The 72,089-nt window shown below is 41.8% G+C and overlaps 1 long non-coding RNA gene across 1 annotated transcript; it reads left to right on the top strand.

Annotated features, from left to right (window-relative positions):
- Positions 1-36,873: 36,873 nt before the first annotated feature.
- Positions 36,874-47,185, top strand: LOC135577515 (uncharacterized). Its single transcript, XR_010469299.1, has 3 exons — positions 36,874-39,083; positions 43,620-43,770; positions 44,891-47,185. It is a non-coding gene; the product is annotated as an uncharacterized LOC135577515 (long non-coding RNA).
- The last annotated feature ends 24,904 nt before the right edge of the window (positions 47,186-72,089 follow it).

The raw sequence follows: 72,089 nt of genomic DNA, 5'->3' as shown, positions 1-72,089 counted from the left end.
ACACTTCCACAAACACATCAAGGTAAGCGTTATGTACTTACAATGGTGGAAGCAACCACTGGATGGTTGGAAACATATGCCGTACCTCATGCTACAGCCCAAAATACTATCTTGGGCCTTGAAAAGCAAGTCCTTTGGTGACACGGTAAGCCAGAAAGAATTGAATCAGACAACGGTACTCATTTCAAAGCAGCATTATAGACAATTGGGCCAAAGAACATGGTATTGAGTGGGTATATCATATTCCATATCATGCACCAGCCTCTGGGTAATTTGAAAGGTACAATGGTTTGCTAAAAACTACACTAAAGGTACTTGGTGGTGGAACCTTTAAAAATTGGGATTCACATTTAGCAAAAGCCACTTGGTTGGTCAACACCAGGGGATCAACCAATCGAGCCGGGCCTGCCCAATCAGAAATTCTACGGACTGTAGAAGGAGATAAAGTCCCTGTAGTACACATGAAAAACATGTTAGGAAAGGCAGTCTGGGTTACTCCTGCCTCAGGCAAAGGCAAGCCCATTCCTGGGATTGTTTTTGCCCAGGGACCTGGCAGCACCTGGTGGGTGATGCTTAAGGATGGAGAAGTTCGGTGTGAACGTCAAGGGGATTTGAGTTTAGGTGAAAATATGCAATACTGAACTGCATGATGTGAATTGCCATAATAACAGTATTTAATAAGTGTCTTTCAGATCAAGACAGTGATGATGAAACCAGAGCTAGCTTCTTCGAGTGGCGCCTGACAACTTCTTCGAAGTTGATGTCTTTAACCCACAAACAGTGGTCATGAGATGCACTTGTACCATTTTTCCTGCCCTGGGAGACTGTCGTGACAAAATGAACTTAATGAACTTTTTAAAGGATGGTCCACTAATTACTCCTGTGTATATATGTACATATGCATATATATATATAGTAGTAGTGATTAATTAGATTGTATTGATAGATTGTATTGATAAGGTTTAAGCATTCAGTGAATGGCATATCATAAGGGGTGGAATGTCCTGGTTTTGCTAAAAGCAAGTTTCTCTTTTAGTGAATTTGCCTGTCAGCTAAAGCCTTCATATTAGCTGCATTTTCCTGGAGAACCAGACACATGTTTTGGTAAACCTAGCAATGGAATGCAAACTTATTCATAAGCACGGATGGACATCTCGCGAGAGGGGCGACGAGAAGCAAGTAAGCAAGAAACTGACCAACTGTGTATAACATTCCATTCACGTGAACACTTCATATAAAAGTGGGAGATCACGAGGATCTCGTCCCTTTTGCCTTTGCTTTTTCTCTTCTGCTTATGGCCGACATTAGGAGAGGACCTTGCTAGTCGTCCCTGCAAACTGAGGCCTAGTGAAAGACTGAATCCAGCTCCGATTGGCTGCAAAGTCTAATCCAGGACTTTGGGTGCCGGCTCTGCAGTTGCTGAGACTTTCAAGATTGGTTTTGTATATTTGGTATTATTTTCTCTATTCTTATTAGTAGCATTAGTAAAACATTGTTAATTTTTTCAACTCTCTTCTCTCTGTCCTTCTTTTCCTCCCAGTCGCCTCTCCTTAGTGGAAAGGGGGGAGAGGGAAGGTCAAAATGGGGGAAGTGGGGGGGGGGAGGGGGTTAACAATACATCTGCCAGGGTTTTATTGTCACCCCGCAATCTTAACCCTCGACAGTTGGGCTTTATTTTCTTAAGGCTTCGCAGACTTTTTTTCTTTTTTCTTGGTGTTGCTTATTTCATGACATTCATCTAAGAAACCCTTAGCTGAACATCTGAGGACAAAACACAATCTAGTGTCTCTGTCTCTCTATAATCCTACCAAAAAGGTTTTCCATACAGGCTTCAGGTATACTTTGAATCAGCGTATAATTAAAACGTTGAGCTGGGAAGGGTCTGATATAAAAAGATTCAGATGGTCCAGGCCTTTGCCTCCAGCTTTTAGAAAATATATGCCGAAGGGTCTGAAAACTACAAAAAATGACTGGTTACAATCTGTGGTAAAACTCGGAAAGTAAGCATCCAGCAGTTAGTTTTTTAAAAAGGTACAGTGTTGGAAGTCTTTCAGAAGTAAGTTTTTGTTAATCTTTGTGTGTTGACCTAAGGTCTGAATACCTTAGCAGTTCTTATTGAAGGAATTGACTTGAAGTCTATTTAATGCTATGAAGACTTGATCTAATTAATTTTAAATGTACTGCATCACAGATAAGGTAAAAAAGCAAAAAACCCCGATGTCTGTCTTATTTTTTCCAACTTTGAATATAACTTGAGCAAAGTCTTTATCATTTAGTTATGTTTTAAGTTATGCTAGGGAAGATATATTTAACTGAATATTGAAGGCGTTATCAGCTTTTGTTATGAGGAAAAACCTACTTTTACAGATTAGTATTTATACCTGTATATTTATATATGCTGTAAAAGATGGAATCTCATAGATTTTGTTCAATTTAATAAAATCATATATTATATTGATTTTTTTAATTTGAAATACAAAAGTAAATGGAGTGAGCATTTGAACTGGCTGAGATTATGGTTACTGTAACCCTTTAAAAAAAAGGGCTTTGGCTATGGATTATTAAAGCTACTGTGCACATTTTACCTGTTCTATATTCTGATATGTCTTTTCAGCTAGGATACATAAAGTTCTATGCTATTCAGTGTGAACTTTTAAAATATCTTTATGAGATCCAAATACTTACTAGTGAACCCTTTGTTTAGTGACAGTCTTGAGTCGGGTAAACATACCTGCTTAAGCACATGTACTATTTTTATTATTTAAGTCACATGCATTCAATCATGAGAAGTCCTGCTACAGCTTTAGTACCAGCAGAGTCATATGTTTGGGGATACAGATCTTCTCTTTTGGGAAAGATTAAGTTTCTGTAATTTATGCAGCATTAGCAATAGATTTAAGCAATATTTTTTTTTTATACACACCTTATCATATTCACTCTATACAGACTTGAGAGGTTGTGGCTTGCTATAGATACATTCTTATATCTAACAAGGCATTGGGTAGAAATGTAACTTTTTTTCTGCTATATCAAAAAAGTTTGCAGTCAGATAAATTTTAATAGCAACAGTATTTGTCTTAGAGGATCATTATGAAATAAACTTGTGTGGAAGTCACATTTATTTGAAGATGGCTGCTTCTCTGTGGATGTCTTGTCGGTTTTATTTAAATCCATTTGAGTTGCGGTCTTCTGTTTGTTTTTCAGAGAGAATATCAAGGTTCATCAAAAGGTCTGCATTTAGCTTCACCAGTGCAAGAACTGATTGGAAATAAGTCCTCACTGTCTTTGTTGGGAAATTTAGGAATGTAGTAGGAAATAAGTGGGAATGATACCTTAATTAATAGTGAATCTTGCAGTTCAGTACTTAGAAAATATTTGCCATCTGAAATTGTTAGTGTAAATCTTGAAGAACTCGTTGCAAACAAGTTATCTCCACTCTTTGTTCCACTCATGCCACTTAGGACTCTATAAGCCATGCTTTTAAATTTGACTTGAAATGGAAAGGTAGTACAGATAAACAGTTTTATTGTAGAAAAGTGTTTTCTAAAATGAAACCTGTTAGCAAATGAGTCATACAGGGTGTGTTTAAAAACATTTCTGGTTTGGTTTTGAGTTCAACTAGGTTTTATTTAGTATTTATTTTCAAATTGTAGGTGAAGAAAGTGATACCGATACGGTTTCAGTAAGAAGAAAATTTCAAGACATTCACTTACAGGTAAAAAATTTCTGATGTCTAACGTAACGGAATAATTTTATGTTCAATAGACGTGATTGAATTATTTGAATAGCTTACATATGCCTGTGGTGTTGATGCAGTCAGCAGAAGACTCCATGTAGCCTGCATATTAATGCGTATTTTCAGCAAACATAACAAGAGAGAGGTTCAATAAATAATGTCATGAAGGCCAATATGAAGTAATATTTTGTCTTGGTATTATTAGTATACCAGAGAAAGCCATACAAGTCATTCCAAGCATGAAGCAGGCAACTCTGAGAAAGGCTACGATAGGTATGGAAAAAGAATAACCAGATGAATCAAAAATGAAAAAACTTATAAAAATATGATCATTCACCTGAGAGCCTAACATAAACAGGTAACATGGTGTTTTGTTTTTTAAAACAATAAATAAATCTGAGATAATGGCTACCATAACAAAAGCAGACTGGAATATCCTGCTGTTGTTTCTCAGACCAGACTATGGGCTACCCAGAGTAGTTACACTGAATGCAGAAAAGTACAGTACACATTGTGTGTGTGCAGCCATACTAATCCTGTGTTCTGCTTGCTCAAATACCAATTACGAAAATTGAATTTACTGTCCTTGCTTGTTCAGCATAGTGCTAGGCATTGTCATGTCTCTGACAGCAACTAATACAAACCACTTCAGAAAGCAAGAGTTTCACTAATGGAAAACATTTGCTGTTTATCACCAAATGCTTTTAGATTTTACATAGAGGTGAATTACAGAGTAGGCCTTAATTTGTATATGAACTCAGGGAATACTAATAATATATATATAAAGATTTGCAGCTGTAATTACCAGTGATTTGGAACCTAACACTACGACTCTTTTCTTTTTTTTTTTCTTTGTTGTTTGGGGTTTTTGGGGTTTGTATTTATCAGTAGGTCTTCTGAGGCAGTGTGTGCTTTCTGCTGCATCAAGAAACTAGCTATTTATATCTTTTTTTTTCATATGTCTTCACATACGGTTCCCTCTTGGGATATTTTTACCATAAAATGTCTTCATTAAATTAAGTTTATGCAGGTTGGGTATCCTCATCTGAATAATAGTAGTTTGAAACAAATCTAAGTAATGTTGTTTGGGTTTGTCAGTGTCAGTATCTTCTGTGTTTGCCTAAATTTGAAGGTTGTAGAGAAAAAGGGAGTTTTAGCTTTATTTTGCGTTTGGGGATAAGGGAGATTAGGGGCACGAAGGATTCTGTTACATGGTATGGCTTCTGTTTCCTACTCAAGTTGCCAGGGATGTATAGATTATCCAGGTGTATATATATGTATATATCTCCATGTATAGATTCTCATATTTGGGAAAGGGATTAAACTATGACACATAATGTAGAATTTGCAAAAATAAATAGCCTTTCCAAGATTAAACTGCTAACTCTTAAAAATTGTTACTGAAGTCTGACTAGACATTTTCTTCCTTGTCTGAAAACTACGAAGGCCCTTAGGACCATAACTATACAGAATCTGTTATCGTAAGGAGAGAGTAGGAGAAGTCAAATATTTTAGTTACAAAGCATGTTTCTATTAAAATTTATTAGAAATATTTAATTTATTGAAAACACAGAGGCACTGTTTATCCAACAGTAAAGTTCAACGGACTGGATTCTTGAAGAGAAGACAGACATGATTTTGCTTATGGCAAAATGTGTTTGAAAAAATAGAAAATAAATAACTTGTATACATAAAAGCAGCTTTTCTTAAATAGCCCCAGGAAAAAAGAAAATGCATAGTTACAAAATTCAGAAGCATTACGCTCCATTAAATGAAAGCGTAATTTTTTGTTTCTGGAATGTCATGAATGGCTTTGGGTTGGCTGGTAACTGGTACTCAAAGTGGTACTTTACTAGTAAACTTCCTTTTTTCAGAAGTTCTCCAGACTTGGTGCAAACCTAAAATAGAATTTTGGTGTAAATACTTCAAGCCTAACAACTACAAAAAGCATTATGTTAATCATGCTTTATGGCAAGCAAAGCTGCGCTGGTACTAGCCAACTACAATGCTTTAAAGTAATATAAAAATAGAGTAACAAAACCTGTTGGATAAGGCTGTTCCTTCTGATCAGAAATCGTGAAGAGCAAAGCAGTCTTCCTCTACAATGAAAACATTTTAGATCTCTGTCTATCTATCGATCAAGCTATTTTAAGATGGGGGGAGGGGCTCCAACACATCTCTTTTTTTCTGTCTTCTATAGTCTGTGAAATCAATATGGTTAGGAAAAACCTTTTATTTTTTTTTCCTAATAGATTCTATGTTAATAATCCATTTAGCCTGGCAAAAAAGCTTAATGAAATATGCTATTACAGTAAGGCTTGTTTCTAAGTCATATACATTAGTGGAAGTGCCCTAATAGATTTGGGGCTTTTTTTCTTCTTCTTGTTTTGTTTTGTCATTAATTTGGTTGGGTTTTTTTAATAGGCAACCAAGCTGCTGTTTGCAGAAGGAAAGTAGAAATGTCAAATGAATGTTCTTCATCCAGACCTCCACAGTTAGGATTTTCTGATGTTCCCATATCAACAAAGACAATCACCATACCCAGGCATCAGACTTCCCCAGAACTGAATAAAACTTGGTGTGATAGTATCTTGGAAGAATACCAGTCTGCAGATGAGGAATGCTTCTGGAGCAATGTAACTCTTGCAGACTTGTATCCAGGGATGTTAGAGTTACTTACAAGGTTCATGACAAAGCAGACTTGGAGAAAAGAGTCAAAATACATGTTTGGACAATTAAGGCACAGAAGACACCCTTCTGGAAGACCAAAGCTCAATGTCACCTTAGTCAAAATAAGAGGGTTCAGACCTCCTAAACTGAAGCGAGCACAGCCTAGCATATGCAGCAGTAGACATGAAGACATACAGAATCAAACTTTCGGAAATGAGAATAGAGAACTTCATGATGACAAGAGGTCCATTAATAAGTTGTCTGGTGTGGTACCTTATTCTTACATTGATACAAATGAAATCAAAATGGACTTCTCTGACTCAAGTTTAGTACCTAGAAAAGGCCCAAAAGTCTCCAAACGGACTGTTTTTCCTGATGTTATAACTACAATGGGAGAGACGTTTCTAGTTGAAGATGAGTTACACAGACTACTGTCTCACTTAATCCAAAATGCAAAGAAAGTGAAAAATTTGCTTACCAGTGTCCTTCAGAATACTGTTTTATAACTCAAAAAAATTACTTTTCTTGTGGTGATACCTCAGAGTTGTGTTCATCTACTTGTAGTTCCTATGGCAATAGTCATGCTTTTACACCTGTCGCAAACTGTTCTCTTGCAAGAGCATCAAATACTTTGCTCATAAATCCCGAAAAAATAACCTCTAACCTCTGAAAGACAAATTCCTTTCGAGCACAAGCACAAATTTTCCTTGTTGTCTACAAAGCAGAGTCCTTCAAAGATGCCCCAGAAATACAAAGATGCATTTGAAAAGCTCTACTACAAGCTGTGTCCCCAAGAAATCCAAAAGCCTTTGACATTGACACAATCTCTTGCAAATTCACAGAACCTTGAAGGTAAAGGAAGATTAGTGAAGAGTAATTTAAGTCATTCTGTGAGGTCCCATACACCGTGTGATAGAGAATTTGACAGGATCTATGAGCAATTGTGTAGTGGGGGTGTTCCAAAACTTCCTGGGTTTCAGAGAGCTTCAAATTTAAAGAAGTATGAAGGAATACAGATGTCTGAAACTGTAAATGCTCTGGTTAACTCACCTGTTCAAACTTTATCTGTATCTCCCAGAGTTAAAAGACTGGGGAATTTCCAAAACGATCCTCTTTGTTCACCAGTAAAGCGACTGAGAGGTATACCAGAACGTTATCTTTCTTCAACAAAATGTGAACAGATTGCTCACAGAAGAAACGCTGAACTTCAGACCGACGGCATGAGGTTTTTGAACCCATACATTGTCAGTAACCCCAGCATTTTTGACAGTCACAACTGCCAGAGTCAGGTACTAAAGGACCTTGTAAAACAATAATATTGTGCAATCTTTGATATTTGGAAAGGGGCTTAAAAATAGATTAGAGCTGGAAGCTTTTTAAGCAAGTGGCAGCTTACTTCTTGTGCTATCTGGTCAGTAGAGTTGTTTTACAACTTTGGGGTTTGGGGGATTTTAATTTGCTAAAATATAAGTCGTATCAGGTCTCCTGGATCATGTGAGGAAGTTCACTATATTTAATAACCTTGAAAGTGGTTATACAATGCTCAATAATAGATTATGTTTTAATGGACTGTGTCACTGGTTTAAATAATCTCAGACAGTGAGCCTGTTAATTAAGGTGGTGTCCTTCTGAAATGATAACACTTTGTAGGTGAACGAATTGAGACCAACAAATTAAACTTTACCGGGTTCCACTGAAATCATTAGACTTGTTGATTTAAATATTAAATCCAGCCCTTATTTCCAGGTTCCCAGTCATTTCTTCTGAGGCAAGCTGTGACATAATACATGAGTTTTTCCATCGATGTAATCTGTTAATGCTTTATTCTCAGGGCTCTGGATTTCAATACACCACCAAAACTAGCTTAGTTTAAGATTCAAAAATGCTAATCCTCTGATTTTCTTTTTAAAATCTAATTTTGGTTTAAAGCATGTCTGTAACATGACATGAACTTTTTTTCCTACTAAGTAAAATGTTTGTTTTATTTTTATGAAACTTGTCATCAAGATAACAACTAATATGTAAAGGAAAATACTGAAGAAGGTGCCTTGAAATATTGTCAACTGGTATACAAGAAGAAAATAGCAGAAGAAATGTACTTCTTTGCATGTTTCTTGCCTTGTTGCATTTTCATTGCTGGTTAAATGTAAATAATTTGTTTATTTGAGGTGGACATCTGTTTATTTTGCCTTCCTCAAATTTTAACTAATACTTTATGTATTATGTTTTTTTTTCTGGTATCAGCAGTTCCTTCTACATTTTTCTAATGGCATAAGCATTTTTGCAGAAATATAGCTTATACTTAAGTACAGTGTGTAAAATGTATTTGAAATTAAGTTTTGCCAGCACCTTTTGCATTAGAATATTTTTGTAAGGAAACTTGCTCATTGAAGTATGCCAGTGAAGTATTACCCATGTCTTAACAGGCTAACATTTTAACAAAATACAGTAGTGTCCATGCTACTCAGCATTGTTCTTACCCTTTTCATACTACTGTTTTCTACCACCAGAATCTGGGATTGCAGGTACCAACTCTGGTTGGCCTAGTGCAGTGAAGAATTGCAGCAGTCCCAGAAATGCACAGTACTGTCGCAAAAGGTAAGTTCTTCCTCAAAAAGAAAATCCAAAAGAAATTCTTGGTGCTTTACATCTATATTAAAGGTGTGGAGGCTGTTGCTTACATGTGTCCTTCTAGAATGAAAATCAGATCGGATGCTTGGGAAAGCCCAAGCTAATCAGACCTGCAGACTCAAACACTGGGAAGCAAGTGTCTGGACAAAACTAGCCAGACTTCAGCATGGCTGGCCAGTGAACGTAAGGTAGTAAGATGGCTTGACTGAATAGCTACTCTAGTCCTTCTTTCTGTTCCTTGTAGACGCATTTATTATTTTAGATATAACTCAGATGGACTGTCAGCTGACAAGCTTCCTTGGGCCTGTAGTGTGTCGTTCTTGTATATGGTTCCAAGGAGTGAAGCTCTTGTTTAATGGCTACAGAGCCCTCAGAAGTTTTATGCTTAAGCCACGTGGCAAAATGCTGCATTTGTAATGAATGGTGGTGGAAAGAAACCAGTATTGTCTTCCTGTCTCAAACTTGATAGCTTTTCTGGAGAAGGTGATTATGAAAGACTTATTTCAGAAAAAGCAATGTTCATAACTAAAACTTTTCTTGAGCTCTGTGTGACTGCTGTTGTACAGCTATAGTGCTATACTGAATTGTCAGATGTAAACCAAAATGGTTCAAAATATGGCATTTCTTAAGTAATATGCAAGGAAATAATTACATTCTCACTTGTATCTTTCCTTTTTAGCTATTGGTGAATACATTCCGAGCTTACATCGGGAAGTTTAAGAGATACTTATATAATTTAGGTTAAGAGAGTAGCATTACGGAGACATTAAAATGACATAGGATGAAAAGTTTTCTCTCTAGCTGAGAGCACATAGGAATGTGGACAAGGAGTCCTGCTGCTGTTTACAGTCAAGATGTTCAGATATCTTGCTTTGATGATTTGTTTCAATTTCATTCTGTTCATCAGAGTTTTGGCAGGCATAGTATTTTTGTGTAATTTACTTTGTCATCTTAACAATTCTTTTCTATAGGGTATCCAGAAAATTAAGCTACACTGTGGGTAAAGATGACAAATCCCAGCAATCGCTTGGGTGACTTCCTGGTTGAAACCCACCAAGGAGCATTCATGGACTGCTACAGAAAAAACTTTGCTTTATAAAGTTTGGGTTTGTTTTGTTTTTTCTTTCTTCTTCCAAGAATCAGGGATGTATTTTATGTATGTGTCATGCAGTTAGTCCTGTTTTATGCTTACCTGTAATGTAAGTCTTCAGGACTGGTTCATCCCTTCTGACAGGGCGCTTAGTCCTTTGGCTTCATCAGGTATTGCAGGGAATCAGGGTTCCGTTCTATGGCAAAGTCTAAATTTTGTAGTTAGTAGTGTTTGTTCTAACAGTGTGATCAGTATTTTCTTGTTATCTGCTAATAAGCTTTGATTCTTAACATATTAGTCGTAAGATGAGAATCAAGCTCTTTTTGCTGGATTCCTGCCTGTTTGTGCTTTATAAGGGTATTGACACTACATGAAAAATTCTAAATTGGGATGGATGATTGAAGTGCAGTATTAGGCGCTATGACTTGTTATATGCCTGCTATGTTAAATTTTCTACATAGCTCACAGAGTGGATTGTTCAATAAAACTTTATATGTTTCAGTGAATTTGACAGTTATATTCTGTGTTCTGACAAAATATATGTTCTAAATAAAAACCCGTTCTCAACAAATATCTGCTTTCAACATTTTATTTCAGGTATGTGAATGCTCATGAGGAGTTTGTATCCCTACAGCAAATACATCAGAGTGATGTGGCTGGGTCCCACAGGTTTTCATTGCTGCATTGTTTGCCAGATAAACAGTGCCTCTGTGTTTTCAATAAATTAAATATTTCTAATGAATTTTAATAGAAACATGTTTTGTAACTAAAATATTTGACCAACCTACAAAAGATTTAGCTGTACCAATCAGTTCTTGCACTGGTGAAGCTAAATGCAGACCTTTTGACGAGCCTTGACATTCTCTCTGAAAAACAAACAGAAGACACAATCTAATATCCTCAATTTTTTGCACATTAGAAGTAACAACCAAACCTTATGTGTGACTTCTCCTACTCTCTCCTTACTATAATAGGTCCTGTATAGTTATGGTCCTAAGGGCCTTCGTAAGTTTCAGACAAGGAAGAAAATGTCTAGTCAGACTTCAGTAACAATTTTTAAGAGTTAGCAGTTTAATCTTGGAAAGGCTATTTATTTTTGCAACTTCTACGTTATGTGTCATAGTTTAATCCCTTTCCCAAATATGAGAATCTATACATGGAGATATATACATATATATACACCTGGATAATCTATACATCCCTGGCAACTTGAGTAGGAAACAGAAGCCATACCATGTAACAGAATCCTTCGTGCCCCTAATCTCCCTTATCCCCAAACGCAAAATAAAGCTAAAACTCCCTTTTTCTCTACAACCTTCAAATTTAGGCTTTTCAGAAAACTTACTGAAGTGAGGATCAACTCACACCTCAGGGTTCAAAGAACAAAGTAGAAAAAAAAAGAAAAAAAATTTGGATATAGTCTGCACTGTTTCTTACAAATCATTGCTGTCAGAGACCTGAGATGCTGTGATATTTATGTAAGTAGCAAGCAAGAGAGGAACAATGATAGAACAGCAGAGAAGTTGTATTAGAATTCATGGTGCTGCACAGTTAGAGAGCTCTTACTTTATTCTACTTAGCTAATAACTTAGAACAGGTGAAATATGTTACCATAATCCATCCAGGAATTTTTCTAACATTGTCTTGAACTATCACATCCACTTTTACTTTCTCTTGTATTTTCCCATCACGTACATACAGATTCTTAGTGGGGGAGGAGAAAAAAAAAAAGTTAAATTCAAAACACAGAAGATACTGACACTGACAAACCCAAACAACATTACTTAGATTTGTTTCAAACTACTATTATTCAGATGAGGATACCCAACCTGCATAAACTTATTTTTAGAAGACATTTTATGCTAAAAATAGCCCAAGAGGGAACCGTATGTGAAGACAAATTAAAAAAAAAAAAAAAAAAAAAAAGATATAAATAGCTAGTTTCTTGATGCAGCAAAAAGCACACACTGCCTCAGAAGACCTACTGATAAATACAAACCCCAAAAACCCCAAACAACAAAGAAAAAAAAAAAGAAAAGAGTCGTAGTGTTAGGTTACAAATCACTGGTAATTACAGCTGCAAATCTTTATATATATATTATTAATATTCCCTGAGTTCATATGCAAATTAAGGCCTACTCTGTAATTCACCTCTATGTAAAATCTAAAAGCATTTGGTGATAAACGGCAAATGTTTTCCATTAGTGAAACTCTTGCTTTCTGAAGTGGTTTGTATTAGTTGTTGTCAGAGACATGACAATGCCTAGCACTATGCTGAACAAGCAAGGACAGTAAATTCAATTTTCGTAATTGGTATTTGAGCAAGCAGAACACAGGATTAGTATGGCTGCACACACACAATGTGTACTGTACTTTTCTGCATTCAGTGTAACTACTCTGAGTAGCCCATAGTCTGGTCTGAGAAACAACAGCAGGATATTCCAGTCTGCTTTTGTTATGGTAGCCATTATCTCAGATTTATTTATTGTTTTAAAAAACAAAACACCATGTTACCTGTTTATGTTAGGCTCTCAGGTGAATGATCATATTTTTATAAGTTTTTTCATTTTTGATTCATCTGGTTATTCTTTTTCCATACCTATCGTAGCCTTTCTCAGAGTTGCCTGCTTCATGCTTGGAATGGCTTGTATGGCTTTCTCTGGTATACTAATAATACCAAGACAAAATATTACTTCATATTGGCCTTCATGACATTATTTATTGAACCTCTCTCTTTTTATACTTGCTGAAAATACGCATTAATATGCAGGCTACATGGAGTCTTCTGCTGACTGCATCAACACCACAGGCATATGTAAGCTATTCAAATAATTCAATCACATCTATTGAACATAAAATTATTCCGTTGCGTTAGACATCAGAAATTTTTACCTGTAAGTGAATGTCTTGAAATTTTCTTCTTACTGAAACTGTATCGGTATCACTTTCTTCACCTACAATTTGAAAATAAATACTAAATAAAACCTAGCTGAACTCGAAACCAAACCAGAAATGTTTTTAAACACACCCTGTATGACTCATTTGCTAACAGGTTTCATTTTAGAAAACTCTTTTCTACACTAAAACTGTTTATCTGTATTACCTTTCCATTTCAAGTCAAATCTAAAAGCATGGCTTATAGAGTCCTAAGTGGCATGAGTGGAACAAAGAGTGGAGATAACTTGTTTGCAACCATTTCTTCAAGATTTACGCTAACAATTTCAGATGGGAAATGTTTTCTAAGTACTGAACGGCAAGATTCACTGTTAATTAAGGTATCATTCCCACTTATTTTCTACTACATTCCTAAATTTCCCAACAAAGACAGTGAGGACCTTCTACTATGCTTCCTTTTCCTAGTTGCTTCTTGTCAAGACTGCCTTAGAACTGCCAAGGCAAGAAATAAGACAGACTTAATAATATTAAAAAGCAAGTCCAAATCTTCCAACTTAATTTTTAGGTATTCTATGTGGTATGTTTGTGAATGAAACACAATAAAGCATTTCTTTGCTAGGTGTATCAGACCTTCCAATTCATCACTAGCTAAAGCCTTAGTCTTTCATGATCAGAAAACATGTAGCTGCATTCTAAGTTCTCATTTCTGAAATTCCCTGGCTGTTATATCGTTGTCCCATGATCGTGTTCATCACAGGGAGGGAAAGAGGAAAGGAGAATACCCCTGAAAATGGAAAAAAAGAGTGAAAGATCTGGTTATGATACCTACGACATTGCTGCCTCTTGACACTATCCTTAAATTATTAAAAAGCTAATGAAAATATATTCCAACTTATCCCATCTTCCGTTTTTGTCCCCTGTCACTGCAGTCATCACCTAAATCTTCGTGGACACCTGCTGCCATAGAGATAAAATAAAGATACATGGGAAATAACACAATTTCACATATTGGTAGGGAGGTAACTGTAAACATTATGTTTTGACTTTGATACAATCTTCTAAACTTAAATACACTTAGATAAGTATACAACGCAGATTGAACTTTCCCCTTTCTCTCCAAATTAATTATTCTGTGATACTACCCTAATAGATACAGGGAATTGTTCAGATATCACTATACTTTGCCATGCTACTTCCTGCGAAACCAAAGGAGGTAGACCTAATAAATTTCCTGATTAAGGGAAGACCAGTACTTTCATGTACAGGTGAGAGCTGTTTGGTTTATTTGTACCTGCTGTTGATAGGCTTCGCATACTTTCAGAACAAAAGTACTGTATAAAACCTGGAAGAAACACTGCCTTCGCTAAAAAGTGTCTCTGAATCAATACTAAAGATGGAAAAAACCTGCTAAAACTAAAATTTTAGCTAAAGCAGCTAGAAATACTCTTTTTTCTTAAGAGTTGGCATGTCCTGTTGCTAACCTTTTGTATATTAAAAAAACCCAAACACACACACACAAGAAAACAAACCAAACCAAACTCCACAAACCCCCAAACCAGAATACCTAGATGAATTCCATTTTTAAGTGAGGAATCCAATCCAGCATCTCTAAGAAGCTACTACATTTGGAGATAGCTGGGACTCACCAAGGCTGCTATAAATCCTCTCCAGTCTCTTCGTAGAACATTTACAAGAGGAGGAGGAGGAGGAGGAGTGGATAATCATATTATCGCACACTGCTATGAAGCTACCAGAGTCTGAACTGCATCACTCATTTATCCCATGAGTGCAAAAGACACAAAGGACACTTAAAGAAGCTAAGCTACAGACACCTCTGAAATTCGTTTCCTGTATTTCACTACACAGGTTGAGAAAACACAAGGTTACATTTTCTAACTTTGCAGAAATTATTTTATCATTCAAATACATATTTGAAATTACACTCTCAAATGACAGGAGGACAAATTTCAGATGATTGCTGTTTTCTGTTTTCCCTCAAGAAGGAAGCAATTATCTCCCTTGGTGACAGCTATGCGTGTGAAGCACCTAATATATACCAGAGTATTTAAACACCAGCTAACTGTATTTTGCTGCAGCTGCTTTGTTCATCATTACATGCTGGTAAACGCCTAGCCATAGTTTAATTTATGCAAAATAGCAAGTTTTCATATGCACAAGAATAAAAAGATCATGAGTAATACAAGTTTCAAAAAGCAAAAAAAAAATATCTAAAAAGTAAATTCAAACACCCACCTGTATCAGATGTATTCACACCAGAGGTCTCAGGAGATTCCTTAAAAGAACATTAAAGGAATTTTAAGACCTGGTAGCATAAGCTATATTAACCAGTCTGTTGTATTCAGCACTGGTGAGGCCCCACCTTGAATACTGTGCTCAGTTTTGGGCCCCTCACTACAAGAAAAACATTGAGGTGCTGGAGAGAGTGCAGAGGAGGGTGACGAAGCTGGCGAGGGGTCTGGAGCACAAGTCTGATGAGGAGCAGCTGAGGGAACTGGGGCTGTTTAGCCTGGAGAAAAGGAGGCTGAGGGGAGACCTTATCGCTCTCTACAACCCTGAAAGGAGGCTGTTGCATGGAGTGTGTTGGTCTCTTCTCCCAGGTAACAAGTGATAGGACAAGAGGAAATGGCCTCAAGTTGTCCCAGGGAAGGTTTAGGTTGGATATTAGGAAAAAACTCTTCACAGAAAGGGTTGTCAGGCTGCCCAGGGAAGTGGTGGAGTCACCATTCCCAGAAGCATTCAAAAGATGTGTAGATGAACTTCTTAAGGACATGGTTTAGTGACAGAGTTAGGTTAATGGTTGGACACAATGATCTCGAGGGTCTTTTCCAACCAAAATGATTCTATGATTCTGTGCACCTAGCAAGTAAAGACACATTTTTTCGTAAAATAATGCAACCACATGCAGGGAACTACAAAACAATTGTTTAATAAGGTATCTAAAAATTTGAAGAGCTGCAGTAGAACTGCAGCAAAATACTTTAAGACCTCATTTTTTATTTTATTTTATTTTTTTTCAGAAGTTCTTACTTAAGGAGAACGAAGTGATTCAATTGAGCAATGAGTAGGCCTTTCAAAATCCACTTTATAGGTATGGTACAGGATCACCTGTTCATGATTATTTTCTCAACTTTTGAGAACATAGATACTTTTTCCTAAAGAGGCTTTGTAACAGTAGACGCAATGTGGTGCCCATACCTGATGTCCCGTTGAATGTCCATCCTCAAAATCACTGTTATGTTGCTTTGACATTTCCTAGCATGCACATGAGGAAAAAAATAATTCTATTTCAATTTGATAAGTCACAGACCAATATTATACCCAAACTCATTAATTCATCATTTGTATATACTCTTACTTGGAAAAATATTTAACATTGACATTTTGCAAATGGAGAACTTACATAGGACTGATACAAAGAGCAGATAAGTGACAGAACAACGTTCTAGTCAAATACAGCAGACTAATTCTGATCACAGATGCGCATCTACCATATTCTTTTCTTCTTAACCCATGAAGCACTACAGAAAATAAAATTTACCCTTTTATCGGTTGGTATCACTTGTAGAAAAGGAAGACAACTGCAGAGTTTTTCTGCATTTTTCTTGACGTGTGTTGAAAAGGATAAGAAAAAGATGAACTACTCCTGAAGCCTGAGGATGGAGCCCCTAACCTCTATTGCATCTTTTTAATGATTTTTGGCAAGGAGACATTCCAAAAGCGCTGTGACTGTCTTCCTGCACAGATAGACCCACTCACAATCTTTTTGGGTTGTTCCCCCTCCATTTATCTCAGAAGCAGCAGAAGAAATATGAAGACTGTAAGAGCTGCCTATTTTAGCAGAGATCTCTATTTTTTACATTTGCTACCTCAACTCAAATGGATTTAAATAAAACCGACAAGAGATCCACAGAGAAGCAGCCATCTTCAAATAAATGTGACTTAAACACAAGTTTATTTCATAATGAACCTCTAAGACAAATACTCTTGTTATTAAAATTAATCCGACTGAAAACTGTTTTGATATTGCAGAAAAAAAGTTACATTTCCAACCACTGCCTTGTTAGATATAAGAACGTATCTATAGCAAGCCACAACCTCTCAAATCTGTATAGAGTGCATATGATAAGGTGTGTATAAAAAAAAAAATATTGCTTAAATCTATTGCTAATGCTGCATAAATTACAGAAACTTAATCTTTCCCAAAAGAGAAGATCTGTACCCCAAACATATGACTCTGCTGGTACTAAAGCTGTAGCAGGACTTCTCATGATTGAATGCATGTGACTTAAACAATAAAAATAGTACATGTGCTTAAGCAGCTATGTTTACCCGACTCAAGACTGTCACTAAACAAAGGGTTCACTAGTAAGTATTTGGATCTCATAAAGATATTTTAAATGTTCACATTTAATAGCATAGAACTTTATGTATCCTAACTGAAAAGACATATCAGAATATAGAACAGGTAAAATGTGCACAGTAGCTTTAATAATCCATAGCCAGAGCCTTTTTTTTTTTAAAGGGTTACACCAACCATAATCAGCCCCTTCAAGTGCTCACTCCATTTACTTCTCCATTTCAAATAAAAAAAGTCAATACGATATATGATTTTCTTAAATTGAACAAAATCTATGAGATTCCATCTTTTATAGCATACATAAATATACAGATATAAATACTAATCTGTAAAAGTAGGTTTTTCCTCATAACAAAAGCTGTTAACGCCTTCAATATTCAGTTAAATATATCTTCCCTAGCATAACTTAAAACATAACTAAATAATAAAGACTTTGCTCAAGTTATATTCAAAGTTGGAAAAAATAAGACAGACATCGGGTTTTTTTGCTTTTCTACCTCATCTGTGATGCAGTACATTTAAAATTAATTAGATCAAGTCTTCATAGCATTAAATAAACTGCAAGTCATTTCCTTCAATAAGCACTTCTAAGGTATTCAGACCTTAGGTCAAAACACAAAGATTAGCAAAAACTTATTTCTGAAAGACTTCCAACACTGTACCTTTTAAAAAAACTAACTGCTGGATGCTTACTTTCCGAGTTTTACCACAGATTGTAACCAGTCATTTTTTGTAGTTTTCAGACCCTTCGGCATATATTTTCTAAAAGCTGGAGGCAAAGGCCTGGACCATCTGAATCTTTTTATATCAGACCCTTCCCAGCTCAACGTTTTAATTATACGCTGATTCAAAGTATACATGAAGCCTGTGTGGAAAACCTTTTTGGTAGGATTATAGAGAGACAGAGACACTAGATTGTGTTTTGTCCTCAGATGTTCAGCTAAGGGTTTCTTAGATGAATGTCATGAAATAAGCAACACCAAAAAAAAAAAGAAAAAAAGACTGCAAAGCCTTAAGAAAATAAAGCCCAGCATAACTGTGCTGTACAACACATCAGCTTTTTCCCCCAATCATTTATTCCAGTAAAAACTTGTATTTTATTGGAACACACAGGAACATTTCAGAACAATGATAAAATCTTCATATGTCATACATCTCCCTAAGTAGTATCAGAATTACACTTAGGTGTGCAGTCTTGATTTGACTTTCATCGTGATACTTGGTCTCTAATGAACCTTTTCCTGCAGGCAGCCTGATTCATTCAGTATACAGCATAATCTGCTAAATTTTTGATAGTTCATCATGCAACTTAATGAGATTCTTTTAACACTCATTTTTTAATATGCCTGCTTATCTAATTACTTCAAAAAGTTAGCAACTTCCAAATCTCTCCATTTGAACATCCATGTAAGTTAGGGCTAGAATTTTTAGATTCAATGAATATCTGCTGAAACTGACATATACAACAACAAGCTATCTGTTTAATTGATCAGGTGAGATTATTTTAAACAACTTGTGATGACAGCAATATCAATTAAAATGTATTTACTCAAGCTTTTAATTATGAACATTATTGGTTTTGTGTGGTTCCCCCCACAAAAAACAGTGAGTATCCTAGAGAGTTTGGCATAAAACCAGGATGTCTTCTATTAAGTCAAGACTCTTTAGATAATATAATCTATGGCACTTATTTTCTTAAACACTTTACCTGCATTCCTTTCACTTCCTCTGTTACACTGCAATTAGAAACAGGAAAAGAAGAAACATCAGAAGAATATTGGAATAGTAATTAATGGATGCCTTCGTTTACTTTGGTACATCTCACAACTAGGCACTTCCTAAATAATAATTCCATTTTCATCAGGTTTCCCATGGTCACACTATTGCTGTTAAAATCGCTACAAGAATGTAAGCTTTAGCTACCTTGGCCCAGGCTAAGACAGATAATTCTTCTTACAGTCCTTAATGTATTTAGTCTGTAAAGTTGTGCAGCAAGGATTAGTAGATGATGCACAAGGTATTACCCAGGAGTGGAAAAGGAAAGGGAAATACAGCCCTTTTGCTCTCTCCATTAGATACTCTCTTGTTTCCCAAGACTGAATTTTACCCCTTGTCCCCTCACTCTGTGGGGTTCCAAACAGCTTCTGTGTTAACTCCCAACTGGTTCTCATCTTGTAATTATCTCCCCAAAGAAATTCTTTTGGCTTCCTTATTCCATTGCAGGTGTTTCTGGTCCATACGGTCCAGGTCATGCACATCTCCTTGGTTCTAGTAGCGATTAAAATGTCATCCACATATTGTAGCATCTGTCCCTCATCAGACGAGGCTTCCCAGGATTCAAAATCTTTAGCAAGCTGATTTCCAAATATTGTCGGGCTATTCGTGAATCTTTGTGGCAACACCATCCATGTGAGCTGGGTTTTACATTTATTTTTAGGGTTCTCTCATTCAAATGCACGTATTGTCTGGCTAGCTTCATGGAGAGGGAGGCAAAAGAAAGCATCTTTTAAATCTAAAATGATAAACTGTCGAGGGTTAAGATTGCGGGGTGACAATAAAACCCTGGCAGATGTATTGTTAACCCCCTCTCCCCCCCTCCCCACACTTCCCCCTCCCTCTCCCCCCTTTTCACTAAGGAGAGGCAATTGGGAGGAAAAGAAGCACAGAGTGAAGAGAGTTGGAAAAAATTAAAGATGTTTTACTAATGCTACTGATAAGAATAGAGAAAATAATACAAAATATACAAAACCAATCTTGAAAGTCTCGGCAACTGCAGAGCCGGCACCCGAAGTCCTGGATTAGACTCTGCAGCCAATCGGAGCTGGATTCAGTCTCTCACCAGGCCTCAGCTCGCAGGGACGACTAGCAAGGTCCTCTACTAATGTCGGCCATAAGCAGAAGGGAAAAGGGAAAAGCACCCGAGATCCTCGTGATCTCCCACTTTTATATGAAGTATTCACGTGAATGGAATGTTATACCCAGTTGGTCAGTTTCTTGGTCTCTTTCTTCTCGTCGCCCCTCTCGCGAGATGTCCATCTGTGCTTATCATTAAGTTTGCATTCCATTGATAGGTTTACCAAAACATGTGTCTGGTGCTCCAGGAAAATGCAGTTAATATGAAGGCTTTAGCTGACAGGCAAATTCACTGAAAGAGATACTTGTTTTTAACAAAACCAGGACATAAACCAAGTCAAATTAGGTGTTAATACTCTCAGAAGGGTGTATGGGTCTGCTACCACTGGGTAGAGGTCCTCAGCTATTTTTTTTATAGCTCATAAGTCCTGAACCACCCAATATGACCCATCTGGCTTGCGGACAGGCAACATAGGGGTGTTATAACTGGACTCACATTCCTTTAATAACCCTATTTGCAGGAATTTCTCTATTACTGGCCGAATTCCTACTTCTGCCCCTCCCCGCTTCATCCCTCGCGGGCGGCGAGCCCGGAGGAGAGGCAGTCAGCTTTTCACCTATTTTTTTTTTTCTTTCGCCGCAGCTTATCAAGGGGAAGCTGCTGGGCATAGGCTTGGGCTCCTCTTGCCCTTTTTCTCTCTTCATTTAATTCCTGCGACTATAAACTTTATATGCAATTCTGCAATTCCAATTAGCTGAGCAATAGTTAGGTCCCTCAGCTCCTACCTTTTGTAATTTCTTACAGATGTCAATAGACAGCATATTAAGCATCAATCCCTTACATTAATTTTAGATCCAAATCAATCTATCCACAGAACAACACTAACTGCAATACAGCTAACTGAGAATTTCACATTCAAATCACTTCTCCCACTAATTTACTCTCATGTGTACAGATGCATCTGAAGGGGGAGCAAGGTGGTACTTTAGTAACAGAACTGGTTCTCATCTTGTAATTATCTCCCCAAAGAAATTCTTTTGGTACCAAATATAAATATACAAACTAAAATACTGAGCTCAGACACGCAAACCAAATACCAAGTTCAAATATGCGAACAGATCACAATTACACTTCTTCAAGCCAATATCTCAGTTTTAGCATTGCACCTTTGAACCGCTCACTGCTCAGCCAGGTGGAGGCACCGCTGGCTCTCCCTGACAAAACAGGTCAGTGCGCGCTGGAGCCCCATTGGCACCCTCCCCCAACGCTGCCGCAGTGAGCTGGACTGGGCAAGGCTTTTATTAGTGTCTCATCTGGTGTGCTACAACTGTTATCCCAAAAACAGGATTCTTTATCCGGTGCACAAAAATACACAAACCAAACCAAAACAAATACACAAACCAAACCAAATGCCGAACCTACAGAGGTTTTCCTCTGTCTGACGGACGGCGCCTAGGCTGTACCTCGGGAGCTCCCTGCCCAACCGAGCATGGCTTTCGCCGCGTCTGACCGGCAGGCTACCAAACCAAACCAAACCAAATATTAGGTACCCGAAACCCAAATAATAAAAGCACCTTCTTACCAATCAGAGGTCCGTCGAGAGCAGCGGAGGGTCGGTCGCGTCCGATGCGCTCCCTAAGAATACCTCGGTGCTAGCCGGAGCGGGATCGAGACGCGATTCGCCTCAGCAGTGCCCACGAGGTCCCACCTGGGTCGCCAAAAATGTTAGCAAGCGAAAACACATAACCACAAACGTAGTTATATGCGGTGCTTTTATTTCAGCACTGGGAAACCAGGGGTTCGCACCCAAAGCTGGTTTCAACCACTGATTTGAACTCCACTACATTTATACAATTTGGTCACATACATATTCATTAGGTTTACAACATATGTATTGCATATTCATTAGATTCCACAACTATTTCGCAATATCAATTACGACATCTTTGGAACTACTCTAAGCATGCGCAGTGTCCTCTGGTGGTCGTTTAGGTGGTCTTCAGGATGAAGTAAGTAGTCTTCTTCACTCGTGTGCTTTTCACCTCTTGTCACAGCACATGCGCACTATCCATATGCTCATTATAGAATCCTGTGAGACTCTTGGATGCACATCCTACACTTTCAAGATAAGATAAGGACTAACTTTCAGCTCTCTATTCTCAAACTAAGATAAGAACCTGAATACAACCTGCAAAGCTTCAAGATGAGGTAAGAATCTTGGACATAGTTTACAAAACCGAATACAGCTTACAAAAAAACAGTTCAACTATAACAAATATACAGCTAAAATACGGTACTTCCACCGATAAAAACATGGAGAATATGCTAGTAAAATATAGGACACGCACTACAAAAAAAGTGGCAAATATACAGGTAAAATACGGTAGCTGTACCAATAAAAAACTGGCGAATATAGTGGTAACATACGGCAGGTGCACCGCTGGAAATGTGGCGAATACACAGGTAAAATAGGGTACGTAAACCGCTAAAATTGTGGCGAATATACAGGTAAAATACGGTAGTTATACCACAAAAGATGTGGTGAATTTACAGGTAAAATACGGTACATGCACTGTGCGTACACGTACGCAGGCACGTCGCAAGAAGAGCCACAGGCCACGAATGCATTGCAAAGAGCAAGTTTTATTTAAGTTACCTCTCTACTGGGGGATCTCCGAAGCCACACCTAAGCTCCCAGGCAGAGGTGACACAAGCGGGGACGCAGGCGCTGGTGAATTCAGCCCTGCTGGAAGATCACTGGGCCTGCTGACCTCGCCTGTATTTCAAGGCTTCAGGCAGGCGCAGCCTCCCGCTCTTTCTCAAAACAAAGCAGGAATCTCAGACATAGTGATAAGGTGCCTAGAGTTTCTCACAGGCCTACGTTATCTAACACAGAGGTTCTACTCATCAAGCACACAAGGTCAGTAAAACAATTAGTGTGACCTATGTGCTTTTTCTACAGACAGGTGCAAGTCACTTGAGCGTATTTACATTTAACTAACCTCCTCACCAAATCTTCCACTATATCCCCATACACACTGCTAAAAATGTGGTGAATATTCCGGTAAAATAAGACAGCTGCACCAATAAAAAACTGGCGAATATACGGGTTTAATATGGTAACTGCACCGCTGAAAAAGGTAGCGAATATACAGGTAAAATACGGTAGCTGTAGCGCTAAAAATGTGGCGAACATCCAGGTAAAGTAAAGTTACACCGCTAGAAATGTGGCGAATATACGGGTAAAACACAGGACACGCACTGCTAAAAAAGGGGCAAATATACAGGTAAAATACGGCAGCTGCATCAATAAAGATGTGGCGAATATACAGGTGAAAAAAGGCACGTGCACTGCTAAAAATGTGGTGAATGTTCAGGTAAAATAAGGTACGTGAACAACTAAAAATGTGGCGAAAATACAGGTAAAATACCGTAGCTGCACCGCTAGTTACATGGCAAAACGGGACTGTACCTGGACCGTCCCATCCCTTACACCAACTTTAAAACCTCTCCCTGCAACTCCCAGCGCCTCCCCTGCCCTGGTCCCTTCGCTTAGCTTTCAGAGAGGCATGGGTCTGAATCCATCCGCAACAAAAAGAAACACCGCATTGTCTAGTGGGGATCTTCTTGCAGTCACCAGACTCCTTTAAAACATCTTCGTAAACTACTCAACAGTGCAGACACACAGGCCGGAGCTGCCCTGCCCAGCACAACCTGGCATCATGCTGAAATGTTCCCTGCCCCGTTTTCCTGCCTAAAGGGGACTGTTCCGGGATGGCCCTCTCCCCTATGTCAACTTTCAATATATTCATCGATGACTTGGATGAGGGAATAGAGTGTACTATCAGCAAGCTGGGACGAGTGGCTGATACGCCAGAAGGCTGTGCTGCCATCCAGCGAGACCTGGACAGGCTGGAGAGTTGGGCAGGGAAAAATTTAATGAAATATAACAAGGCACGTATCCTGGAGCGGGACGGCTGCGTGGCGAGTGAGCCAGCGAGGCTCTGTGTCCCTGAAGCCTCGTCTCGTAGGAGTCCCGACACCCCAATGCATTCTCCTAGGCTGAAGGACAGCTGAGCGCCCGGAGTTATGGAAGAGGAAGGGAGGAGAGGAGGAGACAGGAGCACCTGAGCTGTTAGAAGCCTCCCGGCAGCGCCAAGAGCGAGAGCTGCTGTGAGTCCCTGGCCCTTGGGGCCTCGGCCCCAGCTCGTGTGTCCTGTTGCCTCCCTGGCCCTCCGTCTCCTTTTTCCCCACGCTTTCTCTGGCCTGTTCTTTTCTTCTCCGTGTACATACCTGCTGCTCTGTCTCCCTACCTTCCTGTCTTTGGCTTTCCTTCCTCCCTTCCTTCGCCTTCTCTCTCTATGCCTTTGTCGGGCTGAGAGTTGCCAGCTTTTTTCCTTCTGTATGGCACTGTTCCCATCCTCATTCCTGTTCTGAGCCTTCGTGCTCCTCCCTGCCCCCCGCCCCTTTTTTCTTTTTTTCTTTTTCCTGTCCTCCGTCTCTCTGTGGGGCTCCTAATTCCTCTCTTTCTTCCTCCAACCCCCTGTGCTTCTCGCAGTCTCTCTCTCTCTGTCATTGTTATTGTGGGAAACTGCAGCGGGTCTGTGGAATCCTTGACAGAAAATATGAGAGTAGAGATCAGCCTTGAGATATTAAGATTTACCCTTGAGAAGGATGGGAGTAAAGGAGTATCCGGAGAGAGGAGAGATGTACCCGTGAGAGAGAAGGGGATAGAAGAATAACATGGATGATAGAAAAATTAACCAATGAGATGTTAGTGCTGTAACTTGTAACCAATAGTGAAAAGACACATGAACTGGTAGAATTGTATAAAAATGCATTTGTAGCAATAAATGGCACTTATTACTTTCATCTTGAACGAACTTGGTCCATGTCGTTTGTCCGTCTCAACCGCGACATCTGGTGACCCCGACTTGATCCTGCCTGAAGAGGATCTCGCTTGACAAGGTGACAGCGTGAAGCTGTGAACAGCCGAAGAAGAGCTGTGGAGACGGAGCCCGGTACAGCTGATAAGAGCAGCCAAGGAGAGCTGCCGAAGATCCGGATCGATTGAAAAGACACCTCGCTAAGGAGTAGGTGAGCTACCGGGAACAGGGGTGGTGAAACTTATCTAAAGAAGAGGGTACTGTATTATCCACATGGAAGCTGCTTCTGAAGAAGCAGGGTGTTAGCCTTCCGGAACTGACTTTAAGAAAAATGTTACTATGGGGCAAAGCACAAGGTTTAGAGGTTAATCCTGTGACAGCATTTAGTGTGTCACAATGGATGGACTTGGGGGATAAACTGTTTGACAGTGCTACCCAAGGTTCCAAGGAAGCAACTGAACTGTTAACGACGTGGCACTTGTTATTAGATACTCTGAAAGAGTTAAAACAGCAACAGGCAGAGGCGGCGGAGGGGGATGGTCTTCCTGGCTCTCCTGGGCCAGATTCGGAGAAAAAAGCAAGATTAAGTACTGCTCCGACCCCCCCTGTTACTAAGGATTCGTCAAAAACGCCCAAGTCCATATTATCTGACATGGATAAGGATCCGCGGCACTTTCTTGGAAAGTTAAAAGGAATGGAGGAGGAGCGTACGTATGCGTGGCCCCGAGATCAGAAAAAAACTATGAAAGACTCGTATACATATGTGTGGCCCCGAGATCAGATAAAAGCTATGAAAGACTCACATGAAAAAACAGCGTTATGGTCTCGGGAGGGGCCCTCAGAGCACCAGTCGGAGCACCGGTCAGAGTGGTGCGTTCGGCCGACCGCTCCGCTGTCATCAATCACGGCTCAAACCTCTCCTCTACCATCATCAACCGCGGTTCCGCTGTCTGCGTCACCGCCATTACTCACAGTTCAATCCTCTGCCCTGCCGCTATCAGTCGTGGAAGAAAAAAAAATGGACTTTTTTTTTTCCTATCCCCCCTTGCCTGGAGATTTAGGTGGGAAGGACCCCCCCGTGGTGAGCCAGACCGAGCCAAATAACATAATTCCTATGGATTTGGGTCCCCCCAACCTGCCCCTGCCTCCCTCCCACACTGCTGAAAAGCGAATTCCTGAGGGTGGGGGTAGAGTTTCAGAGCATAAACCGAACTTACCAAAAAGCTGGGATTTACCCCCAGTTTCGATTACAGTTAAACCACGGGACCCTGTGCATTTCTGGAAGAGACACTAATTGACACACCACAACTACAGGCACGATAACTTTCTGAAATCCTGAGGCAGTCAACAGACCTCGCATATCAAGCTACAATAAAGGTGCCTGAAACCTACAAAGCAGCCAAATCATTTGCAACTATTAATCAGGGTGCCAGTGAGAATTACATGCAATTTATTGACCACCTTCAAGAGGCCATCAATAAGCAGGTTGAAAACTTAGAAGCTAACGAAGCATTGCTGTTGAAATTAGCAGTAGAGAATGCTAATGTTTGCTATCAACATGTTATCTGCAAGTTTTACAGTACATATTATGTGTTTCTGTGTATTGCCTCTCTGAAAATCAAGCAGCTTCTTAGGAATGTGAGTTAAGTGTTTTACTAGTTGTTTTTCAGTGCGCCGTAAAACTCTCTCCCCATTTTTCCCAGTCGTGCTGCAAGCAGCCTGTGTTTTCTACCCCTCCCTCCCCCTTCTCAAAGTTTTTGCTTGCAAGATGGGGTCAGGAATAATTGTTTTCAGTTGTGTTCCTGAAAAATCAGTATTGGGAGGTGTTTTAAAACTTAGGAAAGCACTCAGAATTATGAGGAAGGAAGATCTTGTTAAATATTCAAATCAGTGTTCGCTGCTGTTTAAGTTAAATGATTGGGAAAAGTGTCCGGAGAATAGAATTTTGTTGCAATTAATGTTGTTTTAAGGTGAGAAGAGCAGGACAAAATAAATCTCTACAAGACATCATTAGATCATTACAGACAGTTTTACAGCTGGAACGGTTTGAACGTCAACAAGCTGAGAGAGAGTTAACTGATAACACACAGGTCACAGTAAACTTGCTGAAGTCTGCAAGATGCTTTCCTCATTAACCTGTTTTCTTTGTGGGTATCGGTTTAAGCATGTTGCAATTTTGGTAGGTCTTTGTTATATGGTACGATAAGTTCACGGTCTGTTAAATTATGAGAATCCGTTGACTCAAAATGTGCGTTTTGTGATAATACAGAAGATCATAAGTAATTTAGTTCTTTACTGCGTGAATGTGATGGTAAAATTTTGTGTGTAGTAGCTGTTATTTTTTTTCTTTTCTCTAGCATGCTACCTTTATTCCAGAATTCAGACTTGCGCAACTCTGTGACAGGCTGTGTCTCATCTCAGTGTGCTGGATTTGGCTTTCCCTTATGCACACCATGTACAGAATCCTGGTTTTGGAATAACAGCTGTAGCGCACCAGATGAGACACAAAAAAAAAAAAAAAAAAAAAAAAAAAAAAAAAAAAAAAAAATCCTTGTCCAGTCCATCTCGCTGCGGGGGCCGATGGGGCTCCAGCGTGCACTGACTTTTTTTGTCAGGGAGACCCAGAGGTACCTCCACCTGGCTGAGCAGTAAGCGGCCCAAAGGTGCAATGCAAAAAATTGAGATATTGTCTTAAATTGGTGTAAGTGTGATCCATCTGCTTATTTGAACTTGGTATATGGTTTTCGTATCTGAGCTCAGTATTTTAGTTTGCATATTCATATTTGGTACCAAAAGAATCTTGTTTGGGGAGATAATTACAAAATGGAAACTGGTTCCACTGCTAAAATTCCACCTTGCCTCCCCTTAGGATGCATCCTTACACATTAGAATGATTGATTATATTGTTAGAAAAGCATTTAATTTGTTAAAGTGCTATGATAGATGTGAATTAGGAAAAGGTTGCTGGAATGTGAACTGATTTGGATCTAGGAAAATAGAATAATGGATTTATGTTTATTATACTGGTTTATACTGTTTTTTGACATCTCTAAATTGTAAAAGGTAACTGGAGCTAAGGAATGTAACTATTTCTGAGCTACTTGAAATTGCATATAAAGTGTAGTTGGAATGAAATGGGTAAACAAAAGAGCAAAATATCCCAGGCCTATGTGCAGCTCATGGTAACTGAGATGTTTCCCTGAGCCTCCTACTTCGTACCAGCCAGTATGCCAGCTGCGTGACCTTGGTTATATCTACACTGCACAGAAGGAAAAAACAACTGGAAAAAACTGGCTGCCCGCTTTTAAAGCAGTGAAAGGGGGGTTCTCACTCCCCCCCCCCCACTGCAGCAATGTAATACTGAATGGAGCAGTCCGAGGGTGAAGTTTAAAGGCATCACCAGTGGATCCATAGTTCTAATGAAACTGGAAAATTAAACCAAAAATTTGTTAATAGACTTATTCTGTGGTAATTAGTTGTAAGTGACTTCTTAGTAAATTCACCATGCTAGTTTTTGAGGTCATGAGAGAGAACGAAAGAAAGGCCATTTTTTGAGACCAATGGAATGCCAAATTTGGAACAAAGTTTAAATACATGAATTCTTTTAGTTGTTAGAAACTCCTATACCTCTCTTAGGTTAAGATTTGTTAAGTAAATTGTAAGCTCAAATAACATTTTCTGAGAATTCTGTTTAGTTGCATGGCCTACAAGAAGCTGCTTGGATGGTGCAGATCTGCTTGCTGCAAGTGAAAAATCTCCAAGGAAATTTCGAATGCTGTGTTTCCACTAGTATTAACAGCCAATGTTTCGATAAAGCAAATACTACACTGATTGATCTGAACCAGGACTTCGATCTGGTAAGAGAAAACAATACCCAATAAATATGACAGCCAAAATGGACTTAGAAATGTTGAGGAACAAATTTATGACAACCTTACAGGCTGACTGCATTCGATTGGACTTCGAGATTTGTCTATTTATAGCTACAACATAGAAACAACCTGTGGCTATTGTGGAACAGTATGATGAGATTGCTACTAGACTGATATACTGCTTGTTACTCTGATCAAGAAAAGCAGGGAATGAATTTAAGTTTCAATAGGCCATTATCCTTTTGTCATATATGTACCATTTGTGAAATTTAATTCTGATTTTTTTATTTTAGTTGTAATCTATGTCTTTGTCAATTGCACTAGCTGGTTTTCTTAACAGCACAGCTTTTGGCATGCATAAATGTAAAATGTAAATTGCTGCAGAACCTGCAAGTCTAACATCAGGCCATGGGCCATACTTGTATTTGGTCTGATCCTACATACTTGCAAAGTTTTTGTCGATGGTTCTGGGAAGTCTCATAAAGCTGTAGTGGTTTGGTGTGAAGATAACAATTGGCATCATTCTGTAAAAATTATTGAAGGTTCAACCCAATTAGCAGAACTTGGCACAGCTTTAAATTACTTAGAGCTTTTTAAGGTGGAACCTCTAAATTTGATTTGTGATTCTGAGTACATAGTCAAGGTCCAATGCACATATCTGCTTCTGAACTGTGTTTTTTGTTTTGGTTCTGTTCTTTTTTAAAACAAAAAGGGGGGAGAAGTAGGGAAAACACCACAAAACCAATTGTCAAAAGCATTGTATGTGATGAAATACTTTGCAAGTGTGACCCAAAACCATGCTAAATCAGAAAGAACCTGCATTAGTTACGGCCAAATCACTAGTTAATGGTCAATGGAAAAGGCCACATCAATTGATAACCTGGGGGAGAGGTTATGCTTGTGTCTTTACAGATCAAGGGCCGCAATGGTTGCTGGCACGAAACGTGAAACCTGTGTTATCTTCTTGACAATGATTGCTGTGTTTTGGATGCCCGCACAGACAAAGACTAACATGTGGAGTACTTTAGCCAGCATGACTGACCAGGACCCCATATGCCTAGCTATGGCATCTCCGGAAAACCCGTTCCACACGTGCTTGGTTGGCATCCCCCTTGATGACTACAGCAGCATCACACAATTGTTTCAAAATAATGGTCAGTGCAAAGGCATTGCATCAAACTGTAATAATACTAACATGGCACCTTGGATTAATTGCCTCCTGGAAATAGACATTGAACCACAGGAACTGGAATTGCTGGCACCTATGCCCATGGACACTTGTATCAACCTGGTTTGTGAAAAGTGTCAGAACAACATAAGAGAACATGAATGGATAAACTGCAAAATATTAATGCTACCCTTGGTGACTATAGAAATGAAACTCAATGGTGTAATTCCTCGCAGAAGAATCCAATGGGTGTCATTGATAATGTGGGAGAGCGACCCCAAAACCTCCTGTATGGTGTATTCTTGATCTGTGGAGATAGAGCCTGACCAGGAATTCCTTCTAATGCTGTTGAAGGACTGTGTATTTTGGGACTATTAACTCTCTTAACGCCCAATGTATCTATGATAATAGATCACAGAAGAGCAAGACGAGAAAAACACTTTTCGCGTGTATATGAGTCAAAATGTGATGATAATGTAGATTTTTGGGGATCAAGGTTAAGGGTTTTAGGTTCTCTTGTATCTGGTGTTGGCACAGCTAAAAGCTTTAAATATTTTAGAAAATTAGGATTCTGGCTAGTTAAGCAAACTAACAGAACTTAAAGGGCTTTAAGTGGACTTTTTCTAGATGTAGATTCTGTAAGACATGCCACATGGCCGAGTAGGGTCGCGATAGATTTTTTGTTATTAGCTCAAGGACATGGGTGTGAAGATTTTGATGGGATTGGTTAAATAAATTGTTTAGTAGCTAGGGGCTTTCAGGATGGTTGTTATCAGTAGTGAAAACAGGACTGATCATTTTGATGATTGTTGTGGTTGTGTTACTCATGTTCTCTGCTGCAAAGGGCCCTGCAGCGGACAATGAGGGCAGCATTTTTAGCAAAAATAAAAAAAGGGGGAATTGTGGGAAACTGCAGCGGGTCTGTGGAAACCTTGACAGAAAATATGAGAGTAGAGATCAGCCTTGAGATATTAAGATTTAGCCTTGAGAAGGATGGGAGTAAAGGAGTATCCGGAGAGAGGAGAGATGTACCCGTGAGAGAGAAGGGGATAGAAGAATAACATGGATGATAGCAAAATTAACCAATGAGGTGTTAGTGCTGTAACTTGTAACCAATAGTGAAAAGACACGTGAACTGGTAGAATTGTATAAAAATGCATTTGTAGCAATAAATGGCACCTATTACTTTCATCTTGAAAGAACTTGGTCCATGTCATTTGTCCGTCTCAACCGCGACATATGGTGACCCCGACATGATCCTGCCTGAAGAGGATCTCGCATGACAAGGTGACAGCGTGAAGCTGTGAACAGCCGAAGAAGAGCTGTGGAGACGGAGCCCGGTACAGCTGATAAGAGCAGCTGTTGTTCTCTCTCTTGCTCCCCGTTGATAAGAGGAACAAAAATCTTTTAGAAAGCTCTCGGCATAATGTAGCAAGACTAGGCCTAATGTGACAGAAACCTAACTGAGAAAAAATAGCTCTATAGAGACTGGAGGTGAGGCAAAGTGGGATGTCCTTGCCTTGCAAGCTGGGAAAACAGAACGTTCCACTAAATGGAGAAAGAGCTACCTGTTGACCATGCCAGGTTTTTTCCTCTATTTCCGCCCTGCTTCTGCCACAGTGATTTTCTGTTTTTTTTTTTTTTTTTTTTCTTTCACTGCCCTATTCCTTGGTGCTCTTTTGGTCTCTTTTCCTCTGTCCCTGCTGCATTTTTCTCTGTCATGTTTTTTCAGATGCCTCTCCCTTTTTTCTGTCTTGCTTTTGAAGAGAAGCTGCCAAGTTAACGTATACTGTGATGAAGTTATAGAAGATGTACCCATCATTAACCAATTGACATGAGGTAAAGGCTTTCTGACCACCTGCACAGTGAGGGGATATTTTTAACGTTTTAGATTCTTCTGCATGACAAGAGGGAGACAGAAGATTAAGTAACACATTGTTTAGAAGCTGAGGGCTTGGTTTATATTTAACTAATAATTAACAGATGTAATGTCAGTAAGAAACTAAACAATTATAACTAACATCATCAAATATTTCCTAGTATATGTATGTCAAACTTTTCAAAAATTGTAATGCAGTTTCTCTGTCCCGTTCCCTCTTTGTTTTTGTTTTTCTGTCGGTCTGCCCCGCTCCCTGTCTCGCAGCTCGGTGCCCACTTGTCCTTCATCTGTCTCTCCCGCTGCCCGTTCTAGGATATTTTTCCCCCACCGTCTCTGTCCTGCTCCCCGTCTCCGATTTTGGCCTCCTCTTCCCCTTGCCCTGCCTCCCTGTCCCTTTTGCCTCTCTCTCCCTCTCTCTGTGTCACCTTGTCTTGCTCCCTGTCCCTCTCTGACAAGCTGACCTGCTCTTTGCCCTCCTGTTTTGTGGATTCACAGGCTCATTCTGCTTGGAGAAGACATGTGCAATTTTATAATCTCTTGACCGTTTAGAGAAACGGCCTGGAAGACATCATTCCTTTTTGCCTGTTTTTTCTCTTGCCTGTTTTTTTCTCTCTCAGATAGTTCCTGAGCCTCGACGTGGAATGCCATGGGAGTTTTGAGGAAGTGGCTGTTGTGGAAATAGTTATCGCCAACGGATGCGATACTTATTGCCGGCACTGACTGGCTCTTCTTGTTGTTTTTGTTTGTTGCTGTTGCAGATGTTTTAAAGGAGTCTGGTGACTGCAGGAAGATGCCCACTAGACAATGCAATGTTTCTTTTTGTTGCGGATGGATTCAGACCTATGCCTCTCTGAAAGATAAGTAAAGGGACCAGGGCAGGGGAGGCGCTGGGAGATGCAGGGAGAGGTTTTAAAGTTGGTGTAAAGGATGGGACGGTCGGGGTACAGTCCCGTTTCGCCACATAATTAGCGGTGCAGCTACGGTATTTTACCTGTATTTTCACCACATTTTTAGTGCTGAAGCTACCATATTTTTCCTGTATGTTCATCACACTTTTAGCGGTGCAACTACCGTATTTTACCTGTATATTCGCCACAATTTCAGTGGTTCCTGTACTGTATTTTACCTGTATCTTCGTGAAATTTTTAGCAGTGTAGGTCCCGTATATTGCCTGTATACCCGCCACATATTTTGCGGTGCAGGTAACGTATTTTACCTGTATGTTTTCACATTTTTAGCAGTGTGTTTACCGTATATTTCCTGTATATTCGACAAATGCGTGTCCTGTGTTTTACCCGTATATTCGCCACATTTCTAGCGGTGTAACTTTACCTTACCTGGATGTTCGCCACATTTTTAGCGCTACAGCTACCGTATTTTACCTGTATATTCGCTACCTTTTTCAGCGGTGCAGTTACCATATTAAACCCGTATATTCGCCAGTTTTTTATTGGTGCAGCTGTCTTATTTTACCGGAATATTCACCACATTTTTAGCAGTGTGTATGGGGATATAGTGGAAGATTTGGTGAGGAGGTTAGTTAAATGTAAATACGCTCAAGTGACTTGCACCTGTCTGTAGAAAAAGCACATAGGTCACACTAATTGTTTTACTGACCTTGTGTGCTTGATGAGTAGAACCTCTGTGTTAGATAACGTAGGCCTGTGAGAAACTCTAGGCACCTTATCACTATGTCTGAGATTCCTGCTTTGTTTTGAGAAAGAGCGGGAGGCTGCGCCTGCCTGAAGCCTTGAAATACAGGCGAGGTCAGCAGGCCCAGTGATCTTCCAGCAGGGCTGAATTCACCAGCGCCTGCGTCCCCGCTTGTGTCACCTCTGCCTGGGAGCTTAGGTGTGGCTTCGGAGATCCCCCAGTAGAGAGGTAACTTAAATAAAACTTGCTCTTTGCAATGCATTCGTGGCCTGTGGCTCTTCTTGCGACGTGCCTGCGTACGTGTACGCACAGTGCATGTACCGTATTTTACCTGTAAATTCACCACATCTTTTGTGGTGTAACTACCGTATTTTACCTGTATATTCGCCACAATTTTAGCGGTTTACGTACCCTATTTTACCTGTGTATTCGCCACATTTCCAGCGGTGCACCTGCCGTATGTTACCACTATATTCGCCAGTTTTTTATTGGTACAGCTACCGTATTTTACCTGTATATTTGCCACTTTTTTTGTAGTGCGTGTCCTATATTTTACTAGCATATTCTCCATGTTTTTATCGGTGGAAGTACCGTATTTTAGCTGTATATTTGTTATAGTTGAACTGTTTTTTTGTAAGCTGTATTCGGTTTTGTAAACTATGTCCAAGATTCTTACCTCATCTTGAAGCTTTGCAGGTTGTATTCAGGTTCTTATCTTAGTTTGAGAATAGAGAGCTGAAAGTTAGTCCTTATCTTATCTTGAAAGTGTAGGATGTGCATCCAAGAGTCTCACAGGATTCTATAATGAGCATATGGATAGTGCGCATGTGCTGTGACAAGAGGTGAAAAGCACACGAGTGAAGAAGACTACTTACTTCATCCTGAAGACCACCTAAACGACCACCAGAGGACACTGCGCATGCTTAGAGTAGTTCCAAAGATGTCGTAATTGATATTGCGAAATAGTTGTGGAATCTAATGAATATGCAATACATATGTTGTAAACCTAATGAATATGTATGTGACCAAATTGTATAAATGTAGTGGAGTTCAAATCAGTGGTTGAAACCAGCTTTGGGTGCGAACCCCTGGTTTCCCAGTGCTGAAATAAAAGCACCGCATATAACTACGTTTGTGGTTATGTGTTTTCGCTTGCTAACATTTTTGGCGACCCAGGTGGGACCTCGTGGGCACTGCTGAGGCGAATCGCGTCTCGATCCCGCTCCGGCTAGCACCGAGGTATTCTTAGGGAGCGCATCGGACGCGACCGACCCTCCGCTGCTCTCGACGGACCTCTGATTGGTAAGAAGGTGCTTTTATTATTTGGGTTTCGGGTACCTAATATTTGGTTTGGTTTGGTTTGGTAGCCTGCCGGTCAGACGCGGCAAAAGCCATGCTCGGTTGGGCAGGGAGCTCCCGAGGTACAGCCTAGGCGCCGTCCATCAGACAGAGGAAAACCTCTGTAGGTTCGGCATTTGGTTTGGTTTGTGTATTTGTTTTGGTTTGGTTTGTGTATTTTTGTGCACCGGATAAAGAATCCTGTTTTTGGGATAACAGTTGTAGCACACCAGATGAGACACTAATAAAAGCCTTGCCCAGTCCAGCTCACTGCGGCAGCGGTGGGGGGAGGGTGCCAATGGGGCTCCAGCGCGCACTGACCTGTTTTGTCAGGGAGAGCCAGCGGTGCCTCCACCTGGCTGAGCAGTGAGCGGTTCAAAGGTGCAATGCTAAAACTGAGATATTGGCTTGAAGAAGTGTAATTGTGATCTGTTCGCATATTTGAACTTGGTATTTGGTTTGCGTGTCTGAGCTCAGTATTTTAGTTTGTATATTTATATTTGGTACCAAAAGAATTTCTTTGGGGAGATAATTACAAGATGAGAACCAGTTCTGTTACTAAAGTACCACCTTGCTCCCCCTTCAGATGCATCTGTACACATGAGAGTAAATTAGTGGGGGAAGTGATTTGAATGTGAAATTCTCAGTTAGCTGTATTGCAGTTAGTGTTGTTCTGTGGATAGATTGATTTGGATCTAAAATTAATGTAAGGGATTGATGCTTAATATGCTGTCTATTGACATCTGTAAGAAATTACAAAAGGTAGGAGCTGAGGGACCTAACTATTGCTCAGCTAATTGGAATTGCAGAATTGCATATAAAGTTTATAGTCGCAGGAATTAAATGAAGAGAGAAAAAGGGCAAGAGGAGCCCAAGCCTATGCCCAGCAGCTTCCCCTTGATAAGCTGCGGCGAAAGAAAAAAAAAAATAGGTGAAAAGCTGACTGCCTCTCCTCCGGGCTCGCCGCCCGCGAGGGATGAAGCGGGGAGGGGCAGAAGTAGGAATTCGGCCAGTAATAGAGAAATTCCTGCAAATAGGGTTATTAAAGGAATGTGAGTCCAGTTATAACACCCCTATGTTGCCTGTCTGCAAGCCAGATGGGTCATATTGGGTGGTTCAGGACTTATGAGCTATAAACAAAATAGCTGAGGACCTCTACCCAGTGGTAGCAGACCCATACACCCTTCTGAGAGTATTAACACCTAATTTGACTTGGTTTATGTCCTGGTTTTGTTAAAAACAAGTATCTCTTTCAGTGAATTTGCCTGTCAGCTAAAGCCTTCATATTAACTGCATTTTCCTGGAGCACCAGACACATGTTTTGGTAAACCTATCAATGGAATGCAAACTTAATGATAAGCACAGATGGACATCTCGCGAGAGGGGCGACGAGAAGAAAGAGACCAAGAAACTGACCAACTGGGTATAACATTCCATTCACGTGAATACTTCATATAAAAGTGGGAGATCACGAGGATCTCGGGTGCTTTTCCCTTTTCCCTTCTGCTTATGGCCGACATTAGTAGAGGACCTTGCTAGTCGTCCCTGCGAGCTGAGGCCTGGTGAGAGACTGAATCCAGCTCCGATTGGCTGCAGAGTCTAATCCAGGACTTCGGGTGCCGGCTCTGCAGTTGCCGAGACTTTCAAGATTGGTTTTGTATATTTTGTATTATTTTCTCTGTTCTTATCAGTAGCATTAGTAAAACATCTTTAATTTTTTCCAACTCTCTTCACTCTGTGCTTCTTTTCCTCCCAATTGCCTCTCCTTAGTGAAAAGGGGGGAGAGGGAGGGGGAAGTGTGGGGAGGGGGGGAGAGAGGGGGTTAACAATACATCTGCCAGGTTTTTATTGTCACCCCGCAATCTTAACCCTCGACAGTTTATCATTTTAGATTTAAAAGATGCTTTCTTTTGCCTCCCTCTCCATGAAGCTAGCCAGACAATACGTGCATTTGAATGAGAGAACCCTAAAAATAAATGGAAAACCCAGCTCACATGGACGGTGTTGCCACAAAGATTCACGAATAGCCCGACAATATTTGGAAATCAGCTTGCTAAAGATTTTGAATCCTGGGAAGCCTCGTCTGATGAGGGACAGATGCTACAATATGTGGATGACATTTTAATCGCTACTAGAACCAAGGAGATGTGCATGACCTGGACCGTATGGACCAGAAACACCTGCAACGGAATAAGGAAGCCACACGAGCCTTTAAAGAACTTAAAAAGGCTTTGATGTCAGCCCCTGCTCTAGGACTCCAATATGTGAGTAAACCATTTTTCCTATTCTTTCATGAGAAACAGGGAATAGCCTTGGGTATATTGGCACAGGATCTTGGCCCATATCAACGAGCAGTGGCCTATTTCTCCGAACAGTTAGGCGCAACTGCAAAGGGGTGGCCTGGATGCCTGCAGGCAGTTGCCGCAGTGGTACTGAATATACAGGAGGCCTGGAGATTTACCATGGGTCAGAAAATGACTGTGCTAGCATCCCACACAGTGTCTAACAAGATGGTGTAGAAATTATCGTCACTAACATTGTCAACCCAGCTTCTTTCCTCAGTGGTAACTTTGGAGAACCAGTTCATCATGACCGCCTGGAGACCATCGAAGCAACATAATCCAATCGACCAGATCTAAAAGACATTCCTATTGAAAACTCTGAAAACGGAAGCAGCTAACCGTGAGGCTTGTGCATGTGCACAGAGCAATTTGGAAAGAAAAGGGACTTTTGAACTCTCAAGGCAAACATATCAAACGTGCGGAGGAGATATTGAAACTACCGGAAGCAGTTCAACTTCCTAAGAAAATGGCAACCATGCATATTAAGGCACACCAGAAAGTGAGCTCGGAACCAGAAAAGGCTGTCGGACAGAGAGGAAAAACAAACGGCTAAGCAAAAGGTAAAAACAGAAAGTGCTCTAGTCCTTGGTGGGCAGGTCTCTTTAAAAGGTAAGCCAGAGTATACTAAAGAGAATCGAAACTCATCATAGATTTAGAGGAATCATATAATAAGGAAGGGTGGGTTCACATCCCCCAGGGAAAACTTATTGTCCCCTTTCACCTAGTTTGGCCTTTAGTAAGGGAAGAACATAAGAAAGGATTTTGGGGAGTAGAACCACTCACTATGCAAACATTTGATTAGGGAAAAAGGAGCTAGAAATTTGTATGTCACTGTAAAACAGGTGACAGCAGTGTGATCTTTGCCTCCAGACTAATCCCAAAAATATGCCCAAGCTAGAAATGGGTCAAATGGGGAAGCGGAATGCGCCTGGACCACAATGGCAAATTGAGATTTCAGAACTCCCAGGAAAAGGGGGGTACCGATATTTGTTGGTATTAACTGATACTTTTTCAGGTTGGCCAGAAGCATTCCCTACCAGGACAGCAAAAGTTTAGGAGGTGACTAGAACATTGATCCATGAAATAACACCAAGGTTTGGAGTTCCAGCTGTTATATCCTCTGATAGAGGGCCACATTTTATTTATGTGTATGTGAAGTCTTTTGCAGAGAACTTTGGAATCATAATAGGAAGGTCCGTTTCAAGACCTCCTGATATCCTTCATTGCTACCAATATTAGAGAACAGAATGCCTGGATTCATCATTCTAGAGTGAAGAAAGCCTGTGAAACACCATGGAGGGTAATCCGGGTGTAGGTAATTAGGGTCTGGCGGCCGGAAGATCTCGCGCTGTACGGAAAGGTAGTAGCCCCTCCCTAGACAGGTAGGAGTGTGTGATGTAAGCAAACGGAAGTGACGTTGTAAACTCAAGGTATATAAACCTGTGTTACCTGCCAATAAACGCCATTTGCCATCCACCACATTGGTGTCTGCGAGCTGATGGACCGAGCGACCTGGGGTTGGTCGCCGTGCTGTTCCTGAACCAGGTCGCTACTGCCTCCTAGAGGCAACAAGTGGTGCCGAAACCCGGGAAAATCGCTTGGACTCAGGTGAACAGCGGCCGGAGCGGTAGGACCAGCCTGGCGAGGAGGACGCTTCCGGAGCCGCGAGGAGGATGGAAGCCCTCGTGAAGGTCGTATCTCAATTACATAAGCAATGGGGTATTGATTGTAAGCCTAAAGACTTTACTCTCGCAGTTGCGAGGCTTTTGCAAATCGGGGTCATTGACCAGCCGGTGGATATTCTCCACCCTGAGGCGTGGGACAAGTGCACTAAAGCGTTTGCCGAGGAAACGATGTCCTCGGGCTGTGGGAAAAACCTTAAGTCGTGGAGGAAAGTTGTACAGGCCCTGCGGAAGGCCATGCAGGCGCAGGAGACCTGGAAGGCAGCACAGGCTTGCTTGTGGGCCACCCCGCAACTGGGGGTCGGGGCGGCTACGCAGACCCCGCACCCCCCAGATAATGACGATACTGCTGAGCCCAAAGATCTGCGAGAGGGCGAAACCCCCCCCCAATCCCCGAACCCCGACCCACTCACGGAGGCGCAGGAGTGAGCTAAATCCTTTTGGGGAGGGTTAGTTGAGGAAGCCAGGTGCGCCGCTGAGAAACCAGGGTCTGAGGAAGTCTGGACGAGACCCCCGCCATATGCCCCCCAAGATGGCCCCCAACGCGTGGGCGGGGGGCGGGACGAAGATGCTCTTGGCGGGAATGTGGAGGTAGTTTTGGACCTGGCTGGCGCGTGCGAGCGGGTGGAAGAGAACAATAGAGAAAATAGCTTTGGGGGCAGTGGAGGCATGGACAAGGGGCGGAGAGCCGACCAAGGTGTTCATCTGGAGAGGTGCCACTGGGGGATGGACACCTCCCCGAGCAGAAGGCGGGGCGAGCCAAGAGGGAGGGAACGGCCCGCCCAGAAGGGTAGTGGGCGGGACCGGAGCAGAGAGCGGCCCGCCCACAAGGGTGGTGGGCTGGGCCGGAACTCGGAAGTAACCGGTCAGTCAAGTTCCGGTTCCAGATCAGATACGGAAGTGACTGATCAGTCGAGTTCCGACTCCGATTCAGATACGGATTCATATTCGGAGGAGGAAATGGAGACAAACAGAATTAAAAGCAAAAATATCCCCTTCTGAAATAAAGCGGAACCGCGAGGGGAAAAAATTCCTCTTACGGATTGGAGGAAGATTAAGATAGCGTGTGCCAACTGGGCCCCATCGGCCGTGATGGCATTCCCGGTCCGCATGTCGGACGGGGGACAAAGGGTTCACACACCGATAAACCCTAAGGATATACAAGCGATTGTTAAAGCCATCGCAGATAAAGGGCTTAATTCTGTCATGGTCTCCACCCTCATAGACGGTGTTTTTGGGGGAGACAACATGCTCCCGTTTGATATTAAACAAGCCTGTAGGCTGTTCTTTGACTGAGCAGGGATGATCGTTTTTAAACAAGAATGGGAGGACAACTGTACGAAACAACTGGCCCAAGTAACTGGGGCGGATCACCCGCTACATGGTTCTAACCTGCAGCGGCTAATGGGCTCGGATCCAACAATGATCACCCCCCAGTTACAGGCCCAGGGCTTGCGGGCCCAAGAAGTCACGGCAACTACACGTGCAGCCAGAGAGGCTATTCACACAGCCTGTAGAATTATTGCCAAACCATCGCCATGGTCAACAATAAAACAAAGTGAAAGCGAGAGCTTCACGCAATTTGTAGATCGCCTCCAGGCAGCGATCGACTCCTCGACACTGCCTTCGGAGGCAAAGGGCCCAGTCGCAGCAGAATGCCTACACCAGCAGTGCAATTCAACGACCAAAGATATTTTGCGATCACTGCCAGCAGGGTCCAGCATCGCGGACATGATTAAACATGTTGCGAAAGAAGAGCACCTAGCCCCGATCCAGGCATCTGTTCGCACCGCAATAACTAACATGATGGTATGTTTTAAATGTGGCCAGGCAGGCCATGTCACAGCAAATTGCCCTCAGTTGGGGGATCCGTCAAATCCATCAACAGCGCTCCCCTCACACCAAAACCGACCCAAAGGACCGTGCTGGGCCTGTGAAAAGAGGGGGCACTTCGCCAGGGAATGCAGATCTAAGACCCAGGGAAACGGGTGGGGGAGAGGGCAATTGGGCCGTGCACAGACCTCTCCCACTTGGGATATGAGGCGGCCCAATTACGCCAACCCCACATGGAGTGCGGTGCTCCCGAACCCAGTGCTTCCAAACCCGGTGCCCCAAAAACTGGTTCCCCTGAATCCACTGCCCCCTCAAGAGGTGACCAACGTTACAGCACAACCGGCTGTCCAGCCAAACCTGCCTTCATCTCAGGGACAGCAAGCACCACCCCCTGGGGGCGAGACCCCAGGGTGGCTCTGGCCGTAACGTGTGATAGCCCGCCAGTGGTGTGGGGGATCTGCTCCCTTTATAATACCCCAAATAGCACCACCATTAGTGTCCCCTTCTTGATCGATACCGGAGCAGACGTTACAGTTATCCCTGAGGCAAACTGGCCTCCGTGTTGGGAACTGGAAGATGCTCCAATGGTGGGTGGAGTTGGGGGACTAACCTGAGCTCGGAAGAGTGTTCAATTGGTTGCAATCACAATTCACACAGAAAAGGGACCGGAAAAAAACATTATTCTCTTCCCGTATGTCTTGCCAGGAGTCCCACCCCTGTTGGGAAGGGACGCTTTAGCCCTATTGAAAACCAGGGTGACAAATTTACCGTGAGGGCCACTGCCGCATACCCACTTCCACCGATCAAACTGACATGGAAATCGTCCGATCCAGTGTGGGTCGAGCAGTGGCCCCTATCAAAGCCTCGAATGGATGCTCTTCTCGAGTTAGTCGACCGCGAACTGCAACGGGGTCACATAGAGCCTTCTACCAGCCCTTGGAACACTCCTGTTTTTGTAATACCCAAGCGAACCGGTGAAGGGTTTCGTCTCCTCCATGATCTGCGTGAAGTAAACAAGACAATTCAACCAATGGGTCCTGTTCAAACGTTGCTGCCCATGAACTCTATGATACCAGAGGGGCAACCTTGTGCCGTTCTTGATATTAAAGACTGTTTTTTCTCAATACCTTCACATGAAGAAGACAAGGAGCGGTTTGCTTTCTCTATCGTGTTTCCAAACAGTCAACGTCCTAACCTACGCTTCCAGTGGAAAGTGCTGCCTCAAGGAATGATCAACTCGCCTACCATCTGCCAGATCACGGTGGATCGGGCGCTGACACCAGTTTGGCGCAGTGACCCGACCACGACAATCATTCAATACATGGATGACATCCTTATCGCCACATTTTTAGTGCTGAAGCTACCATATTTTTCCTGTATGTTCATCACACTTTTAGCGGTGCAACTACGGTATTTTACCTGTATATTCGCCACAATTTCAGTGGTTCCTGTCCTGTATTTTACCTGTATCTTCGTGAAATTTTTAGCAGTGTAGGTCCCGTATATTGCCTGTATACCCTCCACATATTTTGCGGTGCAGGTAACGTGTTTTACCTGTATCTTTTCACATTTTTAGCAGTGTGTTTACCGTATATTTCCTGTATATTCGACAAAATTTTAGCCATGCAGCTACCGTGTTTTACCTGTATGTTCTTCACATTGTAAGCCATGCAGCTTTTTCACCTGTATATTCACCAGTTTTTTACCTGTATATTTTACCAGTATATTCACCAGTTTTTTATTGGTTCAGCTACCGTATTTTACCTGTATATTTGCCGCATTTTTAGTAGTGCGTTTCCTGTATTTTGCTAGTATCGTCTCCCCATTTTTATCGGTGGAAGTAGCATATTTTAGCTGTATATTCATCACAGTTTTAGTGGTGCAGTTACCATAGTTTACCTGTATATTCCCCACTTCTTTATTGGTGCAGCTACGGTATTTTACCCGTATGTTCACCACATTTTTAGTAGTGCGTGTACAGTATTTTACCTGTATAGTCACCACGTTTGATAGCGGTGCAACTGCCGTATATTACCTGTATATTCATCACAGTTTTAGCGGTGCAGGTACCATATTCTTCCTATACATTCACCATATATTTAGCGGTGCAGCTCCTGTATATTACCTGTATATTTTTACATTTTTAGTGGTGAAGGTGCTGTATTTTTCCTGTATATTCGCCACCTTTTCAGCGGTGCAGCTGCCATATTTCACCCATATGTTTGCCACATTTCTGGCGGTGTAGCTTCCGTGTTTTTCTGGGACGTTCGGCACACTTTTAGCGCTACAGCTACCATTATATGCCTGTATATTCGTCACAATTTTAGTGGTTAATGTACCATATTTTTCCTGTATATTCTCTGAATTTTTAGCGGTGCAGCTTCTGTATATTACCCGCATATTTTCACATTTTTAGTCTTGCAGTTACCGTATTTTACCTGTATATTCCCCAGTTTTTATTGGTGCAGCTACCGTATATTATCTGTATATTTGCCGTATTTTTAGTGGTGCAGCTATCCTGTTTTACTTGTATATTTTCATATTTTTAGCGGTGGAAGTACCGTATGTTATCTGTGTGTTCACCACAGTTTTAGCTTTACGGCTGCTGTATTTTACCTGTGTTTTTGTCACGTTTTTAGTGGTTCACGTACCATATTTTACCAGTTTATTCGCCACTTTCACGTACCGTACTTGTTGAATGATCTTTTTCAGAAGAAGAAGATGATGATGATGCACACCAAAAAGCGACAGAGGAGGTGAACTGAATGCAGTAAGAAGGCGAGTTAGCGTGCGGTGTCAGAGAGGAAGATGGGGAATCCTTGGGAGCCAGCACGATCCCTGAGGAGGAATAAGGAGCTGAAAGGTGCTGACGAGGAGCCCTGAGGATGACTGGGGGAACCTCGGCATGACCTGGGGAGCTGAGATGAGTTTTGGGGGACCGTGGCCCTTGGGAGAATGGAGGAGACCTGGGGAGGACTGGAGAGTCTTGGGGAATGGAAGTGAGTCCCTGGGAGAAGGGGGGATTCCTGGGGAATACAGACAAGCCCTGGGGGACCCATGGAGAGCATTGCAGAGTCCTGGGGAGACCAAGGCAGATCAAGTGAGGCCTTGGGAGCCCTGGGGAAACGAGACAAGCCCTGGGGAGAACTTGGGTGCCTTGAGGAATCAAGGCGAGCCCTGGGGAGGACTGTGGATCTCAAGGGAGCCCTAGGGAGATGAGGCCCTACCTAGGGAGGGAGGGTCTGGGGAGTCCTGGAAGATGAGGGGAGGCCTTGGGAGTCCTGGAGAGGCAAGGCAAGCCCTAGTTTACTTTTTAGAAGAGATTCTTATGGAATCTAAGTCTGCTCTGTCCTTCAGTCCTTCCCAGAACATAGTTCTGGTAGAAGTTAGGTAGGATGTGTGGTCTTGCTAGAAATTCAGTGTAATGCAATAGCATTTTGATTAATTTTTTTTAAAGAAATGTAAGTACATAATGTCAATAATAATATAGTTACTGCATTTAATGAGCTAGCTTTTTATACAGCTTAGTATGATATCTTTTTCTCTCTCTGCCCTAGAAAACTGAAATTTAAATCCTTACTCAGTCACATTGCAGATGTGATAGATGTAGTTGTAGGAAAAGGGCAGGTGTTGTCATTTCCAGTAAAGGTCCAGGTGATTGGGGTAAGGGGGTGGGGGGGAGGAGGCCTTGGCGATATGAGCCACAGTCTCTCATGAGGGAGCTCATTTTGCTCCTGGGCTGCTTTGCTGTTGGTGTTCTGCTGTTCCTTTGTTCCTGCAGTAGTTTGCAGGTTCTGAGCTGGAGAAGCAGAGGTGTCTATTTGAGGTAAGAGCTTCAGAACCAAGCCGGGTTCAGTAGCATATATGACAGAAAGGATGCTTGTCAGCGGGCTTGGTTTGGCTTTTGCTTTGCTTAGTATGTGTGGTATGTTTTGTTGTTGTTTTTATTTTTTATTTATTTGTTTTATATCCCTTTATTGCAGATATTGAAGACGCACCTGGCAATTACAGGAAGGTCCCCCTTAGCCCATGTGGTGTTTTCCTTTCTTGAGGATGGTTATAGTCCCTTAGCCCTCTGAAAGCTAAGTGGAGGGACAGGGGCTGGGGGGACTGGGAATTGCAGGAAGGGGTTTAAAGTTCACAGAATCACAGGATGTTAGGGATTGGAAGGGACCGTGAAAGATCATCTAGTCCAAGCCCCCCACCGGAGCAGGAACACCTAGATGAGGTAACACAGGAAGGTGTCCAGGCAGGTCTTGAATGCCTCCAGAGTAGGAGACTCCACAAGCTCCCTGGCCAGCCTGTTCCAGTGTTCTGTCACCCTTGCTGAGAAGAAGTTTCTTCTCAAATTTAAGTGGAACCTTTTGTGTTTCAGTTTGTACCCATTACCCCTTGTCCTATCATTGGTTGTCACCGAGAAGAGCCTGGCTCCATCCTCGTGACACTCACCCTTTATCTATCTGTACACATGAATAAGGTCACTCCTCAGTCTCCTGTTTTCCAAACTAAAGAGACCCAGCTCCCTCAGCCTTTCCTCATAAGGGCGTTGCTGCACTCCCTTAATCATATCTGTTGCCCTATGCTGGACTCTCTCCAGCAGTTCCTTGTCCTTCTTGAACTGAGGGGCCCAGAACTGGACACAATATTCCAGATGGGGTTTCACCAGGGTAGAGTAGAGGGGAAGGAGAACCTCTCTGGACCTACTAACCACTCCCCTTCTAATATACTCCAGGATGCTCTTGGCCTTCCTGGCCACGAGGGCACAGTGCTGGCTCATGGTCATCCTGCTGTCCACCAAGACCCTCAGGTCCCTTTCCCCTACACTGCTCTCTAATAGGTCATTCCCCAACCTATACTGGAACCTGGGGTTGTTCCTACCCAGATGAAAGACTCTACACTTTGCCTTGTTATATTTCATTAAATTTTTCCCTGTCCAGTTGTCACTGGATGGCAGCACAGCCTTCTGGCGTATCAGCCACTCCTCTGAGCTTTGTGTCATCAGCAGACTTGCTGATAGTACACTCTCTTCCCTCATCCAAGTCATTGATGAATATATTGAAAGTTGACATGGGGAGAGGGCCATCCCGGAACAGTCCCCTTTAGGCAGGAAAACGGGGCAGGGAACATTTCAGCATGATGCCAGGTTGTGCTGGGCAGGGCTGCTCCAGCCTGTGTGTCTGCACTGTTGAGTAGTTTACGAAGCCTGCCTTGCGCCTGTTAGACGATGCTGGCACTTGTTGTGCTCGAGGGGCAGGGTAGTCTTCTCAGGTGCGTTCCTGGGCTCTGGAATGCCAGTGCTGATTGGCCTAGTGCCAATTGGGAGCTGGTGTTCTTGCTTAATGAGCCGAAAGCTTGGATGGGTCTTGCGCCTTGGACTTTTCCAGTCGACTGTGTTTTATGGTGTCGTTCTGGGCTGCGTTGGCAGCTCTGCTTTCTAGCCATCCAGTTTAAGGGACTGCGTGCACGTGCGCGTTTGGCTTGGAACAGCTCTGCCTGGAGGCGTTGAGTCGTGGCTGGTGGAATAGCGCTAAGCGTCCGTGGTTGTTAATAGGTTGATATGCATAGATTGTGTAGGCAAAGGTTGTGCAGTTATTTGGGATGGAGCAGCTGTGGGCAGGGAGTCTGGGCAGTCGCTTCCGCAGCATTTTATGAAAAGGATCGGAGCCTTCTGGGAGGGGCTGTTTGGTGGGATGGAAGGCTGTTTAATCTGTAAGGTGTTAAGGCTTGTATGGGTGGGTCTTAATGTTTGGACTGTTTTTTGAATGGCAGGCTGTAGCTGGACTCCAGGCGGTGTTTCTAACTGGAAAGCAGACCTCTGGAATGGTTGATCTCTTGATTGTCAGCATCTGGGTGACTTGTTTGATGCACGTTTTTTCAGAGGCCAGGGGACAACATGTGCACAAAAGAGCGACAGAGGAGGTGGGTGGAGCACTGTAAGAAGGTGGGTTGGTGAGCTGTGTCAGAGGGAAGGTGTGCCAGGTGCCTCTGTATAAATTCGCTTGATTGCTTCACACCTATTAAACAAAACAGTGAGGAAATGTGGGTATCAGCCCTGCAGCTATTCGGAGGAGGTGAGCATTGAGTGCAGGGCTGAAGCAGCTGCTTGGTTTTAGGGGTTGTGTTGCTGGTGCAGGTATGAGCATCCTTTGGTTGTGTTTCACAGATGGTGCCTGAGCCTCCACGTGGTTGAGGTGGCAGCCCAAAGGGCTGGGGCCAAATGGGGCAGCAGCCAAGGTAAAGGAGCGGGAGGTGAGACTGGCTGGGGGCAAGCTGTGCTTTTGGGCAGTGTTTGAGGATGTGCCTTTGTTTTGTTTTTGCAGGTGCTGGACACAAGCCCAGAGGGGTGAAGGCACACACCAACCAGCCGCTGAGAAGGTGGGGCGCTGCTCATTGTTAAGGAGCATGGCCTTTTCTGGTGAATTAGTGAAGCGTTTCCTTCTTGCTTTGCAGGCCGCCTTTGGAATCAGATGAGCACTTGCGTTGAGCTGGGCTAGAGGTGAGAAGGAGCGTGGGGCTGGGGGCTAACCCTCAGCTCCAAAGAGGTATTTGATTTCCTTTTAGGGGAGCTCACTCTAGAAGAATTTATCCACAGTGTGGAAAGAGATGAGGACCTAATGGAATTGATTCTGAGAAGTTTTGACCTTTCCAACATGCTCAAGGTCATACAGAGCGGCAGGTGCCACAGTGTCTGAAGGATCCAGTGATGCAGGTGGCATCTGTGTCATCAGTTGAAGGAAGATAATATTTGAAATGTTCAGAGAGCTTTAAATTGTCCAAGCTTGCCAAGGCAACACCAGGTGGCCTGCTCCAGGAGTAACAATTTTCACTCTTGACTCTGTAGCTCTCCTGTTCTTTATTTCCCTCATTAATGACTGTAGCAGCCACAGAACACAAACCTTTGCCCACATATAACAGGCAAGTTTTTTGATGCAGTACAAGTAACTCACTTGGTCTCCATGAACACTGTTCAGAGTAAACAATAAAATAATGAAAGTACCACTAAATGCAACCTTTATAGAAAACACGGAGTTAACAAATTTCTTCTTTTAAGTACAGCCTCTTTAATCTACTATCTGAAGTGTTGACACAAACTTCTAGGAAGGACTGCATTCTATCTGGATCAATTAAGAATGAAGCCTGGTTTGCATGAAATTAACATTTGCTCTAAGTTCTTAAAATTGGAGTAGGTTCTCTGGGAAGTTATGCTAGGGAAGATATATTTAACTGAAGCTTTTAATTATGAACATTATTGGTTTTGTGTGGTTCTCCCCACTAAAAACAGTGAGTATCCTAGAGAGTTTGGCATAAAACCAGGATGTCTTCTATTAAGTCAAGACTCTTTGGATAAGATAATCTACGGCACTTATTTTCTTAAACACTTTACCTGCATTCCTTTCACTTCCTCTGTTACACTGCAATTAGAAACAGGAAAAGAAGAAACATCAGAAGAATATTAGAATAGTAATTAATGGATGCCTTTGTTTACTTTGGTACATCTCACAACTAGGCACTTCCTAAATAATAATTCCATTTCCATCAGGTTTCCCACGGCCTGATCAGAAAAGCCACAAATACTATATGTGTTAAAAGTTATCTGATCACTTACTTCTTGTCATACTATTGCTGTTAAAATCGCTACAAGAATGTAAGCTTTAGCTACCTTGGCCCTGGCTAAGACAGATAATTCCTCTTACAGTCCTTAATGTATTTAGTCTGTAAAGTTGTGCAGCAAGGATTAGTAGATGATGCACAAGGTATTACCCAGGAGGGGAAAAGGAAAGGGAAATACAGCCCCTTTGCTCTCTCCATTAGCTACTCTCTTGTTTCCCAAGACTGAATTTTACCCTTTGTCCCCTCACTCTGTGGGGTTCCAAACAGCTTCTGTGTTAACTACCACGGCACACCACATAACTTAGCTTTTTAGGCAGATATTAGGAATGTAGCAACAAGGTGACTTTTGGCAGTTACGGCAGAAACACTGAGATTTAGAATAAATTCACTGTTGAGTTCTTATGAGGGAGTTCAGGAAAAAGAAGTAACTGCTTGCTTAATGTAAGTACTCAGAATAAAATAATACAGATCACACAACAGTAATGTCTTTAGTCTGGCAGAGACAGCAAGTGCTGAGACTGCAAAGATACTTTAATTACTTCAGCATTATTTTGGAGGGGAAAAAAAAAAAAAAATCTAATAATGAAACCAGTAAGCCCTCTGGAATTGAAGAGCTGATTACCCCTGAACCAAGATAAATTGATTCAATGCTTGTTAACTTCAATGACAATATTCTGATGAGATCCAAAAGTACACATGTAAAAAAAAAAAAATTATGAGATGGCACAGCGAGATTTGAATTTATTCCTATAGATGATATATATGAAGGAAAAAGAAACATTACTACAAACTGCATAGTAGGACTACATTAATAGCTACCTCAAGTACTTCCTCCTGCCATTTTCTAAGGTCCTCGGTTGACACATCTTCCCATGATTTTGGTCCTAGAAATAACAAGAGAGATCAGTATAAACACAGCTTTTCTTATAGCACTATATATACACCCAGTATCATTCTAACAAACATAAACATTTAGGAAGAACATATTACATAGTAACAACACATTATCAAATCTGAACAGCCTCCAAAACAATTGTAGAAGCAAAACCTCATGGGTAAACAAGCCAAGAGAAAATTGTACTTCTAAGTTAATTGAGAAGTCAGTCAAAACAAAACAAAAACAACGTTAGTTAAAGCCATAGTTAAGGCTTGACAGGACTGAGATCCATATTAATTCCATACTGAGTAGAGGTTAGTAAACCAGAAGTATAAGCCAGTCTATACAAATCAACGGTTGTGAATTACAGTGCTGTATGCCACCCTCTCCTTCTCTTGATGGACAACGTATACAAAATGCTATTAAATGCAATTTTCCCAGTCTGTAAAAGCCTTTAAAAGGTAAATCATATTTGGTGCAATGATTAGATAAGGCTTGGTACTGTGGTAGTACATCACGTGTACGTGTGGTAAGTTCTACTTTACAAGAATTGATAAAGTAACTTACAAAACATAATCATCACTTCAGTGATAATAACAACTGGAAGAACATTTCATTTCCCTGTAAAGCCACCAGGACGCTGAGTCATTAGTCCTACTAAAACCCCGAGGAAAGTATTTTAGAACAACAGGTTTTTTTTTTTTTTTTTCCCCAATCAACTCTGCATAAGCATTGTCAACTCTATAATGGATCAACATTTATAATGAAACACTGGAAAAATATGACATAGCACAATGTGGTACAGATTTATGCTAACCACTGAAACATTCAATGAAAAGTTAAAGAGACTATCCACCCAGATCCCCCTGGCATTTGACATAAGAGAAACTTATCAGAGCAGCTTTCAGAATACTAAGCGGAAAGGAAATTACACAGTCCATTCATGTGTATCAACTTCCTGCTAATACCTCCATTCACAGAATCACAGAATGTTAGGGATTGGAAAGAACCTCAAAAGATCATCTAGTCCAATCCCCCTGCCGGAGCAGGAACACCTAGATGAGGTTATACAGGAAGGTGTCAATCCTTTGTTTCCTCTCAGTCTTCTTCACTTTGATTCTTCTTCTTACAAGTCATCTAAATATTAACCATTGTTATCCTGAACTTTGCTAATAACTCTTTTCTGTTGTCTAAAACAGAGCACGCAATAGACCAAAATGGTGCATATAAAGAAAATCTCCAGGTATTACATGCATGCCTCAAAGTTTACATATGAAAGGCCACACCAAAGTGTACAAAATTCAGCATCTTCTGCCATCAAATGTTATATAACTTCCACCAGTTGCATGTTTGACTAAGTATAAATACACAGCACGTAAATATTGAAGCTTTACGAAGTTCTTACTGTCAGGCGTACTGTAAGTGAGAGTTTCCATGGAGATAAGTAAATCATCTTCAAAAGGATGATTATACTAAATAAAAAGGACCATTAAAGATTAGAATAAATGCTTACAGTGATGTTTTTAACATGCATTTTAAGTATTATTTTTACACAATTTTGTTTTGACCAAAACATGAAATTATCCACATGCTGCTCTATTGGCTGAAATTAGCAATCTCAAAACTTTAATTCCTAGAAAAAACACACATATTTTAAGCATATGTATGAGTTGTTAAATCTCAATGCATAAGCCAGTTGCTGACAAAACGAGGCTTCAGCGAGTTTTCAAAAATGCTTAAGTTACTTAATTACAGAGCTTCTAAACTCCCTCTGTCGTAACTGGAAGCAGCCACTTACCAGAGACCTACAGGTGATGACATATGAAAATGTCATCCAGTCTAATGCGAGATGAGGAAAACATTCTAGAAACAGAGTCTTGTGGCTTTTTTTTAAGTTGTTGGAAACCATTGCTGAGGTACTAACAGGCTAACTCCTGTTCTTACCTCTGCTGTCAGAGTGGTTCCAAAGAATGTTTATTGATATGGTAATAGGTGCTTTGTATGTAAATATGGCCTTATATATAAATATATATATATATAAATATAGCCTTGAAATAATTATGCTTTTTCTATGGATAAACAACGTTTAATCCAATTCCTTGTATTCCTTACACACGTGTTCATTAGAGCATAAGCAAAACAGCGCTGGGTGCGCGGGGGATTCACTCCACCCAACACTCACACTTTTAAGAATAAGAAATATGCTTAAATACCGTATGGTATTACATATTCATAATGACCTCCGAAACGCCTATACATATTCGTGACCTTTCCCGCCTTTTATTAAAATGAGTCTCAGATAACCATTTACATATTCCCCTCCTTGATCCTCCCCTGTTGCACCTGTGCAATGTCACTTGGTGAATTTGAGGAAGGGTCTTTAGGGGTCTTTGGATGAAGGCTCCTTCAGCTTCATCACAGTGGACTTTTTACCTTTGGCTCATTAGGAGGAACTGGCTGGAATCCAAGCTACCAAACCGACTGGAACCAGACTGGTGCCTCCTTTTTGCTGTAAATCTTGGCTATCTTGTCTCCTCAAGGTTGCAGCTGGTGCTGTAAAACTTCTTATCTCGGCATTTAATGAAGTCCTGCTTTTTTTTTTTTTTTTTTTAGCACAATTAGTTACATACAGCTCTAAACTAGATATTGATTATGTGGTTTAAAATGTTAGTTTGTTAGTAGGCCCTTATTATATAGTTGCTTAACCCTTAAAATGTTAGTTCGCTCTATCAATATAACTTCCTAAACAAGTTTCATAACTTTTTACATAGAACTTAACCACCTTTCCCTTTTCCAAGTTCAGAGTCCGTGCCTTATTTGGTTATACCTGTAAACATGAAACATCTTAGCACGAATCACAACCACATTTTTCACAATTCCCCCTTTTTCTTTTTATCCTATTGATTCGTGCTTTGGCCTCAAAGTTAGCCAGCACCTGCCTAGCGGCAGCTAGGTCCAGTTTGGTGTTATCTTTTAAAATCATCAATTTATGCCCCATTCCTTTTGTTGCCATTTCAGGATCTATAGGCATAGCTGAGATTTGCATGCCTTGGACTACTGAATGTATTAACCGAATAAAGCACGGGATCATACATGGTACATCAGTAAACCCAGAAATGCGCATAATATCATGAACCCTATTTTCTTCCACCAGGCTCCCCCAAATAAGTTATCCCACCAATGGCTAGTAAGTATAGAATTCCATTTCTGTACTGGTACATGTGCAACTCGTTTTATCTCCTCTGCTATTTTCATTATAGCTTCCCCATTATCATTTATTTCCAAACAACACTCAGAAGTATTCCATTTCCCACAGACGCCCCCCTCTTCAGCTAAAAGATAATCTAAGGCTACCCGATTTTGGTACACTGCAGCCCTGGTCTGAGACAATTGTCTTGCTATAAGATTCAGTGCCTCAGCTGTCCAGTTGCTTGTTATTTCAACCACTGCTTGCAACCGGATAATTCGGTTTAGCATATATATTGGGGTACGGTATCCCCAGCTTCCATCTTGGGCCCAGGTGGCTGGATCATAGTATTCAATTATCCTTTTCACAGGCCATTCATCAGCTTTCCAAGTTTGCGTTCCTCCTATGGGGACATTTATTAAACCCCTCTTCTCTCTGTTTAAAGTTTCGTACAGAGGTTTCCCCAGATGACTCCCTTTTTCCTTTTGTAAAAGGAAAAATGCTGGTTGAATTATCCCTATTGTACAGGACCCTCTCCACCTAGGCATTAACTCATTATAAGCTCTATTCCCACATATCCAAAATAATCCATCAGGGGCTTTCCATGGTTCGTTTATATCGGTAGAGCCAGGATTCTGCCAATATCTCCTTAAATCCCCAATTTCCTCAAAGGGGTTTGCTTTGCTTTGATTCTTCCAGCCTATCGTTTCATTTCCCAGGCTACAATTTCGAGACCAATATCCATTAGGTGGACCTGGCCACCAAGTGGGAGGAATAGAAGTATTTTATGAATTTGCCCGCAACACTAACTTACAAGGGGTTTGTCCAACGTATTCAGTAAAATCTCGTTTACCATCATCCCTTGATATGCACATCTGCCCTATTATTAAGTGACTTAATACCCATCCTTCTGGTCTTTTTTCTCGAGTTACATGCATTCTGTTCCATACCAGTAATCCTTCTGGGCTTACACTCTCTCCTCTCCAAGGCCACTGTTCTGCCATTTGAGACCTCCCACATATCCAGCATGATGTGACATTTAATTCCCAGGCTATCTTTTCCATAAGGTCTATAAACAGGTTTTTCCCTACTGTTGGTAATTGTAATCGCTTGTCTTTTTGCCTGATTTCTTCATACCAATCACTGCTTTTCTGTACCACTTTCTGTTTCTCTCGCCTTCTTTTCAATTCCTGAGTAGCACTCTTAACTAACTCCTCCTTATACTGATCTTGCACTCCCCCTCCATCTGAATAGCCCCACATACCAGTTTGTGAAAAACAGATACTCTGTTCTCCCCTAGGGCAGGAGACAGAGCCTACACCGAGTCCACCTTTCCCTAGATTAGTTGCTACCCATAACTTCTGCCCTTGGATTTCACATTTTTTCAATTTTGTTCTATCATAACATCCAGAATTAACATGAGTGTGATAATTGAGAACATATTGTGTCAGTCGTCCTATTCTCACGCGCTCATAGCACTTGGTACAGGGATTGGCCAGGCTAAGTTGGGAACAATAAGTCACCACTCTTAGCAAGAGGATCAGGTCCAGGTTTCTACACCCTCTGCCTCTCTGGCCTACCAGGTTGCAGCTGGCAGCCGAGTTCATCATCTTCTCAGCAGCAAGGGTAGTGTCCCCGCCTTTCCTATTTTTGCCGTAAGGTGATGACTTTTTATCGTATTCCAAACTCTTGGCCTTCAGTTCCCAGGAGCAACAGGACAACACGAAATTTGATTTCTCTTTTTACACTCTATTCTTCCTATCACTGGTGGACTCTCTAAATTCCCATACACCCCTTTAGTAAACACCTCCCATCATTCTTCACTATTCTTTTTGTATTCTTCCAGTGACTGTTAGAATTCTCAACCTAGCTTTGGTTTCCTTATCTTCTATTCTTAAATGCTTATTACACAATCCTGTTGGTAATTTCCCTTTGTGGATATGCTTATATCACAGTTCATTACAACCTAAACATCAAATACAGATAAGAGAATTACATATACAACTTAGTTCAACATGCTTAACTATTAAGACATTCTGATTTTCATTTATACTGGACATTCATATGAACAATACTGATAGTAGTTACATCACCGATCCCATGTTAATTTCAATTTCAATTCCCCTGGTCCTTGAGTTACTTTCCAGGTTCTTTCTTCTGTCAGGGGTCCTTTAACTCGAGAGGCGTGTGTCCATCCTTTCTCTGCAGTCCGAACCGCTGTTTCTGTAGTTAACAAAACAAGAAAAGGCCCCTCCCATCGTGGAGTTAGAGTATCTTCTTTCCAGGTTTTAATTAGTACTTTATCCCCAGGTTGTAGTTTATGAATTGGAAACCCTAAAGGCGGAGTCTGATTTAAAATCCCTTTCTTTCTTAGTTCATTTTGATTTTTGTTTGATTTTTGTCACATAGTGTTGGAAAGATAAAGCTTCAATTTCAGGAGGGGATGTTGGCATCCACTGAGTAAACGGCATGCCATACAACATTTCATAAGGGGAAAAGCCAGTGTCTGAATTAGGCATTGTCCTTATGTTCAGTAAAGCTAAAGGCAAGCACTTTATCCAAGATAATTGAGTTTCAATCATCAGTTTAGATAGTTGTTGTTTCAGAGTCTGATTCATTCTTTCTACCCTTCCGGAACTCTGGGGATGCCATGGAGTATGATATTCCCAGGCTATGCCTAAAGCAGATACTACAGCCTTTAGTATTTTAGATGTAAAATGCGTTCCCTGATCTGAATCAATGGCCAAAATCATCCCAAACCTGGGGATGATTTGTTCTAACAATATCTTGGCCACAAACAGAGCATTAGCTCTCGCTGCTGGGAAGGCTTCAATCCAGTGTGTTAATTGATCCACTATAACTAGCAGATATTTGTGCCGTCCCACTTTTGGAAGTTCTGTATAATCTACTTGGATCCTTTCAAAAGGTCTATAGGCAGTTTTTCTTCCCCCTGCTTGGGCCCGCCTCATGTTTCCTTTATTTATCTTTTGACAAGTCATGCACCCGTGGGTGATTTGTTTCGCTAGTTCATATATCCCAAAACACCCAAAATACTTAAGAAATTGATCACCCAATGCTCGGGTTCCCCAATGAGTTCTCTGATGCAACTGGTGTAAAATTACCCTAGCATAACTTTTTGGAACCATTTCTCTATTATCTGGTAATATCCACTTATTATTTTTAAATTGTGCTCCTATCTTTTCTAATTCTTGCATTTCTTTTGGAGTGAATGACTTCTCTCCCGTACTTTCTGATCCTTCTTTCAGAGGCTGTAAAACAACTGGTTTTAAAGGTAGCACTGCTGCTTTCCTGGCTTCTTGGTCAGCAAAATTATTCCCTCTAATTCTTAACTCTGTTCCTCTCTGATGCCCCCTTACATGAACCACTGCTATCACTGAAGGCTCCCTCAGGGCTTGCAACACTCTGATTATTAACTCTTGGTGTACTAGCCCCTTTCCTTGAGTGTTAACGAGCCCTCTCTCTTCTCAAAGCTTTCCAAATGTGTGCACCACTCCATAAGCATATTTGGAATCTGTATATATGGTACCTTCTTTCCCTCTTAAAAGTTTTCATGCTCGATATAGAGCAAAAAGTTCACAAGCCTGCGCCGACCACGCAGGGCTTAAAGATCCTGACTCGAGAACGCTCATAGTTTTTCCATTTACTATCGCATATCCTGATTTTCGTTTCCCGTCTACCACTCTCGAAGACCCATCAATAAAATACTTTTCTACTTTTGTTAATTCCTCTTCTTCTAAATCGGGTCTGATTTTAGTTTGTAATTCTATCACTTGCACACAATCATGTTTAGAAGATTCAGCTACATTTCCAAATAGGAATTGTGCTGGATTCCTAGCTCCCGTTGTTTTCAGCTCTAAGCGAGGGGAGCTCAGGAGAGTGGTTTCATATTTCAGCATCCTGCTATCTGTTAACCATTTCTCTGCTTTCTGTTGTAAGATCCCTCTTACATCATGTGGGGTATAAACAGTTAATTCCCCCCCAAATGATACTTTCTTAGCTTCCTCCACCAACAAAGCTACTGCCACTAAAGCTTGTAAGCATGTAGGCCATCCTCGGCTTACAGGATCTAATAATTTCGAGTAATACCCTATAGGTTTCTTGCTCCCTGCCCAATCTTGGGTCAGTACTCCATATGCAGTTTGGTTAGTTGTTTCTACAAAAAGCTGAAATGGTCTCCCTACATCAGGTAAACTTAAAACAGGGGCTGTCATCAGAGAGTTTTTTAATATTCTCAAACGTTCTTCATCTTTGTCACTCCATTTGAGTGAGTTCATTGCTAGTTTCTCATATAAAAATTTTACTTTCTCGCTATAGCCTTCTATCCACTGTCTACAATATCCTAATAATCCCAGCAATTGCCTGACTTCTCGCTTACTTTTTGGTGCAGGCAAGGCTATAATCCCTGACACTCGGTCTGGGTCTAACTTCTTCTGCCCTTTCACTAGCCAGTGTCCTAAATACTTTACTTCTGGCTCCACGAACTGCAACTTGCTTTTTGAAACCCTCAGTCCTTTTTCCCCCAAAAAATTGAGTAATCTAATAGTCCCTGTTCGCACTGCTTCTTCTTCCTTTTCAGCAACTAATAAATCGTCTACATATTGTATGAGTTTTACCCCCAAAGGTGATTCAAATTCTAACAATAATTTTTCCAGTGCTTGTCCGAACAGGTTGGGAGATTCAGTGAATCCCTGGGGCAGCACAGTCCACCTTAACTGTTGCTGTCTCCCCGTGTCAGGGTCCTCCCACTCAAATGCAAAATAATTTCTACTATTTTCATCTAGAGGACGAGCCCAGAACGCATCCTTTAGGCCCACTACACTATACCAAATATTTTCGGGAGATATCTGATTTAATAACGTATACGGGTTTGCCACTACAGGAAATCGGGTTTTAGTTCGCTGGTTTACTGCTCTTAAATCTTGAACGAGTCTGTATGTCCCGTCTGCCTTTTGGATTGGCAGGACTGGGGTATTATGGGGAGACATACACGGCTCTAAGGTGCCATGTTTTAGCAACCTTTCTATTACAGGTTTTAATCCCTTACTTCCTTCCAGGGGAATAGGATATTGGCACACTCGAATTGGAGTGTCCGGGTCTATTACTTCTATCCTTATAGGTTCTATTTCTAATTTTCCCACGGTTTCAGGGGCTGACCACACAGCAGGATTGATCTCTGTTTCATCATTCGAGGTTAAGGTATAAATCTTTACTTTCAACTCCCCCTGCTCGACCCCTATGGTCAGCCCTAAAGCTACAATCAAGTCCCTCCCCAGCAAATTATTCTCAGCTTCAGAAACTAACAACGAATCATTAAGGCAAATTCGATTTTCTGATTCTATTTCTACATCACATAAAACAGGGACCTTGAAGGGTTCTCCCTTTGCCCCAACTACAAAAGCAGTTTTTCTACTTAATGAGCATCCTTTAGGAAGTTGCTGTACTGTGGATCTTTCTGCTCCCGTATCTACTAAAAATGTTATTTCTTCATGAGAGGGGCCTATTTTAAGTTTTATCAAGGGCTCGTTAGTCGCTTTGGCCCCTAACATAATAAACATTTTCTCATCTTTCTCCCTTTTTAGACACACCCGCTGTATATGCCCCTTTTTCCCACAATAATAACAAGTAGGAATGCTTTCCCGTTGACCTGTGTTAACTGATACGCTGTTTACTGGGGCTGACCTTCCCTGTGGTCTGTTCCTAGGCATCCAGTTTATTGGGGCTGCTCTCCCTCTCTGTGAATTCTGTTCTTCCCTAAGTGGCATGTTATCTTCCTTTTTCTGGCACTCCCTCACTGCAGCTACTAAGACTTTTGATTTTGCCCTCTGCTTTTCCTCATCCCTTCTCACATACACCTTCTGTGCTTCCCTCAGAAGCTCCTGTAATCCCCTGTCTTGCCAATCATCTATCTTTTCTAATTTCTTTCTTATGTCCCCCCAAGATTCAGCTACAAACTGAGTTTTCAATAATGTGGCACCCACAGGGGATTCGGGATCTAATCCCGAGTACATCTGTATACTCTTTCTAAGTCATTCCAGCCAATCTGTGGGGGATTCATCCTGCCTTTGGTACTCATTAAAGGCTTTATTAATATTTTGTCCTCGAGGGACTGCCTCTCGGATACCTTGTATAACCATTTCCCTTAAATCTATCATATTTTGTCTCCCCTGTGGGTCCTGGGAATTCCAATTAGGTCTCTGGGTTGGCCATTTTAGGTCCCCCTGGGGTCCTTGTTGGTGTCTCCTTTCCCAATCTCGCATACCTGCCACTTGAATCATTTCCCTTTCTTCTGTAGTAAATAAAATACTCAGACTGAGGTTTCTCCCAGGTATATATATTGGGGCCTAAAAATTGGTCCAGCCCTTCTGACACACCTATTGGATCATCTAATAATTTCCCCATATCCTTTTTGAAATTCCTGACATCTCCAGTGTTTAAGGGCGCCGTTACAAACCCTATGCCCCCTACATTACCCCCCATAGGCACTTCTCTAAGAGGGTATAATTTCCCTTCACTCTCACCCTCTAGCTCCTCCTGACTCATAGTTTTACTCCTTGTCCTGCTTGAAGGGGGGGAGGTAGGAGGGGCTGGAGCTGTAGTAGCGGTAGAGATATTTTCAGCAGGAGATGGGGGTTGCCCATGATACGGCGGAGGTAAAGCCTCTAACGGGTCCCAGGGACTTTTCTCATCCTCTTCTTTCTTGAGAGCATACAATCCTATAATTTTTGAACTACCTCTCCAGCAGGCAGCATAATCCATTTCCTCCTGACAAAAAGGTTCTTTGCCATTTACATATAAATTTAGAACCTGACACATCCAATCATCAAAAGTTCCAAAAATAGGCCAGTATATGTGATCAGGTCTAATTTCCTCCTTAGTCCATTCTACCATACAATACTGAATCATTTTCTCTTTACTCTTACATTGAGTAAACTTCTCCTCATCCCAAAATTCCAGCATAACCCCCAAGGGACTGTCTGGGGGTATTTCTGGTAGGTCGCTCCCCTTCGACCTCTTGGGCCTCCCTCCCCTGAGATCCCGAGAACCTAGGGACTTACTTTTTCCCTGGCCCATCCCAAATGGTGCTTCTTCCAGGGCCATGGTGCACGGGCTGGGCTCCTCCGCGGCGCTGCGGGAATGGCAGCGGCCGCTCCACACACGCACCCAGCCGTGAGCGTTTGCTCACCCCGACCCCAACCCGACTTCCACCGCCGTCAGACGCTCCCACCCCGCCCCACGCCAATTCAAATTGCGCACTGACTCGCCCCCTCCGCCCCTACCCCACCTCTGACTGGGTCTCGCACAGGCGCCGCAGCCCATCCGAGTACGCGGCCAGGAGCGCTTCTTATTCTGATTGGCTGCTAGAGCTGCCGAGCACCCACCCCCTCCTCACCGCCAGTTCGCCTCAAGGTCCTCCCATTGGCTACGGGGCTCGCAGCGAATCGGGGGTTGGACGCGGCGCGAAGTCTCTGTTCTACTTAGCAACAGTGTCCCACCATGAGCTCCCATTGGCCGCGGGGTCAGGCGCAGGCGCAGCCCGCCGAACTCTGTGCTTGGGTTGGGGGGCGGTGGCGGCCCCGGCCTTGTGGCTGTTTCCCGACCGCGGACTCCTCCTGTCGGGTGGGTCCTGGAGCCGTGGCCCGCCTGCGGGCTGTAGCCGCTGCTTAGTGGTCGTGGGCCGTGTGGGGTTGGGTGCTCTGAGGAGAGCTCTGCCAGCGGGAACGCTGCTGGGGTGAACGTGGCGGCCCAGGGGCCCCACGGGTGGCCGCTGTGAAAGCGGGTGCCGAGACCAGAAAATTCTGCTTTCCCTGCAAGGTGGTGCCCTGCCGTCGGCAAAAGGCCAATATTTTAAAAAAAGACCATGAGCCACTTCATGTAAAACTGTTTGTTTGTTTGTTTTGACTTTGTTTTGTTTTTTGTTTGTTTGTTTTAAGCAAGGCTTAGCCAGGGCTCCCTGGGTCTGCAGGCTGTGCTGCCCCCCAGCTGGGGAGCGGTATGGACCGGGCAATCACAGAATGTCCTGTGATCCACAAGGATCATAGAGTGCAATTCCTGTCCCTGCATATGACAACCCCACAGTTCACACCATGTGTCTGAGGGCCTTGCCCAGTCTCTTCTTGAACACTGTCAGGCTTGGGGCCGTGACACCTCCCTGGGGAGCCTGTTCCAGTGCTCCACCACCCTCTGGGGGAAGAACATTTTCCTAATGTCCAACTTAAACCTCCCCTGGCACATCTTCCTGCCATTCCCTCGGGTTCTGTCACTGGTCACCAGAGAGAAGAGATCAGCGCCTGCCCCTCCTCCTCCCCTTGTGAGGGAGCTGTAGCCCCATGAGATCTCCTCTCAGTCTCCTCCAGGCTGAACAAACCAAGTGACTTTAGCCACTCCTCATACAGCTTCCCCTCCAAACCCTTCACAACTTTGCAGCCCTCTTCTGGACAGTCTCTAGTGGTTTAATATCAAACTGTGGCTCCCAGTGGGGAGCTCTGGGCAAAGCAATACAGAATGTAACCTTCCTGTTGTGTTCCGCAGAAATGGCCAGAGGAACAAGGGCTGGAAAACTGGACTCTAAGTGGCCACCACGACTCATGCCCTTTCTGGTTGTTCTCCATTGGGTCCTGAAGGGTTGCAGGCCTGAGGCCACTGAGGAGAAGGGCTGGAACTGGCACCACCAAAAGCATTACCAGTCTGCTGGCACTGGTATTTTTGATATCATCCCATTCCTCTCCCAATATTCCTAAACCAACCATTTTCTATAAATAAAGATTTAATTTTTAAAAATTGCTATCAGTACATCGAGTTGCCTGGAACCTCCCATTCCAAAAACCTTTGCTATTTCACTGATATAAAGGCTTAGATGCATCATTTCAGAATGGCATCTTCATAATGGCATCTTGTCTAAAGCTGACTTTTACTTATCTACTAACTTTTTATGTGTTCAGTTGTAATAAATGTTATTTTATGTCTAGTTGGAGGCCAGTATCTAGTGGAGTGCCTCAGGGGTCAGTACTGGGGCCAATATTATTCAATATATTCATTACCGATTTAGACGAGGGAATAGAGTGTACTATCAGCAAGTTTGCTGATGACACTAAGCTGGGAGGGGTGGCTGACACGCCAGAAGGCTGTGCTGCCATCCAGCGGGACCTGGACAGGCTGGAGAGTTGGGTGGGGAATAACCTAATGAAATGTAACAAGGGAAAGTGTAGAGTCCTGCATCTGGGCAGGAACAACCCCAGGTTCCAGTATAGGTTGGGAAATTACATATTAGAGAGCAGTGTAGGGGAAAGGGACCTGGGGGTCCTGGTGGACAACAGGATGACCATGAGCCAGCACTGTGCCCTTGTGGCCAGGAAGGCCAATGGCATCCTGGGGTGTATTACAAGGGGGGTGGTTAGTAGATCGAGAGAGGTCCTCCTTCCCCTCTACTCCGCCCTGGTGAGACCACATCTGGAATATTGTGTCCAGTTCTGGGCCCCTCAGTTCCAGAAGGACAGGGAACTGCTGGAGAGGGTCCAGCGTACGGCAACAAAGATGATTAAGGGAGTGGAGCACCTCCCTTATGAAGAAAGGCTGAGGGAGCTGGGTCTCTTTAGCTTGGAGAAGAGGAGACTAAGGGGGGACCTTATTAATGTTTATAAATATATAAAGGGTGAGTGCCATGAGGATGGAGCCAGGCTCTTCTCGGTGGCAAACAATGATAGGACAAGGGGTAATGGGATCAAGCTGGAACACAAGAGGTTCCGCTTAAATTTGAGAAAAAACTTCTTCTCAGTGAGGGTGACAGAGCAGTGCAACAGGCTGCCCAGGGAGGTTGTAGAGTCTCCTTCTCTGGAGACATTCAAAATGCGCCTGGACATGTTCCTGTGCGACCTCACCTAGGCGTTCCTGCTCCAGCAGGGGGATTGGACTAGATGATCTTTTGAGGTCCCTTCCAATCCCAAACATACTGTGATACTGTGATACTGTGTTTTTTTAAAATTACACAACTAAAGAAAAATACTTTTTTTCATCCATTTTTAAGCATTCTTACTATTATGTGGTTGTGAAATTTCCACAGTGTCGAGGTTTTGATTGCGGGATGACAATAAAACTGGCAGATGTATTGTTTACCCCCTCTCCCCCCAACTTCCCCCTTCAGCCCCTCCCTCTCCCCCTTCCCACTGAGGACAGGCGATCGGGAGGGAAAGAAGGACAGAGAGAAGAGAGTTGAAAAAATTAAAAATGTTTTACTAATGCTACTGATAAAACAGAGGAAAAGAATACCAAATATACAAAACTAATCTTGAAAGTCCCGGCAACTGCTCTGGCAGATGTTGGGCTGGCACCCGAAGTCCTGGACTGGACTCTGCGGCCAACCAGAACTGGGTTCAGTCTGTCACTAGGCCTCAGTTCCCAGGGACGACTAGCAAGGTCCTCTCCTAATGTCAGCCATAAGGAAAAAGGGACGAGATCCTTGTGATCTCCCACTTTTATATGAAGTATTCACGTGAATGGGATGTTGTACTCTGTTGGTCAGTTTCTGGTCACCTGTTTCTCGTTGCCCCCCTTGTGAGATGTACATCCATCCATCCTCATCCATGACCTCACATTCCATTGCTGTGTCTACCAAAACATGTATCTGGCTTTTTGGGAAAGCAGCTAATATGAAAGCTTTAGCTGACAGGCAAATTCACTAAAAGAGAAACTTGGTTTTTAACAAAATCAAGAGACACAGTTGACAAGTTTTGCATTAAGGCCTCACCCTGTTTTTAGCAGGTCTTACCCTTTTTCTGGTTCTGCACTAAGGACTTACTGTTTTTCAAGGTACGATTTTTCTGCCACCACTGCATGGGCCCCTGTGGTCAGTGGTTAAATCACATTTACAAGAGTAGCAAAGTGTTGATTTCAGCTAGCAGGATGAGAAAAGATGAGTGTGGTAATACAAATCTTGATGAACTAGATCACACTCCTGCATTTGTCACTCTTCTCCCACTGGGATGAATGCAAGACAAATAATCTAAAAACCAGAACATCACTGAGGATCGCCTAACTGCATGTTCTTTATTTTCTTGATATCCACCTGGGAGGAAATTTGCAGAAGCTCTCAGGACTTTCTTTTGCTGTTCACTTTAATGGAAGATAGACTTTGAATATATAAAAGCATATATAAACTTTCTATGACGACAAAAAAAAAAAAAAATAATTCTAAATACCCTGAATAAATCAGATTTTGTGTAGCTCAGATTGACTTGACAAAATTGGTGCGCATGTAGTAGTTTGAATCAAGTCCCTGCAATCTTTCCCATGGGCAAAAGAGGAATACTACTACTACTACTTTTACTCCCCTGAATACCGGAAAAATAAATTCTGTGGTACTTTCAACATGGTCAAATATTGGGATAGGTCAGAATAGCAGTAGGAAGTTTATTAGTAAACAAGTAATTCTGTACCTGTTCAGGGCAAAGTTTACATGATCTGTAATAAACAAAACTTGAGGTGCCACACTTAAAGAAGTATAAAAAGAAGTATTGGATAATGAACAATTCAGTTCTTTCAACAAAGTGCTATTCCCATGGGAAAAAATGTATCATAAAGTCACTTGTGAAAAAAAAAAAAAAAAAAAAAGCATGATAAAGTCTCTGTTGTAGGGATTGGAAGGGACCTTGTCTTATGTTCTACTCCCATAAAGATACTCAATAAATCATTAAAACTATTTCTGGAGTCACGAGTAAACTGAGTACTGTGAGGAGTGGTTTGCAGTCCTCATGTGAGTGGGGATGGCTAGGTTGTAAAGCTGTAACTGTGCAATCTGCGGCATGAGGAAATGTGGGTTTTGGACGGTACCAGCAGAGAGATGAAGATGTCCTGGTCCCACCATCAGTGCACAGGCAGACTTCTGAGGCTTTGCTTTTAAATCGGTTCTCACTCTTGCTCTGCCACTGGGAAAGGCCATACTGACATCAGCAGGAAATTTCTTAGGGTGTGAAGACAGCCAGCATCTTTTTAATCTTATGATTAAGTAAACGATGAACATTGTGCCACTTTTTGGCTATAAAAGATGATATTGTTAATTAATATGATGCAGAAACGCAGGCATTTCAAGAAGAAAACTCCTTTGGTGCCTGTGTAATGCTAGAAGCTTGTCCTCTGTTCTGTCCAAGCTCCACATTTTCTTCAATTCTGTTGAGTAGGTCTGCACAGAAGTGATTGACAGAAGATCTAACCTCAACTTCTCTTGGATTAATTTGGCTTACAGAAGAATAATTTGTGGGACTGAGTTCTGTGTGCCACTGCTTACCCCGTGGTATGCTGCCATATGTACTTGTTTTATTTATGGTCTTTATTCATATCTGCAGAGGGCTGTGCCCACTCTAGCTCATCAGTTGGTCCAGCCCCAAGCTGCATTTTATCCCTTTAATCATTTAATCACTTTTTTATAAATCAAAATATCTGCACTAAGTGATCATTTTTACTATTCTACTCTGAACTCTTACAGTCAATATCTTTGAGTATGTAGGCATCTGGAATAGTAAATAATGTCTGAAGAACCATATAAAAAAGTGATTTACACATCCATTCTCTGTAAATGTTGATCTTCAGATACAGCCAAAACATCACATTGACTCTTGAAATGACAAACTCATGTCTCTTCAGTACATTTCTTTGTGATTGCACGCTGCTCCCTTTGTACAAGGGAGTATGAAAGCATAAAATAACTGCTCTTTTCCAGAAACCCTTGCACAGCTCAGATTGTGTCAACTCAGTGAATATAATTAGAGATTCAGAGGCTGTGAAAAACGACTGAGAAGTGTGGAGAGGGGAGTAGCTGTGGAAGAGCTGGTAGCCTGTGGTAAAGGGAGCATGAGCATCACTGGAAAACATCGTGGTAAATTAGTCAGCACAGGCCAGGTGCTGCAGCAGGTGCCATGTACCATCGCCTCTCTGAGGAGTCCTGCCTTCCCTGCTCTTCTGAAGGTAGGACAGAAAATGGTATTTTACTCTAACCAAAGCCACAAATTTCTTCTTTCACGGAAGGCAGTCCCTGCATGAGTGTCTGTTAAACGGACAACTGTTTCCAAACCTTATAATAATTAAACACACCCAACCACTCATAACTCTGTTTATACAAAACATAAAAGAAACCAAACCAACCATGGCTGGCCATCAGGAAGCCATCACAAATCTTCCCCGTCAAGTCAAATACTTTGCTAAGCTCCTAAACGTGGTACTGGGCAGAGTAACATTTTTTGGCTCTATATTTCCAAACATGGGGTGCAGGCCTGCTGGAAGGGAATCGGAGCAGGCTCTAAGGCTGCCCTTCCTGGGCTGCTCATTCTCTGAAGTTTGTTTACTGAACTCAGTTGTTCAAGAGCATGTTTAATTTTGTGAAGAAGTAATTTAATCAGTTCCAGTCTAATCAGTCCTCTGCCAGAATGGGACTTTGCTGTTTAGTTTCCTGGTGTACTGGGTGTGGCTGGGATGGAGCTAACTTTCTTCATAGCAGCCGTGTGGTGCTGTGTTTTGGGTTTGAGGTTAAAACAGTGTTGGCAAGATATTAATTATGTGACTATTGCTGAACAGTGCTTGCAAACATGAGGCTTTCTCTTTTACCCCACTCTGCTCTCTACCCCTCTACCCCCCCCAACCCCCCCCCACCCCCCGCAGTGAGAATGAGTAGGCTGGGGCTGTTCAAGAAGTTGGGAGAGGACACAGCAGGACAGCTGATCCAAATTGACCAAAAGGATATTCCATGCCATATAATGTCATGCTCAGCAGTAAAAACTTAGGCAGAAGAAGAAGTTTTTTTTTTCCTTCCATGTTGACCATTGCTCAGCAAGCTCTGCTTATAGGAGGTAGGGAGTCATTGCCTTTGCAGTGTTCTTGTAGAGTTTGTTGTTGTTGTTCCCCTTTTTCCTTCACTTTCTCAGCTGTCTTTATCTTGACTCACAAGTTTTCTTGCATTTGTTCTTCCTGTTCTGTCCCCTGTCCCACGAGGGTGTGTATACTATATCCTGTATACTATTTAACTGCCAATGTTCAACTTTTTCCTCTAAGCGTTAGCAGCTCTCTTAAAGAGTGAGCTGTGTTTTAAATCTGAAGTGTTTTGAAATCCTCCAGGATAGAAGCAGTTTGTAATTTAAATAAAAAGATGAGGAAACATGCAAACTCTTCCCATATTGTCCAGAACCATTAAAGTTGTGTGCCAAAGGTATGCTGCCAGTGTAAAAAATCCCCACATATTTCTATTTGGTACCAAAAGAATTTTGTTTGGGGAGATAATTACAAAATGGGAACCGGTTCCACTGCTAAAATTCCACCTTGCTCCCCCTTAGGATGCATCCTTACACATTAGAGTAATTGCTTATATTGTTATCTAGTAATTTTGAGACCAGAAAAGAACTTACATTGTTAAACTCAGCTTTGAAAAAAACCAAAAAAAACAAAAAACAAAACCAAACAAACAAACGAAAAAACAACCACCAACCAACCAAACACCTAAATGCTATGATGAGTGTGAACTTGGTATTGTATGAGGTTGTATTTTAAAGCTGCTAGAATATGAACTTTGATTTAGGAAAATGGAATAATGGATTGATGCTTAATATACTGGTTTTTGACATCTGTGAATTGTAAAAGGTAAATGGAGCTGAGGAATGTGGAAACTCTTGAGCTGGTTGGAATTGTGTATGTAGTATGTTATGGTTGGAGTGAAATGGGAGAACAAAAAAGCAACATATCCCAGTCCTGTGCCTGAACATGGATTTCAGGCCTGTGTGAAGCTGCAAGATAAACTCGGCTCATTGCAATTGAGGAGTTTGCCAGAGCCTCCCACTTCGTACCAGCGATTACGCCAGCTGTGTGGCCTTGGCTACATCCGAACTGCAGCAAGAAGACAAAGAAGAAAAAAAAAATGGAAAATGGGGCTTTAAACCCCCTGCTCTGTCTCTTCTTTTTTTCCTGGAGTATTGTCATCCGTCCTTGTTGTGGCACCATGTTGCTTCTCGGCTTTGAATCAGGGGTTGTTGGTGTTGTTTCTTTTTGCTTCTGTCTTTTTTTCCTAGGTTTTGACACATCTGGGGAGAGAGCTCATCATTTTACCTCCTTGCTGAGGTCGGTCTTTTCACACTGGTCAGCTTTTGGGGGTCAGAGTGCTCAGTGCTTCTCTGGGTCAGACTGGTACTGATTTGGGTGTGGAGTGGAGCCAGGTTGGTTTGATGTGGAGTTCGAACTGATCTGTTTTCATGCTGGGCTGGAGATCCTGCCATCTCAGATGGGGGCAAGAGGGAGGTTTTATTCCCCCCTCCCCAGCGATGTTACTGCTAGGGAACTGTCATACTGCATGAAGGAGTCTGAGGGTTGAATTTTAAAGGCATTGCCAGTGGATCCATAGTTCTAATGAAGCTGGGAAATTAAACCTTTTTTTTTTTTTTTTTTTTTTTTTAATAGACTTATTCTGTGGTAACTAGTTGTAAGAGACTTCTCAGTAAATTCACTGTACTAGGTTTTGAGGCCATGGGAGAGAATGAAAGAAAGGCTTTTTTTTGAGACCAATAGAATGCCAAATTTGGAACAAAGTTTTGATACATGAATTCTTGTAGTTGCCAGAAAGTCCTATACCTCTCTTGGGTCAAGATTTGTTAAGTAACTTGTAAGCTCAAATAATGCTTTCTGAGAATTCTGTTTAGTTGTATGGCCTACAAGAAGCTGCTTGGATGGTGCAGATCTGCTTGCTGCAAGTGAGAAATCTCCAAGGAAATTTTGAATGTTGTATTTCCACTAGTATTAACAGCCAATGTTTCGATAAAGCAAATACTACACTGATAGATCTGAAACAGGACTTCGATCCAGTAAGGGAAAACAATATCCAATAAATATGACAGCCAAAATGGTGTTAGAAACTTTGAGGAATAAATTTATGACCACCTTAAAAGCTAACTGTATTCGATTGGACTTGCAGATTTCTCTATTTATAGCTACAACATAGAAACAAGCTGTGGCTATTGTGGGACAGTATGATGAGATTGCTAACAGACTGATATACCGATTGTTACTCTGATCAAGAAATGCAGGGAATTAATTTAAGTCTTAATAGGCTATGATCCTTTTGTCATACATGTTCCGTTTGTGAAATTTAATTTTGATTTTTTATTTGCAATCTACGTCCTTGTCAATTACAATAGCTGATTTTTTTTACCAGTACAGCTTTTGGCATGCATAAATGTAAATATATGCAGAACCTGAAAGTCTTCAACATCAGGTCACAGACCATACTTGTAGTGGGTCTGATCCTACATACTTGCACAGTTTTTGTTGATGGTTCTGGGAAGTCTCATAAAGCTGTAGTGGTCTGGCATGAAGATAACGATTGGCATCATTCTGTAAAAATTATTGAAGTTTCAACCCTATCAGCAGAACTTGGCGCAGCTTTACATTACTTAGAGCTTTTTAAGGAGGAACCTCTACATTTGATTTGTGATTCTGAGTACGTAGTCAAGGTCCAACACACACATCTGATTCTGAACTGTTTTGGATTTTTTTTTAAACAAAAAGGGGGGAGAAGTAGGGAAAACACCACAAACCCAATTGTCAAAAGCATTGTATGTGATGAATCACTTATATCTAAGTGGTGCAGCCTAAATTTGCCCTGTGATGAAACACTTTGCAAGTATGACCCAAAACCATGCTAAATCAGAAAGAACCTGCATTAGTTATGGTCAAATCACTAGTTAATGGTAAATGGAAAAGGCCACATCAATTGATAACCTGGGGAAAAGGTTATGTTTGTGTCATTACAGGCCAAGGATCAAAGTGGATTCCTGCGAAATGGGTTAAGCCATGGCTGAATAAAGACAACACAGACTTGACGGATGCAGACGGACAGGAGGGAGATAAGTTGTGAGGACTGTTTCAGATGTAAACCATGGATCCTAATTCAGTGTTATAGATGCTCACAGACCTGGTGGTCTAGAAGCCTATTAGCAAGCAGGTGGTGTACCTTCTGTGGAGAATGGCAATTTGAACAAACAGCAGGAGAGCCAAAAGGGTGATATTACACTTAGATAGTCAATGCAAAAATGAGGTAAAATTATGAGACATTCCTACCATAGTATCTACTGCACTCCTCCTCCCTAGTCTAGCAGTTGGTAAAGCTTTAGGAAACATATCAAAGTTAAGCTATTGGTCTTTTAAACAGGCTAATCTAACTTCTGAGATACTAACTCAATTAATAGTAGATGTTGATGGTATTAGGCATGTTACCCTTCAAAATCATGTTGCTAGAGATTTTTGTTGTTATCATAAGGACATGGTTGTGATGAATTTAAGAGCAAGATGTTGTATTGACTTGTTTAATCATTCTGGATCTATTCATAGTACTTTAGAAAACTAAACCAGCACGTTAATAAGATTGCCATAGTAGAATTAGGGTTTAACAAATGGTGGGTAGTTGTTTGATCTTATTATGTAAGGCTTAGCTACATTATATGTAACTGTAATCATTCTTGTTAATCATATGTTGTATGCTGCAGTGTATTTCAAAGATGATTCCGCGCATTGTAAACAAGGCCTGGCTGGTTCAGAAACAAAAAGGGGAAATAGTGGGAGATTTGTGGAATTTTCTTGAGGTTGTTGTGTGGATGGGTTTCTATTAGATGGAGATTTATTTCTGAACTAGCCAAAGGAATCTCAAGGGCAGCTCGAAGGCTGAAGAACAGCACCTGCTGTGGGAGTGAGGCCTCAGGGCCTCAAAAAGATGTAAATCAACAGACCTATTAGCAGTGAGACTCGGGCGCGTGGGCAGCTCGTGAACATGGACAATATTCAATCAGCTAATGCATGCTTGGAGCGTGGACGCGTGATCAGGAAATAACTGCATATATAAGGAGGCTTGTTTCTGTAATAAATGGCTTCGCTTGAATTCATATTGAATTGTGTGGAGTCCATGAGTTTTCGCCCTCGCAAGCCTCGAATATTCGCCACATTTTTAGCAGTGCGTGTACCGTATTTTACCTGTAAATTCACCACATCTTTTGCAGTGTAACTACCGTATTTTAACTGTATATTCGCCACAATTTTAGCGGTTTACGTACCCTATTTTACCTGTGTATTCGCCACATTTCCAGCGGTGCACCTACCGTATTTTACCACTATATTTGCCAGTTTTTAATTGGTACAGCTACTGTATTTTACCTGTATGTTTGCCACTTTTTTTGTAGTGCGTGTCCTATATTTTACTAGTATATTCTCCATGTTTTTATCGGTGGAAGTAGTGTATTTTACCTGTATATTCATCACAGTTTTAGTGGTGCAGCTACCATATCTTACCTGTATATTCGCCACTGTTTGTATTCTTGCAGCTACAGTATTTTGCCCGTACGTTCACCGCATTTTTAGTAGTGCGTGTACAGTATATTACCTGTACAGTTGCCACGTTTTTAGCGGTGCAGCTGTCGTATATTAACTGTATATTCGTCACAGCTTTAGCGGTGCAGCTACCATATTTTGCTTGTATATTCACCATATTTTCAGATGTGTAACTACCGTATTTTTCCCATATATTCACCAAATTTTTAGCGGTGCATCTACTGTATATTACCTGTACATATTCACATTTTTAGTGCTAAAGCTACCATATTTTTCCTGTATATTCATCACACTTTTAGCTGTGCAACTACCGTATTTTACCTGTATATTCGCCACAATTTCAGTGGTTCATGTACTGTATTTTACCTCTATCTTCGTGAAATTTTTAGCAGTGTAGGTACCGTATATTGCCTGTATACCTGCCACATATTTTGCGGTGCAGGTAACGTATTTTACCTGTATGTTTTCACATTTTTAGCAGTGGGTTTACCATATATTTCCTGTATATTTGCCAAAATTTTAGCCATGCAGCTACCGTGTTTTACCTGTGTGTTCTTCACATTTTAAGCTGTGCAGCTGCCATTTTTTACCTGTATATTCGCCAGTTTTTTATTGGTACAGCTACCGTATTTTTACCTCTATATTTTCCACATTCACGTACCGTACTTGTTGAATGATCTTTTTCAGAAGAAGAAGATGATGATGCACACCAAAAAGTGACAGAGGAGGTGAACTGAATGCAGTAAGAAGGTGAGTTAGCCTGTGGTGTCAGAGAGGAAGATGGGGAATCCTTGGGAGCCAGCGCGATCCCTGGGGAGGAATAAGGAGCTGAAAGGAGCCGACGAGGAGCCCTGAGGATGACTGGGGAGCCTTGGGGAACCTCGGCATGACCTGGGGAGCTGAGATGAGTTTTGGGGGACCATGGCCCTTGGGAGAATGGAGGAGACCTGGGGAGGACTGGAGAGTCTTGGGGAACGGAAGTGAGTCCTGGGGAGAAGGGGGGATTCCTGGGGAATACAGACAAGCCCTGGGTAGATGAGGTGAGCTTGGGGACCCATGGAGAGCATTGCAGAGTCCTGGGGAGACCAAGGCAGATCAAGTGAGGCCTTGGGAGCCCTGGGGAAATGAGACAAGCCCTGGGGAG

Source organism: Columba livia (genome assembly GCF_036013475.1).
Source record: "Columba livia isolate bColLiv1 breed racing homer chromosome W unlocalized genomic scaffold, bColLiv1.pat.W.v2 SUPER_W_unloc_5, whole genome shotgun sequence".
In the NCBI taxonomy this organism is placed as follows: Eukaryota; Metazoa; Chordata; class Aves; order Columbiformes; family Columbidae; genus Columba; species Columba livia.
This window is presented reverse-complemented; position numbering and strand designations above follow the sequence as displayed.